Source organism: Plutella xylostella, chromosome 22 (assembly GCF_932276165.1).
Source record: "Plutella xylostella chromosome 22, ilPluXylo3.1, whole genome shotgun sequence".
In the NCBI taxonomy this organism is placed as follows: domain Eukaryota; kingdom Metazoa; phylum Arthropoda; class Insecta; order Lepidoptera; family Plutellidae; genus Plutella; species Plutella xylostella.
Genome location: NC_064002.1, coordinates 12517373 through 12588234, shown reverse-complemented (window position 1 = coordinate 12588234; position 70862 = coordinate 12517373). Strand labels below are relative to the sequence as shown.

General features: G+C 40.2%; 8 protein-coding genes across 9 annotated transcripts in view; 5 read left to right on the top strand and 3 right to left on the bottom strand.

Moving 5' to 3' along the window:
- Positions 1-3154: 3154 nt before the first annotated feature.
- Positions 3155-6715, bottom strand: LOC125490307. Its single transcript, XM_048629144.1, has 2 exons — positions 6395-6715; positions 3155-4722 (listed from the first exon to the last, which is right to left on the bottom strand). Exons 1-2 carry the CDS (start codon positions 6480-6482, stop codon positions 3761-3763), a joined length of 1050 nt encoding a protein of 349 aa, XP_048485101.1. The 5' UTR covers positions 6483-6715; the 3' UTR covers positions 3155-3760.
- A 5662-nt stretch (positions 6716-12377) lies between these two features.
- On the bottom strand, positions 12378-17945 carry LOC119690411 (palmitoyltransferase ZDHHC9). The gene is made up of 5 exons (XM_038105404.2): positions 17651-17945; positions 15534-16394; positions 15298-15446; positions 12936-13054; positions 12378-12732 (listed from the first exon to the last, which is right to left on the bottom strand). Exons 2-5 carry the CDS (start codon positions 16290-16292, stop codon positions 12497-12499), a joined length of 1263 nt encoding a protein of 420 aa, XP_037961332.2. The 5' UTR covers positions 16293-16394; positions 17651-17945; the 3' UTR covers positions 12378-12496.
- Positions 17946-18416: 471 nt separating this feature from the next.
- On the top strand, positions 18417-20625 carry LOC119690412 (solute carrier family 35 member E1 homolog). The gene is made up of 2 exons (XM_038105405.2): positions 18417-18872; positions 19915-20625. The coding sequence occupies exons 1-2, from the start codon at positions 18596-18598 to the stop codon at positions 20517-20519; spliced, it is 882 nt and encodes a 293-aa protein (XP_037961333.2). The 5' UTR covers positions 18417-18595; the 3' UTR covers positions 20520-20625.
- A 454-nt stretch (positions 20626-21079) lies between these two features.
- LOC119690418 (endoplasmin) lies at positions 21080-46908 on the bottom strand. The gene is made up of 15 exons (XM_038105418.2): positions 46749-46908; positions 45911-46000; positions 43997-44157; positions 43626-43742; positions 43112-43252; positions 39250-39443; positions 28253-28445; positions 27757-27939; positions 26409-26591; positions 25823-25989; positions 25275-25443; positions 24492-24648; positions 23883-24105; positions 23105-23254; positions 21080-22009 (listed from the first exon to the last, which is right to left on the bottom strand). The coding sequence occupies exons 1-15, from the start codon at positions 46792-46794 to the stop codon at positions 21820-21822; spliced, it is 2364 nt and encodes a 787-aa protein (XP_037961346.2). The 5' UTR covers positions 46795-46908; the 3' UTR covers positions 21080-21819.
- Positions 34786-36135, top strand: LOC125490352. Its single transcript, XM_048629332.1, has 2 exons — positions 34786-35237; positions 35351-36135. Exons 1-2 carry the CDS (start codon positions 34879-34881, stop codon positions 35919-35921), a joined length of 930 nt encoding a protein of 309 aa, XP_048485289.1. The 5' UTR covers positions 34786-34878; the 3' UTR covers positions 35922-36135.
- On the top strand, positions 44674-45696 carry LOC119694921. Its single transcript, XM_038122513.2, has 4 exons — positions 44674-44757; positions 44925-45067; positions 45245-45404; positions 45565-45696. Exons 2-4 carry the CDS (start codon positions 44926-44928, stop codon positions 45686-45688), a joined length of 426 nt encoding a protein of 141 aa, XP_037978441.2. The 5' UTR covers positions 44674-44757; position 44925; the 3' UTR covers positions 45689-45696.
- Positions 46909-48010: 1102 nt separating the features above from the next.
- On the top strand, positions 48011-48721 carry LOC119694922. 2 transcript variants are annotated; one of them, XM_038122514.2, is made up of 2 exons: positions 48011-48114; positions 48248-48721. In XM_038122514.2, exon 2 carries the CDS (start codon positions 48253-48255, stop codon positions 48616-48618), a length of 366 nt encoding a protein of 121 aa, XP_037978442.2. In that variant the 5' UTR covers positions 48011-48114; positions 48248-48252; the 3' UTR covers positions 48619-48721. The 2 variants fall into 2 exon arrangements, with proteins under 2 accessions (XP_037978442.2, XP_037978443.2); XM_038122515.2 differs by having other exon boundaries at positions 48041-48114; positions 48251-48721.
- A 3592-nt stretch (positions 48722-52313) lies between these two features.
- LOC119694920 (protein vestigial) overlaps positions 52314-70862 on the top strand; it is a 24028-nt gene continuing 5479 nt past the window's right edge. The window contains exons 1-5 of the mRNA XM_038122511.2: positions 52314-52565; positions 59541-59676; positions 62870-63056; positions 63588-63770; positions 66379-66711. Of these exons, the coding sequence (XP_037978439.2) occupies positions 59578-59676; positions 62870-63056; positions 63588-63770; positions 66379-66711 (802 nt within the window). The 5' untranslated portion in view covers positions 52314-52565; positions 59541-59577. The remainder of the gene's footprint in view (positions 52566-59540; positions 59677-62869; positions 63057-63587; positions 63771-66378; positions 66712-70862) is intronic.

Sequence of the window (70862 nt, the reverse complement as noted above, 5' to 3'; positions counted from 1 at the left end):
AAGAATCATTACAGTTTTCTGGATTTACATAACTTATGGTTCTATTATAGAACCGATAGAATGTATTAGAACTACCACTCCAGCCCGCAGTTTTCCTAATTTGATCTAAATTAATACCTAATCTATGGGCCGCTGATGTGGCAGCGTGCCTTGTACTGTGAGCTGTGAATATATTTACATCAATTCCGCTGTCATTCATTGTTTCTTTCACCCAACGACTTAAGGTCTGAGAGCTTACAGCTTTATGCGGAGGTCTAAAACTTATGAATAGGTATTTCATTATTATTTCTTAGAGCATCTGTCTTTTCTAGATATGTTAATAAAGTTTTTACAGGACATATTTCAGGTTGTTCCTCGAAAAAAGGCAGGACCAATATTGGTTGTAGAGAACCATGGCGTGTGGTTTTCAAAAAATCTGGTATCTTAATTGTTACTTTAGTTGCAAATTTTTCAATATTTTTTATGTTAATTTTAGATAGTGTCTGGACACGGTGTGCTGTCAACAAGGCAAGAAGCGTGACAAGTTTTTTAGAAATATTTTCTAAGGAGATCATATCATTTGGGTATAGCTGCCGTAAGTGGCTGATTACAATCGAAGCATCCCAAGTTACGGAATACTTTGGTAAGGATGGTCGTAATCTGAATACTCCCCTAAAAAACCTCTTAACTCTTTCATCTTCTCCTATATTTATATTGAATTATCCTATATCTATATTATAATGAAGTTACCCAGGTACTGCAGCGCGAGTGGCATGTTCGCGGACGCCAGGGTCCCGGACTTCTATGCTGTCCTTCGGTTTCGTTCAGCTGCTTTTTGGGAGAGGATTAGGAACTCTAACAACCGGATCCTAGAAACGATTAGTTCCAACCTTGATAACGGATTTGTTAGACACTGGTTGGCCGTGCACCGTGCTGAGAATGGAAAATTTTAACTGATCTTAGCTTTATAGATTAGTTATCATAGGCAACATATTATGTATAATTTAATTTAATTTTACTATTGTATTTGTATTTTAATGGGTCTTACCTGTAAATAAAGAACTTTATTATTATTATTATTATTATATTATTTCCCATTAAAAGAGCAATTGCAGACCTACAGGAATTTAGAGTTCCATAGGTAGCACCCGTGTCAAAAAGATTATTGAGGAAGTATATGATCTGAGGGACCGAAACATTATATAAATCATAATTATTTTCGTTACAAAAGTGAAACCAGCGTTTTAAGTAAACATCGTATTGTCTGAATGAATTTTCAGACAACGATGACATCATGACATTTATAGCAGAAGGGGGAACACTCCTTCTCAACCACGCCGTCCGCATAAGAGTCCTGCCACCAGGGTAATGTTGTTGTGTATATTGCCTTTGCTAGAATGAAAAGAAATAATAGGATTTTGATTATTCGTAAACACAATTGGTTCTGTTAGTAAAAGGCTTTTAAAAAGTGGGTACCACGGCTGCGTGGGCCAAAAGGGCACTACCACAACACCCCTAGCTTTATCTGATATGATCTTTCTGAGCATTCTTAGAATAATGGTGAAGGGAGGGAATGCGTAAAACTTTAAATCAGTCCAAGAAATTGTAAAGGCATTGATAGCCATTGCATCGGGATCTCTGTGCCAAGAGATAAAAGTTGGGCATTATTTATTTATTCGGCTAGCAAAAATGTCTATTTGTGGTTCACCATAGGTTGATACAATTTCCTGGAATGCCCAATCTGCTAACTCCCATTCAATGTCTGGGTGAATGCGTCTAGATTCTGCATCAGCAGTTATGTTGTCTTTAGATTTTATGTATGAGGCTATTACATATATTTGCTCACACCATTGCCATAATTGTGTAGCTATGTCTGTTAGGTGTGGATACTGTACGCCGCCCATTCGGTTAATATATGACATAGCCGTCGTGTTGTCAACACGTAGTAAAATTTGGCAGTTATTAAGATCTTTGGCAAACACTTTTAAACCAATAAAAGCGGCTAGAATTTCCAGATAATTAATATGGTGAGTTAGATCTTGGGCACTCCACAACCCGCTGGCCGTCTCACCCCCACATGCAGCACCCCACCCTGTATTTGAGGCATCTGAGAAGATTTCCAGATCATGTTTATCCTCTCTAATCCTGCTGACAGGATTCTGTATTGCATTATACCACCATTGTAAGTGAGGTTGTATTGTCGCGGGTAAATTCATGTACTTATCGTAATTATCATCAGAATTTAAGTTTAAATATTTAATACGTTCAAAAAGTTTCGTATATAGCCAACCGTACTCTACAGCTGGGCATATAGAAACTAATAAACCAACTAATCTTGCGAAATCACGTATTTTGCATCTATGAATAGAAAAATATTGCGTAATTTCGAATTTTACGCGATCAATTTTTTCAATAGGTAACGTGATCTGGAACTTTTCAGAATCTAAAACAAAACCTAAGAAAGTACATATCTTGCTAGGTATCATACAACTTTTCTCCTTATTTATTATAAATCCGAGAGACGTTAAAAGTTTAAAGGTTTGTTTTGTATTATTCAAACATTCCTCATAAGTTTGACTAGTGTTGCCCAAATTCAGTCTTGGTCTTGCAGTCTTGGTCTTGTTCTTGCGTTTTTGCAAGACCAAGACCAAGAACAAGACCGCGTATTTTTAGCAAGACCAAGACCAAGACTGACCGTGCAAGACTTGAGCAAGAACAAGACATAGCCTGCAAGACTCTTGCGTCTTGCAGAGCGCTATTTCACTGAGTAGTTAGGTGTAACAGTTCGGTGTATAGGTAAGTACGCTTAGGAATTCTATGAGATGCAAAAAACTGCATCAAAGAAAATGAAAAACTGGACCTATGCGCATTACGACTAATACCATAAACATAGCGAATAAAAAAATATCTATTAAAATCAAAAAGTAAACTTTAATAAATAGTAATAGACTAATAGGTAATTGCAAGACTTGCAAGACTCTTGCTGCAAGACCAAGACCAAGACCAAGACTGGGAGCGCAAGACCAAGACCAAGACCAAGACCAGGTGTATTGGCGCAAGACCAAGACCAAGACCAAGACCAGGTGTATTGGCGCAAGACCAAGACCAAGACTGGCTAAGTCTCGTCTTGTTCTTGCATTTGGGCAACACTAAGTTTGACCCATTAATCAATAGTCATCTAAATAATTGATAGATAAGAGTGCAGCCGAACGGAGTATTCGGACTATAGGTTTCATTATTTTAGTAAATATGTAAGGCGCGGTACTTAAACCAAACGGTAATACATTGAATTCGTATAATTCTTCTTCAAATTGAAATCTTAAATACTTTCTAAAATCACGATGTATATTTATAAAATAATATGCATCCTTTAAATCAATTTTTGTCATAAAACAGTTTCTTGTGATTAATTTTAGCGCTGTACGTAAATCTTCAATTTTAAAATGTTCTGTATTAATGTATTTATTTAAATTCTTTAGATTTAAAATAAACCGATATTTACCGTTTGGTTTTGGTACCAAAAATACACTAGATAAGAATTGTCCTTCTGTATATTGACATTTTGAAATGGCTCCATTAGATAATAAATTATTTATGCACTCAAGATAACAATTTCTTTCCTTATTATTGTATTGTGCCATAGTTGGACCAGATATTTGGTTTACAGGACCCGAGAACGGAATCTTGTAGCCCTGGATGCAAGATAGTACTAACGAGTTGTTAGTAATGAGTGACCATTGGTCATAGAATAACGTTAATCTGCCAGCATATTTTACCGGATCTAGCGGCGGGAGCGCGGCGGCTGCTGACGCGACGCTCTCGATGAGCTCCACGGCTGGTTCCTGCCTGGAGGCGGGGGCGGGAGGGGATTCCTCGTCTTCGGATGATTCGGTTGTTTCCGCGGAGGATACGGGCCCTTCCAGTTTAAATTCCTGGATGTATTGGATGTGCTGGCACTGGCAGCAGCTGGTCTTTTATTTACTGGTGGTTTGGGTGCTGGTATTCTCAGATCAGCACTTGACCTGTTTATTACCTTGGCCGTTTTAATGGTCTCAGCTAATGCTTGGCCAAACAAGTAGCTATCCGGCTTAGTTTTCTGAAGTTGCTCTTTCATTTCCGGTTTTACTGATGAAGTAATAAAATTTCTTCTCAATATGGAATCATTATACTGAGAATCACATAATAGACGCTCTGCATCCATTAGCATCTTCACTGTCTCCGAATCTGCGTTAGTATTCGTTATCAGTTTATTAATAGTCTGGCTTATACAAGATATAGCAGTAGCAATTTGTTTTTGGCGGGCTTGAATGCCTTTATCGCGTTTGGTGATAGCAGCGGAGATGGCCTCAAGTTCCACATTTAAGGAAGGTGCATTGATTAGTTTGCAATTATTCGGAACAAGATACTTCTGAGTAATCTCTTTCCGAAGTTCCTCAGTCAGCCCATGAGTAGCGATATGCTCCAGTCTTATAGCCAGATCTTTTTGGATTTCAGCCCCATATGTATTAGATATAGTTGGGTCATCACCTAATATTTCTAGAATCGCATCATCCAAGACGGGTTCAGCAGGGAGGGGCTGTGGTTCCTCATCTAGGTTAGATAAATCGAGCATTTCGATAGGTTGGCCACTCGGGCCTGCCATGTGAGCATTGTCGGTGGTAGTAGCCGCAGCAGCGGTGCCTACAGATGATGGTCCATCATGGGCTGGGGTATTATGATGCTCTGATGCAGGAGTATTGAAGGTATGGTTGGAAGGTATCGACGACCGAATGGCGTAGTGGTTAGTGACCCTGACTACTGAGCCGAAGGTCCCGGGTTCGATTCCCGGCTGGGGCAGATATTTGTTTAAAGACAGATATTTGTACTCGGGTCTTGGGTGTTGATATTTATATTTAGTATCTATCTATGTATTTGTGTAGATATATCAGCTGTCCGACACCCATAACACAGGTTCTGCCTAGCTTGGGGTCGGATGGCCGTGTGTGAGATGTCCCCACATATATTATATTATATATATATTATATTATGGTCTCCGTCGAGGAGCTGGGCAACATTGAATTCACCAACATTGTGGTTTTCCGTTTTTTCTGGTACTGAAATCGAATGATTTCAAATTAGTTATGAAACAGACCCAGAGTTCTGTTCGCTAAACTAGTTTAGTGGGTAGTTAAGTTCCAAAAAACAAAACGCAAACCCAAGTAGTACAGTTACATATTAATTGAACATTAGTTAAGAAACAGTCCTAAAATACTGTTCGCAAAACCAATTTTTGTACAAAAAATTGAAGTACAGTGAAACTATAAAGTCCTGAAATTAAATGAGGGCACTGCTATCTTTCATGTAGCAACCCTATATAGCGAAACATAACTGACTTTGATACTTGAAATTTTGCCTGTTAACTTCCTACCTATTTATATGTATTTTAAAAACAACTTACCATCCACAAAAAAGCTCTTATACAAGCTAGAAGGTGTTAATATGAAAGCTAATAGTGAAACCAATAAATATTTATTTAGATAACGTTATTACATCTGTATAAAAAACTGGATCTATTGACGAAGGGCACACATAGTAAAGACATCAATTTCTCTTTTTGGACGGCCAGTTCTGTTTCTTCCAGGAGTTAGGAATATTCCATATTTTGCCCTTTTTGGCACGCTGGTCCGATATAACTATAAAATAAAATAAAAAAATCTTTTTGAGTTACACAATGCCCCCCAAATTCACACAATGTGAATTTAGTAAGTAAACAAACATATATCTTCAAGTATCAAAATGTTAAGGTTTGACTCAACTGAAACCAGATGAAACCTACAATCAGTGGTATGTAAACAATGTTCGACTTGGGCTCTAAACCTAGGTTTATCGATAAATGAAGCGTTGGTACTAATATAAAATGAGTTATTACAATTTGTACAATGCTACATACCCGTCATAGACGCTGTACGAGCGTGAACATCCTCCAAATTCGACAAAATGTGTCCAGCTTGATGTTCCGCTAAGCATTGTATTAAAACTCGATAAATAACTTCACTAGCTTGACTACGAATATTTTTCTTCATCTTCCTAATTGCAACCAAGCGTAAATTGTTGCTTTTATCTAGATTATCCTTATAATTAATAAGAAATTTAAAAAAAACAGCCAACCGCCTATTGACATAAACAATTGTTATGACTTTTATGTTTCTTTTCTAATGGTGCCAGGCTCCTGAAAATTTTAGTTCCTCAAACATTAATTTCAGGACTTTATAGTTTCACTGTAGGTAGGTAGCCTGTGGCCTGCTAACTGGATATTTTGATGATAACACTTTCAAGTATATTTATTAAGCTACTTCTCATAAGCACTAACCTTGTGAATTCGAGCGTCGCCGGCTGCTTCGTGATGACGATCGTGAGTTTGATCGACTTCGACTACGACATCGACGCCGCAATTTTTTCTCCAACCTTTTGAATTTTTTCATTAACTTATCATAATCACTATTATCATTTTTGCGTTTAGGCATGATATAAACACTTTTTAACGTCCGGTAACACAAAATTTAACAAGAGAGACACGAAAAGATGTGTTCGTGGCGAGCACTAAAAAGCGAATGACACGACCGGGTAGGAGGCGGAGCTTGGTGACGTCAGTTTTTTTTTAACTCTTACCCTCAAATAAAGTGTGTGAAGTGGTGAACCGCTAGCGGTACTACAAGTGTTATAATTTTGTAATCCCTTCGGTAGAGGCCCGAGTATAATTTTACAATATCTTTCCTATCCTTACATTTTAAATTTTTCTTTACAAATATTAATGATCCTCCTTTGTCTAACGATTTCCTATTAAATGAGCTAATAACATTGTAATTTTTTACATTAAAATTCATGTCATCATTTTTAAGGTGATGCTCAGTAATACAAATTATGTATATGTCGTATTGTTCTAAAAATAACTCTAGCATTAGAAGTTTGCGAGAAAGCCCCTGAATATTCTGGTGTACAACTCTCAGTTGCTCATCTCTTGTCGTGCATGGCAGTTTAAATTTACATTAGTATTACTACTAACTATCGTTGGTCCTACTTCTGTTATACTACTTATAACAGGGTCATAAATATTGTAAGCTAACAATTTAGCTATCTGTCGCTTATAAAACTTAGGTACAAATAATGTACTCTTGGTCAAAATAAAATTGTGAATAAATTTATTTGTATCGAAATACATCATCTGTTCCCTATGACCAAATGTCATGTTAAATATCAACATATTTAACTCATGTATCTGAGTGTTCTGCTTATGAGACCGTGAAGCGGAATAGGGAAAGGCACAGATTATCGTTTTCTTGATTTCCATGGTAGAAAGGGCGTCATAGCATCTTATTAAGTCATTTTCTGTCACATCTCATCAGCCGACATCGGCTGTAGTAGCTGGCTCGTCGTTGCAGGCTGTACTAGCTGGCTCGTTCACATGAAGAGTGCAGGCTGGTGGCAGCTGAGTGTCAGTTAGTAGGACACTACTCGTCGCGACGGCGGGCTCGTTGTTGCAGGTTGTAGTAGGTGGCTGAATCTCATCAGGGGGGCAGGCAGATGGCAGCTGATGTAGCTGAGTGTCAGTTGTTAGGACACTGTCTGCTGGCTGCTGGTGCTGTTCAGGTGAAGCACTCTGGTTGAACCCCGAAAGAGGTGCCGACATCTGGGGACTGGTGGTTTTATCCCCAGAGTATGGCGTACGGGTACTATTTAGGGCAGACTCTAAGTTGACCAGTCTGCGCTGCAACATTGCCATGATGGATGTTGAGTGAAAGACGCATGTTATACGTATGTTCAATCACTGATTTATTTCTATAATTAATGGTATTTAAATAAATGCATTACGTTCATGTAAAAGGTATTTCCGTATTGGTCAGCATTATTATTACTATCTAATACGGATGTATAATCTATCTAATGTGTACGACTGTACAGTGCTCCAAAATTGATAATGCGCATAGAAATCTTTGACAGATCGGTTGTTTTCGATTATGTGATATTGAGTCCTATTTCTTTGGAACAAGGTGCAAAATGCAAGTGTAATTTTTAAGGCTCTTACGATTTAATGTTTCGGATGTGAAGATCTGCATGTGCATTATTAATTTTGGACAAGTGTACGTGATAAACGATACAATATACCATTCGATTCTCCTTGAAATAGGCTTTCTAACAATCCCTGAAATTTCAATTTCTATTCGAGCTTTGAATGCGTTATAAGTAGGTAAGTACTTTTAAAAAAAAAATTGTTGGTATTGTTTAGTTTTTTTCTTTATTTTAACTACCTAGTTAATGTAGTTAATAGATTTTGACTACAGCTCACGGTTAAAACCAACATCAATACTGTAGCATAATCCGAGTCAAAAGTGTCCCGAATTATCGTGAATTGTACCGATTTCGACTCACAGAATAATCAAGATAATTATTCTGAGTGTAGAAGCCTTAATATTAATATCGGCGAGTTGAGGGTAGACGATAATATCCACGTAAGCGAGCAGCGCGTGAGGGCTTTTCACCTTTTTGTGAGCAGCCGCGGTGCGCAGACGGAGAGAGAGGGAGATATCAGTGTCGTCACTTTCTACTTACCTTTTATCTCTCGTTTATGATTGATAAGTTATAGGGGAGACCGGGGACAAAAGTAACAGCGGGTAGAAAGTAACAAAGACTCTGTGGACTTCCCCAATAGCCTTAACGTCCCAAGCTACAGCTGGTAGTTAGCATGCGATGCCCCCCGCGCATGATATCATTTTCCGCGCCCGTGCCGCGGTGCAAGGTTGTTTTAGTGAGCATTTCGTGATTTTACACACCAAAAGTAAGTTTTTTGGTGTTTATTCATTTAGTGTTTACGTAGAATTCAGATGCCAAGAACCATATGACTATTTGTTCATTGATTCATTATAAGATTGTCTGTAGGATGTCATAAATTGTTTTTTTCAAAATCAAAATCAAAATCAAAATCATTTATTTGCATGAACGTAGGTACACAAAGATGTTACAGAAAAACAGAGAAGACCTGCTACATTCTACCCTTGTAGGGCGTGCAAACATATTATTAGTGTGAAAACATGCATGTCTGAGAATAAAATTGTAAATGTCAAAGATATACCTAAATAATAATAAAAAAAATATTAGTAAATAATAAACATGCATGTCAGTAGGTATTTACATTAAAATTTGTCATTAAAAAATTCATCTATACTATAGTATGTTTTGGCTACTAGAAGTTTATTTAGTTTATGTTTAAACAAATCTACATCATCAGTCTCTCTTATTTCTTTGGGGATATTATTAAAAATTCTAGTAGCCATCCCGTATACACTTTTATCGAAGAGCGTTGTTGCTCTCGAAAATGCACTGACCTTATATTTGTATCTTTCACTTCTATATGTATTAAAAAGATTAAGATTGTTTTTTACAAATAAGGAAATTTCTAAGATGTACAACGACGGTAATGTGAGAATTGACAGCTTATTGAAATAGGGTTTGCAACTATCTCTTCTTTTTAGCCTACATATAGCACGGATACATCTTTTCTGTGCTACAAATACTCTTTCCTTATCTGTTGAATTGCCCCAAAATATAAGACCATATCGAAGAGTGGATGCTACGTAAGCGTAATATGCAGTCAATACTGTAGCCTGTCTAACTACTTTAGATAGAATGTATAGTGCGTAAGAAAATCTATTTAACTTTGTACAAACTATTTCAATTTGGTCTTTCCATGTTAGGTGGGAGTCTATCTGAAGTCCTAAGAATTTAGTACTACTTATAGACGTCAGTGATTTCCCATTATGTGTAATATTTAGATCATTAGATTTATTAGTATAATTATTTTTAAATGTCATTATATTAGATTTGTCTATATTTAAGATTAAATTATTCAATGTCAGCCAATTAATTATATCGACTAAATTATTATTTATGTTATTTTCAATGTCTTTTGAATTATTACCCGTGTACACGACTGTACTGTCATCAGCAAACAGAACTACAGGATAACCGATAGCCTTGGGAAAATCATTGATATAAATAAGGAAGAGAAGTGGCCCTAGAACACTTCCTTGCGGGACACCATATTTGACAGTTCTAAGAGTCGATGCATATTCTGTAACTGTCTTATTTGTTTTGTTAAGTCTAGTAATTTTTGTTTGTTGCTTTCTATTATAAAGATATGATTTTATTAAATCTAGAACATTTCCTCTAACTCCGTATGAAAAGAGTTTCCTCGATAATATGTCATGATCAACGTAATCAAACGCTTTTGTCAAGTCCATATATAAAGCAGTTACTAATTGCTTTTTGTCAAGTTTGTTTGTAACTGTCATAAGAAAATTATAAATTGTCAAATTAATATTTTTATTTTTTCGAAAGCCAGCTTGTTCAGATGCAAATAGGTCATGTTTTTCAAAGTAGCTATAAATGCATTTATATATGACCTTTTCGAATATTTTTGAAAAAATGGGTATCAAAGCTACAGGCCTGTAATATCCCATTTGTTCTCGGTCAACTTTTTTAAACAATGGTTTAACAATTGATATTTTTAAATCTGTCGGAAAAATGCCATGTTCAATGCATAAATTTATAATATAGGACAAAACTGGACTTATTATTGTAGCAACATACTTAATGACTTTAGTGCAGATTTTGTCGTAATGTTTTCGGATAACACGTGCTGTTTTAAAGTTATTTCGCCTGATATTTCAAAAATGGGGATGGGTACAAAAGTAACAGCTCGCGGCAGGACAAAAGTAACGAATTACTTACGTAAGTTTGCCATGTCACATTATAAAATTTTATTTTTTGTTGTTTTGATCAGATATTTGTGTCATAATATTGTATATTATGGCACAAATAAAACAACTTCTTATCAGTTAGTCAGTTTAAATGATGGATCTCATTTACAGTTTATATTAAGAAGTTTTTTTTGTTTTGTCAATAAGTCATAAGTTTTTTTTAGTTTCGATAGTTTTTTAAGAACTTTTCTTAACTAAATAATTTGATTGTTTTTTTTGTTCTTTCTTTTGAATCGTATTCATAACATTGGGCAGAATTTATGGGTTGTTACTTTCGACCCATGCCTTGTTACTTTCGTCCTGACCATGGGGTCGAAAGTAACGATTTCCCTTTTTTTTTTGAGGCCTTAGAAATACTAAAATTCGAGATGTATTAAGTAAAGTAATAATAGATATTTGTAGACTATATACGAAAGTTTTATGTGACTATATTTATTTTATCGTAAATGTTATTAATAACGAGAAATCAGACAGAAGATGCAAACTGTTACTTTTGTCCCCGGTCTCCCCTACACTTGAATTCTTTATGTACCAATTGTGTTTATAATGAGTAAGGAAACTAAGGAGGTAATGTAAGGTTTAAAGGAGGTACATACCGTACCCGTACCGTGTGATAATAGATAGATTAGTTATAATAATATATTCAGTGCGCCAGGGGAAACAATCCCATGTGATCAGTGTAAGAAGCTAGGGAAACAATCCCATGTGATCAGTCCCAGGGAACAACCCTATGCTAGCGAGGCACGGGGTAGCTATAGGGGAGGTTGGAGGCCACTGGGGTGAAACCCCTAAGAACATCAGGATTATCCTTGACATTCAGACGATCAGGTTATTAGACTGATCGGTCATCACGTGTGCGTGATATTAAGTAACTAAATTGTTTATGATATATCCCATATTCAGTTCGTCACCGTGATTAGTATGTTTGCACTAGTCACGGTTATTAACAGTTCAGATATTCGCGTTTACTCATATAAATAGTTTTATGAATTCGCGACAAAAAGTTACGTTAATTACAAATCTTGGTTTTCAGCCAAATGATCTCAAAATGGCGGGAAGCTCCCCTTTACCCCCCACAAGGCCATACTGTTCTTACTTATTTGTTTTCTTTGGAAACTTAGCTCTCCAGCTCTCAAAAGATATAACGAAAACGGTGATGCCCATTTTTTGGGGATTCAACTTTCATAGATCCCTTACCAAAACCATAGACGTTCATCATATTCACGTCAAAATCGGTAGATCGTATTGCCGTGAACCGATCTACCAGAAGATCGATTCAGATTATTTCTAATCGGGAATCCCTAGTGTCATGTCATCATCATCATCGGCCTATATCAGTTCACTGCTTGACGTAGGCCTCTCCCAAAACACGCCACAGGATGCGATCTAGGTATAGCTTTGCGCATCCAATCATTACCAACCTTTCACAAGTCGTCATCCCATCTAGCCGGAGGGTGACCTACACTACGTTTGCCTAGTCGCGGTCTCCACCTCCGAACACTTTTACGCCATAGCGATTGTCACTTGAATTACATGAAATAAAATGCGGCGTATCATCAGTAGCAGTAGTTTAGTGGTCGCTCTGAGGCAATAAAAACAATCCCATCTTAACAATAAAATTTATTGTAAACACAACTTTATAACTAGTTAGTCTGTACAACGATGTTCGCTCGCGCTAGATGGCGCGGCGCGCGGCGGCGGGGGCGTCACGCGCGGGGGCGGGGTCACGCGCGCGCGGGGGCCGCAGGGGCCGCGGGGGCCGCGGAGGGCGGCTCCGGCTCGTCCAGGTCCAGCGCGGCGTCGATCATGGTGGTGTCCTGCAGCAGGCGCAGGCGCGAGGCGCTCAGCCCCCCGGCCCCCGCGCCCCCCGCCCCTGCGGCCCCCGCGCCCACGCACAGCTCCTGCAGGTCGAGGTCCAGGCTGTGGTTCATGTACGCGTGCCGGTGCGAGCTCAGCGCGCCTGCAAACACACACACGTCAGAAACATGCCACGCACACACATTGTAGGATAGTATTTTTTTTAAATCTCACTATTTAATTATATTTAAGACATGAAAGTAGGGTCAGGGGCCTTACTTTAACTTTTACATTAACAATAATTATTTTTGTGGAATGCCGAGCAGTGGAAGTAAACAAGTTATTGGGTGATGTATGGTAGAGTACCGTTGGCGGCGGCGGGCGTGAGCGGCGGCGCGGCGGGTGGCGCGGGGGCGGGGGCGGGCGCGGGGCACACCGTCACCACGAACTGCGGCGGCAGCTCTTCGCCCGGCACCACGCCACGGCTGCAACACACACACACACACACATACTTGAGCATTTTACAACAGCTTTTAGACTATGGGTATAACTTATACAGGATGATTGGAAAGACGATGTATTCCTTCAAATGGGTTATAGATGAAAGCATTTCCAGTCGATTGAACCCCATAATGCATTATCCGAAACTCAACCATTTCTGAGTTATTTAAGTTTTGAGTTATTTTTATAATTTTGCCAAAATTTATGTTTAAAAGCCAAATATTTAAAAAACTAACCATTTTATTAATACTTTTTTGATTGTTTTACATCAGTGATACCCTAGTCAACTAATTATAATCATTGAATTAGCAATATTCAACTTAATTTGGACACAGTGCTTCAAAATAATTGAAACATTAAGAAAATGTTTCAAAAGGTGAAAACGAAAATGCTTAATGAAAAAATAATTTTATCTGAAAAATTTTCAGGCACTATAGCTTAAAAACATAGTCAATTTATAAGGTTTAAAATGACATATTACAATCTAAAATCGATTAAGGTATGACCAAGATATAGCCAAAACAACTACATAGGCGGACAAATCTCAGTAGGGAAACGAACAAGATTTGTTCCAATTTTAAGGTAAAAGTCTTATAACTGAACTTTGTAGAGCTTTGAACCGTTTACTAAAAATTATTGTTCTCCTATATCGCGGTTCCTCAAAAGCACATATCGACGACAAGGTTGCTTCACCGAAATAATGCTTGTCCGATAACACGCCAAAAGCGTAAGCTTAGCCAAAAGTACTTTTCGATGACGATAGGTTCGACGATAGAATGCCTTTTCAACTGCACAGCATGTGAAATTGTTTAACCGACAAATTGCATCTCCTATAACACTATTCGGTGAAACTTTTCAGCAAAAACATTTGGCACAGTGTTTGAACACGGTGAAGTTAAAACAATCATTGTCGAACAGTGCTATTGGCACATGCTGGCCAATCATGTTTTCAGCGAATTAACAGTAGTTTTGGGGAACCGGGTTGTGAAGAATTATTTTGTGTTACCAATCATAATTGAAAAGTACTTTCGGCTAAGGGGCGTCCATTAATCACGTGAGGCTCAAAGGGGGGGGAGGGGGTACGGAAAACCTCGAGGGGGGAGGGGGGGGGTCTCGTTAGACATCACGTGTATTAATTTTTTGTCAAAAAGCGCTAGGTATTTCAGAACCGAAATTTTGAACAGATTTATAGGATTAAAATAATAAATTTTATTGCAAATACACATAAATGTTTTTCAATTCAAAACGCAATTTTCGTTATATTTTTTCTAGTCAAAAATAGCCTTTACATAGACTTCCAAAAAAATACACGTGATCCAGAGGGGGGGAGGGCGGTGTGGACCAAAACCTCACCAAATATCACCAGGGGGGAGGGGAGGGTCAAAAAATGAGAAAAACGACCTCACGTGATTAATGGACGGCCCCTGACGTGTTATCGTACAAGCATTGTTTCGGTGAAGCAGTCTTGTCGACGATCTGTGCTTTTGAGGAACTGCTCTATCGGAGAACAATAATTAGTAAACGGTTCGGAGCTCTACAAAGTCCAGTTATAAGACTTTTTACCTTTAAATTGGAACAAAAGTTGTTTGTTTCGCTACTGAGAGTTATCCGCCTATGCAGTAGTTTTGGCTATATCTTGGTCATACCTTAATCGATTTTAGATTGGAATATGTCTTTTTAAAGCTTATAAACTGACTATGTTTTTAAGCTGTAGTGCCTGAAATTTTTTCAGATAAAATTCTTTTTTAATTAAGCATTTTTGTTTTCAACTTTTGAAACATTTTCTTAATGTTTAAATTATTTTGAAGCACTGTGTTTAAATTAAGTTGAATATTGCGCATTTAATGATTATAATTTGTTGACTAGGATGTCACTGATGCAATACAATGTTTTTTTAATATTTGGCTTATAAACATAAATTTTGGCAAAATTATAAAAAAACTTAAAACTTAAATAACTCAGAAATGGTTGACTTTCGGATAATGCATTATGGGGTTCAATCGACTGGAAATGCCTTTGACTATAACCCATTTCAAGGAATACATCGACTTACCAACCACCCGGTGTAGTATACAGGGTGACTCATAGGTAAATAGTTTACCAATAGAAAGTGTAGTGACTTAGGGGGTCACGTGAACCTTGGCACATAGGGTCCTTAGGAAGTGCGAAGTTGCGGGCAAAAGCTAAAATAAGGATGTAGCAAATTATCCCAATATGTTGTACTGACCGGTCGAGCAGCGAGGGCGGCAGCGGGCCGCACAGCACGTGCCAGCAGTTGGCGCAGGGGTTCCCGCGCGAGTAGGGGTTCCCGCCCGCCCCCGCCCCCGCCGCGCCCGCCCCCGCGCCCGCGCGCCGCAGCGAGAACGAACCCTTGATCTGAAACAACAGGGCATCAGCGTCAAAACAATGCCACTATAATGTCAGTCATTCTCGAAAACAATATAGGAATAGAAAGGTGGTTACATCTTCGTTGGTGGTCTGGTCGGTGGAGGCGAGGTAGGTGTGGAAGCCGGCCAGCCCCAGCACGGACCACACGGACAGGAAGCTCACGGCCGCCACCAGCGCCGACGCGGGGCTCGCCCGCAGCGCGCCCGCCAGCCCCGCGCCCCCCGCCGCGCCCCCCGCGGCCCCCGCGCGCGCCAGCAGCGCCAGGTGCGCCACGGCCGACGCGAACACCCACACGGCCAGGAACGACAGCGACACCACGAACGTGTAGAAGTGGCGGTAGTTGCGGCGGCCGACGCAGTTGCCCACCCACGGGCAGTGGTGGTCGAACCGCTCCACGCAGTTGTCGCACAGCGAGCAGTGCGAGGCGCGCGGCGGCCGGAACATCTTGCACGTGAAGCAGTACTTGAGCTTCACGGGGCGGCCGCGCACCAGCACCTCGCGCGCGCGGGGCGGGGGGCGCGCGCCGGGGCCCTCCGCGCCCGCCTCGCCCGGCGCCGCGCGCGGGATGATGCCCGGGTCCGACAGCGCGGTCCGCAGCAGCGCGGACAGCGTGAGCAGCGCCAGCGCGGCGCCGCCGGCCGGCAGCGCGGGCGACACGCGCGCCGCCAGGTACGGGCAGTCGAAGGCGAAGTGCAGCGCGCACGTGCCCGTGATGAGCGCCAGCGTGAGCAGGAACACGGCGGGGTGCGGCGCCGTCATCAGCCGCCCGTCGCACCAGAAGCGGTTGCGCCCCGCGAACACCTCCCAGCGCCGCGTCACGCGCCGCCGCGCCATGCCCGCATCCCCGCCGCCCTGCGCCGCCTGCCCTCCCCGCGCCCCGCTGCCCCGCGCGCCGCCGCCCCGCGCCCCCAGCCCCGCGCTCACCGCCGGAGCCCTCTGCAATATACAATTACTCTGCTTTACTAATGCTCAGCCCTAACTTTAAGGGCGCCTTCAAATTAGTCGCTAAGTGTCGCGCGGCTGCAGCGCTGCTGCAGCGCTGCAGCCGCGCTGCTGTCTAAATTCCATATAAATTATTGACGCGCGATTTTGACAGCAGCGCGGCTGCAGCGCTGCAGCAGCGCTGCAGCCGCGCGACACTTAGCGACTAATTTGAAGGCGCCCTAAGCAACTCAATAAAAGATAGATTTATCAAGATAATTTTGTACAATATGAATGTCTGAAAACATTTTTTTTTTATTTATAAAAATCTCAATAAAATAATAGTTAAAATGCTCATTTTGAGTCTGTAAATTCTACTGTATACTGTGTGTAAGTATTATGTATTTGTATTTTCACTTATTACCTATATTTTTGTTGTAACTCATAAAGTTTGGAGATGCTTGAGAGGAAAAATAATAGAAAATCATTGTTTATTACAGTCCTTAACCAACTAACTATCACACAAGCAGCAACATTGAGTGTAAAGGCAATGTCACACCTGCAGCAGCCAAGATAAGGAACTCTGCTGAGTGTTCTACAGCTTCAATAGGCAATGCTGGATGTACAGTTGCTGTTAAAACTTAAACATTCAATTAAACTCAAATTTGAGAAGGAAAATATAAAATCAAATTAATGATGTTAAAATTGTCTCTTCCATCCAAAGGTTAGAGATTGCTTTAAGCAATAAGACTGCCTTTTTTGTACTACGTTTTACTTATATAAGTGGTGATTTTGTAATGTTTTCTTTTATGGTGCAAAATAAAGAGTATTCTATTCTATTCTAAAATCAAGTCTTTAAACTAGATTGTGATTGACAGCTTATTGCGGTCCCCAGTAGAGATGGTCCACCGTCACGTACCAACCCTACTGCAGCACACTACCCCAATACTACAGGCTCCTCTACCAGGTCCTATCGAGTCTTTGACAGCTACTTTACCCTCTACACTGAATCATTATTTTATTAACAATAACAAATATGCTCTATTAATACCTAGTAAAATTATAGAATAATGCATTCATAAATTTCATAATCATAACTTTGAATGTTACTATGTGAATATGTGATCGAAAATAGCGAATTGGTTGCTTACAAGTTACGAATCACGATAGAGATGATAACAATAATGACGATAACAATCATGAACATTGAGACGTGTGCAACAGTCGCGTGATGTCATAGTGAGCCCCTTAAGATTTACTTCTATACTTACAATGTTAAAACAAGTCTGGAAGCGCTTGCGACACGATAATCTTGCAAATATTCATACAGAAATTACACTAATGATACTTTAAGTATCTACATACAACTTAAAATCTTCAACTTTTTGTATTTCACTGAAATAATGTTGTGGCTTTTATATCAACACCGATATTGGAAGTAATATTTTGTGCGTTAACTGTATAATTATCACCTAAGTTCAAAAATAAATAACTAAAAACTTGTAAAAACACTGTAGAAACTTTCTCAACTCATGATTTTTTTGAACACAGAGCAGTTTCGATTTATCAAATTTGATTATACTCTGTGTGAGGCTCTAACCCCATTCTCAGTATAATAACATATCACCATTGTCTTGTTCAGTCGAGTATCTACCATCTCTCACACAAAGAAAATATAGGATTAGATTATTGTGTCGAGTTTATTACTTTTATGGTCGACATAATTATGGACAAAAAAAAACGTTTTAGTGCGAGTTGGACTTGGACTCCTTGACTCCTTCACTGAGGGTTCCGTAAAAGTCTACAACTGATGTGTAGTCCTTGACTAAAGTATATCCTGGTAACTATTAATTATATTATTATTAGGCATGGAAGAATTAAGAAGCTGAAAGATCAAGTCTTGTACTGTACTATTATAGACGGTTCTCTCGAGCTAATCATCGTTTTTAAAAGTGTTCCAAAATTTCAAAGCCTTTGATCTTTTTATTTACCTATCTGTTCTGTGTACGTAATGTATGACAGATTGACAGAAGACAGCCACTATTTGATTGAAACGTCACAAATTGTCATTGTCAAAATAATGTGTTAGTGACGTGATGTGAGACGTGTTTATTTTAGATGAAAACGCTTGGAATAGTAATACATAAAGTATTTTTGCGTTTTGAATATATCAGCGGTGCTACGTAATGTTGCGGTCTCGGTAGCGGAGCGCGGGCATGGGCTGGGTGGTGGGCGCGCTGGTGGGCGCGTGGTACCTGCTGAGCGCCGCCAGCAACGTGGTGGGCAAGCTGCTGCTGCAGGAGCTGCCGCGGCCGCTGACGGCCACGCTGGCGCAGCTGGCGGCGGCGGCGGCGCTGTCGGCGCTGTGGGAGCGGCGCGCGGCCCCGCCCGGCTACACGCGCGCGCTGCTGCCGCTGGCCGGCGCCAAGCTCGGCGCCATGCTGCTGTCGCAGGTCGCCATCTGGCGCATGCCCGTGTCCTACGCGCACACAGGTACCGCACCTCCCCCGAGCACCCGCACCCGCACAGCATACGACGCTACTTCTATTCACTACACATCAACTCAAGTTTCAGGCACCCATTCTTTGCTGTATACTGTCCTTTCCAAAGATGCCAAGTATAATACGAAGGCACATAGTTAGTAACCAGACTGTTTCGAATCTGCCTATCAAAATTCACATGCATAGCACCTATTCATACAATAACTACTGTAAAGTTTTAATTATATTATGTGATTAACAGTTTGGTTCCTGACTTTCTTCTGTACCCCTACTCTTGCAAGACCCCTACTCTTGTATTGCGTCTGTCCTACGTTCTCAACATTAAAACCATCATAACTTCTATTCAAAATCTTTTTTTTCAAATAGTAAAAATACAAATATTTTCAGCTAGGTAATGCCTATTTTAGCACACCTAACACCAAGATCCTAGTACCTAGAATGTGGAATTTACTTTAGTTTCTGCCAGAAACAGTCTTTTTTCCTTTTTTCAAAGTAACTTCTAAATTGTAACCTTTATGTTCTTGTTTCTAGGTTTTAAAAGTAGGCATTACATTGCTGAAAATAATTATATTTTTACACAAAACACTTTTGAAGGAAGTTATGATAGTTTTAATTTTGGGAACGCAAGACAGATGCAAAACATTGCCTTTCAAGAGTAGGGGTACTCGTCAGTGCTTTTTACTCTTTCATAGTAGAGTAACAAACATCCATCCATGCTAACAAACTTTCACATTTATTATATTAGTAGGAAGTAGGATAATTATGCTGTTAGTTTAAATAATAATAATATGATCTAGCATTACCTATGCTGATTTCTTCCATACAGTTTTCAATGTCCTTTTGGTGAGAGAGTTGGTCCAGCAGTGGACAATTACAGACTGAATCTAACTATGAAGAACAGCACAGCTTTATTATACAGAGCTGATAAAAAGCATTCATCCACCCTGCAGGTGTCTTTTCCAATATCAAACTTAGACACACACCACTGTATTACACACTGATATGATAAATGAGGCTGGTGGGTGTCCCTGCAGTGAAGGCGACGACGCCGCTGTGGACGGCGCTGCTGCAGTGGGCGGTGTGGGGCGTGGCGGCGCCGCGGCGCGTGCTGGGCGCGCTGGCGCTCATCGCGGCGGGCGTGGCGCTGGCGTCGCTCACGGAGCTGGGGGCGGACGCGGGCGGGCTGGCGGCCGCGCTGGGCGCCGCGGCGCTGCTGGCCGCGCAGCACCTGTACAGCAAGCGCGCGCTGACGGCGGCGCCGCGCCCGCTGCAGCTGCTGCGGGCGCTGAGCGTGCTGGCGGGCGCGGCGCTGCTGCCGCCCTGGCTGCTGGCGGACGCGCCGGCGCTGCTGGCGGGCGAGTGGTCGGCGCGCGCGGCCGGGCTGCTGGCGGCGGACGCGCTGCTGGCGTGGCTGCAGGCGCTGGCGGCGCTGGGCGTGCTGGCGCGCGTGTCGCCGCTGGCGTACGGCGTGGCGTCGGCGGCCAAGCGCGTGGCGGTGGTGGCGGCGTCGCTGCTGCTGCTGCGCAACCCCGCGCCGCCGCTCAACGTGGCGGGCATGGCGCTGGCCGCGGCAGGCGTGCTGCTCTACAACCGCGCCAAGGCCGCGCCCGCCGCCGCGCGCCCGCTGCTGCCCGTGTGACCGCCGCACACATACTTAGCTATAATTATTAGCCGAATTGAATTGTTCTAATGATAGTATACTCAAATGTTTTATATGATAAAATATAATTTATTTACAAATGTTATTTTGGATTTTTTTATTTTACTTATGCCTGATAGGAGTACTTAATTGGTTATTTCCAGTAATTAATACTTTATGTATAGTAGTAATAGTAGTTGTTGCCCAGATAAACACTCCTTGACAAGGTAATGTCTACAACCTACAATGACCTACATCCTTACTGTTAATATCTCTCCTCTAGCGAAGTCACTAAAATCATTAACAACAAGAGGTGGTCAACCTTGTTCACTGGCCCTATTTGACTGAAAGCTGCATTGACTAAATCGACAAAATTCTTTCTTTTGGTATACGCATGAAGGGGATGGCACTTCCGCATTGTTCTATGAGCAGCTCACATTATGAACTGTCAAATCTGCATAGTTTGGGGTCGTGGGTGAGATGTCCCCTCATATTTATTTATTTAGATAGCAGAACAAAATAATTTATTCAAAATATGTAAAGGAAATGAAATAAATATCTTAATAAACATAATTTATTTACACTAAAACAATCTTGTGACGGGACACTCCCATATAAAAATGCACAGTCTTTGTAATACTTCACACACATACAGTGTAGGGCTCATACTACTCTGTAATAGACGTAAACCATCACAATGTAGCTTTACAACAAAATACATCGATTATCTGCAATAAGGAATACATTTTTGTTTGTAAAAATTAAGTAATTATCTGCAACAAGTGCATTGAATTAAAAGTAACATTAAGATTGTTTACATGTGTGGCCCTACACACACTGAACACAGACACACACACATGTAATCTCCGAATGGAATGGCAACGTCCGGCGACTGCTACTAGCAACGAAATACTCTAATTTTATTTTTAACTATCTTCAGTTAGAACATGTCGAGAAACGTCTTGCGACATCTTGAACGCTCGCTGAAGACTCAAATAGAGATACAGTTTCAAGTCGACCGATATGCGAATTATCCGTTGCTACTTTCATTTCATAAATAATTATGTGGCTACACGGGCGGTCCCAGGATTTTCATACAACTTGTACTATACCTTGTAAAATATACCATGAGACCACTATGACAGGTATCCATAAATTTTATCTAGTTCTTAAGAGAAAACGAACGTTTATTCACTAAGCATCTGTAAATCAAACGTCTCAAATTGGTCTCAGTATATTTTACAAAGTATGTATAATTATCGTTGAGTGTCGGGAGCCCGGCCGCTGCTCGGTGCCCCGCCTACAGCTCCTCGTGCTCGGGCGCGGCCTCCTCCTCCCCCTCCCCCTCCTCCTCCCCCCCCTCGGCCTCGTCACTGAGGTCGGCCAGGTCGGCCGCGGCGTCCTCGGGCAGGCCGAGTGTTCGCTGCAGCATGCGCTCCACCTCCTCCGCGAACTGCACCGCCTGCCCCTCCTGCAGCATGTAGCCCGACCTGCGCACACACACACCGTTATTTACCACTACATAATGTTTACCACTTCTTCTTCTATCGTGTAAGTGCACTAAGCTACCTTCCTCCAGTGTTTTGCTACTCTTATTGCGAGATCATTGGCCTTCATAAGGTCTCCACCACCGTGTTTACCACTAAACTTAGGTACATAAGTCATTAACTAAAATAATTATGTAGCCAAACTGCACAACACTTTATCGGCTGAGACTCTCGGTACAATTGATCAGCAACAGGTGTGCAGAGATGTTAAGCCCCAGTTTCACTACAGTCTGTTAGGTTAGATCATTCACACCCCTGTTACATTGTAATGTCATCAATTATATGTCATCTCCATATTAAATTCTTGCCAGATGTATCAAAACAGAAGTCAACAACTAATACCTTGTTATGATCTAAAGGAGTATGGTGAAACTGGGACTCAAGGAAGGATAGTTAAGCCGTAAAGGAAAGACTCAGGGGTCATTTACCGTCGTATGCGAAGCTCATGCGCGTTGTCCATTTCCCTGCTTTACACAGTATAGTTTATATCCCATTCCACGGGGAAAGACATCTGACATTCGAATAAAGGTAGTTTTTGTTTGTGTCAGAAGTCTTTACGCGTAGAATGTGATATAGCGTGTAAGTAGTACCTTATCTTTTTTGTATTATCGTAGTATTATCTTTTTTGTACTTCATGTAAGTATATGCTTGTTTCCTAACAGTGGTCACTTCTAAATGACTCGCTGTTACTATAATAGTGGCTATCAAGTAATAAATAGTTGTTAGTGATCCGACAATCTTATATATAAAAATGAATTGCTGTTCGTTAGTCTCGCTAAAACTCGAGAACGGCTGAACCGATTTGGCTAATTTTGGTCTTGAAATATTCGTGGAAGTCCAGGGAAGGTTTAAAAGGTAAGAAAGGTAGGGTAGGGTAGGGTAGGGTAGGGTAGTGTAGTGTAGTGTAGTGAAGGCTAGGGTAGGGTAGGGTAGTGTAGTGTAGGGTAGGGTAGGATAGTGTAGGGTAGTGTAGGGTTGGGTAAGAGGCGGTATGAAGTTCGCCGGGTCTGCTAGTATTAAAATAAAATAAGTGTGTACCGTAGCGCGGCGGTCCTGTAGAGCGTGGTGGCGGCGGCGCGCGCGGCGGCGGGCGGGTCGCTGGGGTCCTGCTTCACGAGCCGCAGCAGCTCCGCCACCAGCGGGTGCCGCGGGTTGATCTCCAGCTGCTTCTTCTGCGACAGGTGGTGTCTGCAACGGAGGGCAACAGTTAGTGCATAGCTCAAACATGGTATGAGATAATATACTGCTTGTAGTTGAGTGTTAGGCGTTCCGGTCGGAACAGCTTGACTCTTTGAAAAAGTAGGTCTAATATGATTAATAATTGCCCAATGAAATAAAATAAAATACGCTATAATTTTTTTGGACCTTGCAAATCGGAAAACTTCTAAAAACACTTCGCAAAACTTTTAAAAGTACCATTTTCCATAAACAGGCAAAAACGGTGTCAGCCATATTTGTTTATAAATTACCTATCACTTCTGTGACGTCACGCGGGTAGAAAACAATTATTTGAAATTTAACTAATGACAACAAAGGTACGAGACGAGAATAGATAAAATATGTCAGAGTGACAATTAGTTATTTTCAACCTTTCTGAAATCACATCCTGTCACTTCGTGACCGTAATGGCGGATATCGTTTTCAGCATTCATTTTTGTTTATATATTTTTTTGGTTTTGTAATTCAATTTATGCAACCATCTTAGATATTTATTCCTTGAAATCGATATATTTCGGTTTTGTAAGGTAAATACAACAGCAAATACTCATTTATGGCGGCAAATTTGATATAAGTCAAGTAGCGTGGCGGGTCTCACTTGCGCTGCGCGTCGTCTTGCTTCTGGTGCGCGTTGCTCATGGCGAGGCGCTCCATGTTGCCGGTCCAGCCGAACACCGTCGCCACGAGCGCCGCGGGCGAGCGCGCCAGCCGCCGCGACACCACCGCCTTCGTCACGAGGTCACCGAGTGTGGAGCTGAGGTAGTCTGTGAGCGGGGCGTATTGCTCCTTGTAGCTCTCGTGCTGCGCCTTCGCGCTCTCACCTGACGGATAAAGAGACGGTTGTATTGTTGGGTCGGAGATACACTGATCAATAAAGTTTTTGTATGTTGACGACGTAGTCGTTAGTGACCAAGACTGCTAAGCTGAAGATTCCAGTTTCGTTCCCCGGCCGGGGCAAATATTTGTTCAAAAACAGATATTTGCACTCGGGTCTTGGGTGTTATAGTAAAGCCGTTGAGAGAATGCATTTTTGACATTTGAAATCCCATAGATATTTGATGACTGCAAAGGAAAACCAACTACTAGACATAAGCAAACGTAACACATTCTCTTATCGGCCGAAGTATAATTTATTATGTATCTATCTATGTGTATGTGTAGGCTCTCCCTAGCTCGGAGTCGGCTTGGCTATGTGTCGTGTACTCACTCTCGTCGAAGTTGAAGATCTCCTTGGCGATGTTCTGGAACTTCTTGCCGTCGTACTCGGGCAGCGAGGACAGACAGTACTCGTCCACGGGCTCCGTGAGGAACAGCACCTCGCGCCCCGCCAGCACCAGCCGCTCCAGGAACGGGGACTTCTCCACCTGACCGGGGAAGTTACACACGTCAGTTCATTGCAAACAATAAACACATCATAATTACGTACACTATAAACAGTCCCTAAGGAACTAAACACTGATATGGCATCCTGAGGGCGAAGGGTGAAAGCTCGACAGAACGCGAGCGATATGGCGGCGGTCAGTCAAGGAGGAAGTGGGCCAGGCGGGGATGTCTGAGCTGGCTCAACATCGTAAAGAGTGGCGGCACTTCACTTTGGCCCTTTGCTCCCCAGCGGAGATTGGGAATAAGTAAATAACTCTACAGTTACTATAGGTTTCGCCATTCATGTGAGCCACCTAATTGCATTGTACTAATTCGAAAACGAAGATACGACTCGTGACCTGTGTTTGTACTCGCGAGTACAAATGTACAGCGAAAAGCGAGTGGCTCTCTTCAGAGTCACCACTGACTATCTCTTCGGGGATCACAGCCGTGAGCATATTATAATTTTTTTCTATTTTTTATTTACAGGTAAGATCCATTAAAATACAAATACAATAGTAATAGTAAAATTAAATTAAATTATATATAATATGTTGCCTATAACTAATCTAATCTATGATGCTAAGATTAGTTAGAATAATTATAATATTATTATGATGAGCGTTACCTCGGCGCGGCTGGAGCCGGCGATGTAGTAGATGTGGTCCTGCGCGGGCGGCATGCGCTCCACGTACTGGTCGAGCGAGGTCATGGTCTCGGCGCGGGAGGAGTGGAAGCGCAGCAGCTTGGCCAGCCGCGAGCGGTTGCTGGGGTCCTCCATCACGCCCAGCTTGATGCTGCACACACGTACATCATTTATTTCGTTAAAATATTTCGTCATTTGAATGGTGGGAGCCTTCAGTTAGGTAAAAAAATATACACTTGTATCTCAATTAAATTAAATTTTAGAATTAATTTGATTTTAAAGAAGATTAGTGTGGTACTGCCAGAATAATAGCGCTGAAGTCTTGTAGTCTAACTGTAGCTTTATGCTGAGTCAGAGCCCTATCACTGACAAAGCGTAAAATGTACACAAAACTGACCTCCTCCTCCTCCTTTTTTAGTTGTTAAAAGTGCTTATTTACCTTATATTTATTAGTGTGTGTTGTGTATTGTGAAACTGAATATTTTTTTTATTAATTTATCTACATCATTATGTAAGATGGTGGTACATACTTGGTGGAGTACTCCTTCCAGAAGTGCATGTACTCGTCATCGGGGATCTTCCGCAGCATGTCCAGCGCCTTGCGCACGAGCTTCTTCTTGATGATCTTGATGAGCTTGTGCTGCTGCAGCGTCTCGCGCGACACGTTCAGCGGCAGGTCGTCCGAGTCCACGATGCCCTGCGGACCAACACAATAAGTCATTGGTGGTCAAGAGTAATAATAATAATAATAAATTTATTTATTCGAGTGTTAAGTACTTTATATTGCATTGACACTATATTTAGTCTACTGCAGTGCGATTACGAGTGGTGTCGACGCAAGTCGCAATTCGATAGCAATTTGTATGACATCTTGATCAGCATGTTTTGTTTACTCTGTAATCGCATATACATCACTTATGAACATGTAACTACTCATTCCAGCCGGTCGTTTCCTTTCGAACCTGAGCCCATCACAGTGGGAGTAAGCAAGCACGCTACGTTAAAGTATCCGCCATCTACATTTTATTTCAATGATGAAAACTATCACTATTGCTAAAAAGCCAGATTAGAGCCACAAGATCTCTGTATAGACGTGTATGAAGGCTCTGTACGTACCTGTATGAAGGCGAGGTAGTTGGGCATGAGGTCGTTGAACTCGTCGGTGATGAAGACCCGCCTCACGTACAGCTTGATGTGGTCCGTGTGCGAGCCGTAGCGGTTGAAGGAGTCGGCGGGCTGCGCGCGCGGCACGAACAGCACCGCGCGGAACGTCACCTCGCCCTCCGCCACGAAGTGCGCCTGGGAACAATTAAGAACAGTCTACTTGTAGCCAACTACGAACAACAGTATAACAGAACAGAATAACAGTAGCACTTTTTAATAAGGTCGATTTGCATCAAACAAATGAATGTCGACATTGAGCTTGGACATTTATAATGACTCCCCACTTTCTTGGAAACGTAAACTGCTGCAAACTAAATAGAACTTAATTAATCAATCATTCATCAATTCTAATTTCAACTACATATATACCTCCTATTTCTACATTTCTACATTCAAATTATATTTTATGACATAATATAATATATATAATTTCTGTCAATTATTGTATTGGTGTTATTAATTTGTAATTAATGTTTGTATTATTTTGTAATTAATTTTTGTATTATTTTGTAATTATTTTCTGTAATCAAATCAATATAAATTTCATTGTACAATATTATACCTAATTTAGTTTAGATGTAAGCATTGTATGCATGATTGCATGTTAGAATTTAAATTAGTTATTTATAAGATAAAATTTTTGAATGCTGTTGCACACCTATAATTGGTGCATGGATAGGATAAGCAACATATACTGTGTCTGAACAATTTTTTATCTAATGTACTGTTGGTGTGTCTATTTCTGTAAATAAATAAATAAATAAATGTGAATGCTTATTTTACGAGTCGTAGTGGTGTAAGTAAAGGATAAGGTCTCGGCTCTCATTCGAGAGGCCGTGGGCTCGAATCCTACCTATCGATTCTTTACAAATAAGGAATTTAAGTACAATAATTATAACGTGTACTCTTACGGTGAAGAAGAACATCTCAAGGAGTTCTACACATCTAGATTCTAGATGTGTACCCTAAGTGCAGTGTAACACATTCAAAAACAGCGATACGATCGCGACCTATCTCGTGAGTACAAATGTACATGCACCAAACGACTACCCATTCGGGCTTTATTGTCATAAGGTTGTGTATGAAAACTATGATTGCAAGGACAATATGGGTGAACAAATCCAGTCGATGTAATGGTAGAATTAAGTTTTTTTCTGCGACAACACACAAATTGATTTCGGTTAATCTTTCAACTGTGTCGAAAGCTTTATCGATTGGTATTAAAAATACCGTCAGTTTAAATAAGTTGATTTGTGATCTTTGATTTCAAAAGTGTTTTGTATCGGAAATCTAGTGTTACCTTGGCGAGCGGCGGCGCGGTGTCCTTGGTGAGCGCCTTGTAGAACTGCGAGTATTCTTCGTCGGACACGTCGGCCGGCTTGCGCGTCCACAGCGGCTTGTTGTCGTTCATCACCTGCCACTCCCAGATCGTCTTCTCCACCATCTTCTTCTCGCGGGGGGTCTCCTCCTTCGCCTCTTCCACCTGGGATCAAATTAAATGATAATAAATAGATTAAAAGATAAACACAGATGATGTTCTCATCGGAGGCTCGATGAAATGTATCCGCATCGAAGTTTTAATTTGATGCCACAAACGCTACTCTTAAAAAGCTTGATATTCCAATTTTGGTTTTTTATTCGGACTTGCTTCCAATCTTTTGCGAATGGAGGTTCAACTGCACTACGCTTAGTAGCACTAGCAGGCTGTTACACTTAGCACCCAAAGTTAAACATCATTCAAAATGTTTTTTTTGTTGCTCTTGGAAGTACTGGGCAGAATGCGTCATAGCCTGTACCTGTGCGTCATCATCATCATCACCAGCCTCGTCGGCGGCGGCGGGAGTCTCGTCATCATCATCAGCGGGCTCAGAGACGGTGCGCGGCGCCCACAGCGCGATGGGGAAGTTGATGAACTGCGAGTACTTCTTCACGAGCGCGCGGATCGTGTCCGCCTGCAGGAAGTCGCTGGCCTCTTCCTTCATGTGCAGACTGCGGGGGATAACATTATACTTTAAGTGGACACAAAACAATGGAGAGTACCTAATCATATAAATATAATAAATTAACATCTGACTGAAGCGGTGGTAGCTCAGCCGCGTAAGATAAAAGATAAGTTTGGATAAGCGCCTGCTTATCACGCCAGAGATGCGGGTTCGAATCCCGGCGCTGACATGTACCAATGAGTTCTTTTAACTTAAGGCTGTCACTAAAGCTGGAAGAAAATCAGAATCTGTCAAATCTAGTGAGGGGGGGTTGAGGTATGCGGGGCGTTCTACGGACAATGACATGAAATTTTAACATAGTACTCGAAAACATAAAAGTGAAGACATGCCACTTTGTTAAAAATATACTAAGTAAGTAATATTGTTTTGTGATACGAAAATATTTATTTTTATTTGAAAGTATTTTTAATATTTAATAATTAATTATATATAAAGTCGTACCCGTGCCGATATTTATACAGGTTGTTGCAAAAAGGGTTTAATACTATGCCGAAAAATACGTGTGCAGCATGTTATTGATGTTATTTCTAAGCCAGGAAATGAAATCAGAATGTAAAAAAATCGCGAAAATATTATTAGAGTTTAATAGTTCAGGGTGTTGTATTAAACTCTGCCCCCGTGTAATAAAAAAAGTATAGTTAGCCGAAAGGGCGTTACTCAGGCGTCACTCTGAAAAACTTTTATCCTACGTAATTTTTTATATTCATGAAAAAAACGCTTCTTCATATAATTTTTTTTTGGTCACGTGACCTTTTAGTTAGACGACCACAAAAGGTTACGTAGCTGGCAAAGGGATATGGGGAGGTCACCAGAAAAATAATAACATGTAAGTACCCCCGCAAGGGAGTACATTAGTACAAGGCGAGAGTGTGTATTTTTTTTTTTAAGTACTTATGTGTATTTGGGATATGATAGAAATAATATTTTTGTTTCTTAAAAACCAAAAAATTTACACCTTGCTGCGCTCTTTTGCTCACTGTAAGTACACCTACAAATATTGCTGTATTAAAAAAAACGGTTTTGTTATAACGATTATAAAAAAAAAGTTATTTTCATGTCAAGGAGTCATTTACCTAATTACGATTTCACTCAACAGCAGGTGAACTGAAAAAATAAGTTCTAGTTCTATCATCACTTTAGATCGCAAACATTGTAACTCCACTTTTCTCGGCGAAAAGTACTCTTTGGTGTCAATAGAAACGTTTTTTGAATTCACATGTTTTCCTCTTTATTCGAAAAAAAAAACTGTATTCCGCATTTTACCATTTGTTTTCCTCTAAACCCCAAACCGTGATTTTTAAACAAGAAAACTTAGTAATTACCCTTTATTCTCATATACAACGTGCGATGTAGGCGAACGTGAACGAAAACTATGCAATAAGCCTTTGTTTTTAGGGTTCCGTAGCCAAAATGGCAAAAACGGAACCCTTATAGTTTCGTCATGTCCGTCTGTCCGTCTGTCACAGCCGATTTACTCGGAAACTATAAGTACTACAGTGATGAAATTTGATGGGAATATGTGTTGTATGAACCGCTACAAAAATATTACACTAAATAGTAAAAAAAAGAATTGGGGGTGGGGCCCCCCATACATGTAACTGAGGGATGAAATTTTTTTTTTCGATGTACATACCCGTGTGGGGTATCAATGGAAAGGTCTTTTAAAATGATATAAAGTTTTCTAAAAAACATTTTTCTTAAAGTGAACGGTTTTTGAGATATCAGCTCTCAAAGTCGTAAAAAGTATGTCCCCCCCCCTCGATTTTTATAACTACGGGGTATAAAATTCTAAAAAAAATAGAGGTGATGCATGCTAATTAACTCTTTCAACGATTTTTGGTTTGATCAAAGTATCTCTTATAGTTTTTGAGATAGGTTGATTTAACTGTAATTTTGCTGCTACGGAACCCTTTGTGCGCGAGCCCGACTCGCACTTGGCCGGTTTTTTTTACTACTTTAGTAAATTACAATAACATTACTCAACAATGTTAATTTTTTTTTGCAATGTTATGTTGTTAAATTAATAAGATCTAATATTTTATTAACATGAAGTTACTTTCAACTTTTCTTTGCATCTATGCGTCGAATCACAGCATGACGGCTGCTGCAGCTTCCTGCTGTCCTGTCCTCCAACCAATCCCACCAGTACTGCAGGTTGCGTCGAATACGAGCCATTCTCTTCGACTTGACAAGACAGGTGCTCCCGGAAGGATCATAGATCGCACGGAACCCGTACCGTATAGAGGCAACGGACTCCTTTGCAACAGCCCCCCAGATTCGGAAGTAGCCCATGCACTGCATGGCGAGCACAGCTGCAGCAATTTTTTCGTAATGAATCATTGGGATGTCATCCCCGAAGGAGGCTCTCAGCCTACCTCACGACCTGTGTGACATTAGAAAAATGCACTGTGCTAACGCCGTTTGCGAGCTTGATTTGCAGGACCGCGTTATATGCCAAGTTCCACAGCAGAGGGGTCCAAGACCTACCGCTGTGGAACTCCGCAACTGAACTTCTTCAGTGAAAACAAACCCTCTCTTTTCGCATCCTTAATGTACTTGTTAGACACGTATGACCTCTGTCAATTTTCTGCAGATAAGAAGACAAGTGATGGTATACAAGAGCCGCCCTAAAGGTTCGCCCTCTAGGGGATAGAGTTGAACGCGGTTACTATTTTTAAGCAAACAGCCAGCGCAACAACTCGCCCGTGGTTCTTATCCTGCTCCGACAGTGAACGAACGCAAAGTATTGTACCCACTATTCGAATCCGCATTTCGGATGCCAAACTGACTGTCCGAAAGGTCGAAACCGTACCACCACAGAGGTATGACTCGTTCGAAGAGCTTATCAGGCTCTTACAGCAATCAGATGTGTCGGTACACTGAAAGATAATCTACAGGCCTGCTTTATTTATTTAGGAGCACTAATGGCCTCCTTTCAGTCATTGAGTCACTGGCACTCAGGCTGCGGTTGAACAGGAAGATAGACTGTCTAAACAAATCATTTTTAGGCTAGTTAAAAAAAACTTTAGGTGGGTAGTATGCCAACTAGAACTACAAATAAAACAGTATTTTTGTCTCCTCTAAAATTTGGTCACGAGGAGTTACAGTCGTTTGAAATAGAAACCAACAATCATGTAAACAAACCAAAAAGTCACGATTACTCCGTAATCACATACATTTGACGATCAAATATGAACATAGTCTGATTTCAACGAACGCACCATTGTTTTCACATTATCTTCAACACGATTTAACTTGTATTTATAAGTTAAATTTGTTAAAACATTTGTAGCGTAAAAATTTCGAAGTATTTGACAAGCTGTCATCTTAGTTTTTTACTCATCGAACTCTATAAGTCATTGAAAAGTTAGTGTTGTTCGTTATCTTTTATATTAAGGGCGGCTTGCGTAACGTATGATAATTGTGTTTAAGGGTAAAATAAACACATTTAAGTTGTTAAATGCAATTAACGTCTTGCATAGCAAAAATTTTGTTCTTAAATACGTTTATCGAAGTGTCAAAGTTAAATACCCAAAATTGGCTGTTTAGCGCCGCTAAATACGTTTAGTGGCATTGTATCTGTCAAAAACGGCGGCATTCAAGCATGTCGTACCTATACCTAGTACCATTACAATTCCTAATTTTGGACCATTTCCCACCACGCTGGTCCACTGAGGGTTGGTATGTTCACATATCAAGATGTGCTTAATCTAGATATGTAGGTTTCCTCGCGATGTTTTCCTTCATTCATGGTATTGCTTGATATTGGTGAGCCACTTTTTCCACTCATACTTACTTTGAGTTTTATCACAAACTGAAATGAAATTCCAACATCTGTAGGTATGCTAACGCAACGCTTTCATAGGAGAACAGAACTAGAGGGGATATGGAGAGGACAGAGGAGTTGCAGAAGAGGGAGAAATCAATTCAATTCTTATGTTGTACAGATCTTGGCATTGTTATTGTTTGTGTAGTGTCAAGTGTCACTTAGTGACAGTGTCAGTAAAATTTTGACGGCATTTGTTTCTGTTCACGCATTTTTCTAGACGTAAACATTTAAAAACTTAAAAGTTTGGATGAAAATATGCATAGAATGAAACGTAACACATGCTAAATACGTTTAGCTAAATTACAACTTCAAATGAGCCGTGCAAGACAATACAAATTGTGTTTAGTATAAATACGTTTATTGAGATAAATGCGTTTAGCTAACTAAAATTAAAATATCTTTAAATAGGAAGTCACGCAAGCCGCCCTAAATTTAATAAATTATTAAAAAAAAAAAACACGCACTCACGCCTTGTACTAATGTACTCCCTTGCGGGTTAGGCAGAGGTGCATTGCTGCACCCACTTTTCGCCAGAGTGTATGTTAGTCCCAATGTAATAGGGGGCGAGCCTATTGCCATTTTACGGGCACATCCAAGACCCGAGAACAAATATCTGTGTTTAAACAAATATCTGCCCCAGCCGGGAATCGAACCCGGGACCATCGGCTCAGTAGTCAGGGTCACTAACCACTACGCCATTCGGCCGTCAAAATTATTTTAATTTAATATTATTTGAATACGTACAATTTTTTTTTTTTCAAGAGCTTAATACAATTAACCAAAAAGGATTGTATCCTAAGCCATAAAAATAATGGTTAGTTTTTAAAAATTGACAATTAAAATTGTCATTCACAGTCATTCACTGTTGTGTGGGTTCGCTGTGCATTAGTGTTTTCTGTTTCCGTTTTCTGTTTCCGATTTCTACGTTTTTGCATTCTCATTTTGGACTTTTGTTTTGCTTTACGATTTGTCTGGACATATTTTTCTTGGAACGACGACCTTTGCACGGCATCACGGACTTTGATATACTTAGCATACGATTGGTATTATTTCTCAAGGAGTAATCAGGAGGTAAGAATGATTTAGATCTATTACCTACAACGGAAATCTATTAGACGCACTTTAATATTGTATTGCCCTCGTAACAAATTATTTGAATAGATCACAATTACTGAAATGTATGTGTGTACAATTATATTTGTTTTTAAGATTATACCTAATGAGCGAGCCGCAGCCAGGTGCGTCGGGGACTGCTCCGCCGGCGCCGCCGCCGGTCAAAAAACGAAAATTGGCTGTTAAAAAACAGTTATCGCAAAGGGAGAAAAAATTTTTGGTGAATATTTATAATCACTTGGAGAAAACCTCTCCTACATACCCATCAAAAATGGAATTATATAAAACCACCTCAAAAATAATGGACGTCTCAGAATATATTGTTCGTGACGTAATGAAACATTACACACAAAATCAAGAAGTACCCCAGCCTAAGGTATTTATAATATTAACTTAGCCAGCCTTTTTTTTATCTTTTGAGCTTTACTTTATGTTATGATTTGTGCCATTTAATATTCTCAGTCTGTTTTTTAGGAGAGACCTGCAAATCGAGCCATAATTGATAAGTTAGATGATTTTATCTTATCTGCAATAAGAAGAAAGGTTCATAAATTTTACTATGATGGGGAATTGCCAACCATTGCCAAAATTTTTACAGCAGTCAATGAAGATGACAGCCTACCAAATTTTACATTCGGTACAATGTATAGAATATTGAAGAAATTAAACTTCACATACTGCAAGCGATCAAGAAAAAGCATTTTGCTAGATAGACCTGACTTACAAATTTGGAGGGTGAATTATTTGTTGAAAATCAATGAATACAGAGAGCAAAATAAAAAGATTTATTATTTGGATTAGTGTTGCCCAAATGCAAGAACAAGACGAGACTTAGCCAGTCTTGGTCTTGGTCTTGCGCCAATACACCTGGTCTTGGTCTTGGTCTTGGTCTTGCGCCAATACACCTGGTCTTGGTCTTGGTCTTGGTCTTGCGCTCCCAGTCTTGGTCTTGGTCTTGGTCTTGCAGCAAGAGTCTTGCAAGTCTTGCAATTACCTATTAGTCTATTACTATTTATTAAAGTTTACTTTTTGATTTTAATAGATATTTTTTTATTCGCTATGTTTATGGTATTAGTCGTAATGGGCATAGGTCCAGTTTTTCATTTTCTTTGATACAGTTTTTTGCATCTCATAGAATTCCTAAGCGTACTTACCTATACACCGAACTGTTACACCTAACTACTCAGTGAAATAGCGCTCTGCAAGACGCAAGAGTCTTGCAGGCTATGTCTTATTCTTGCTCAAGTCTTGCACGGTCAGTCTTGGTCTTGGTCTTGCTAAAAATACGCGGTCTTGTTCTTGGTCTTGGTCTTGCAAAAATGCAAGAACAAGACCAAGACTGCAAGACCAAGACTGAATTTGGGCAACACTAATTTGGATGAAACATGGCTTAATGAGGGTGAGAGCTTTTTATTTATTTAAATGCTTAATTTTTTTTTGTGTTCCGCAGGTTGCTTAAAAACATTGGTTTGAGATAATGGTGATAGATAAGATACTTATTCCACACATTATTTTAAATTGTGATAGGTTACAGGTTTGCTTAATTTTAAATATAAACAATGTTTTTATTGACATAATTATGTATTTAAAACATTTTTTTAACTTAGGGCACACCTGCAATTATGTGTGGATGGATAATGACATCAAGAGTAGTAGACAGGCATTCTTGGGAGGCCTTTCAAGTGGCTTAAAAAATCCTCAGAAAGGAAAGAGGCTGATTATCACACATATAGGGAATGAAGATGGTTTTTTAGAAGGCGCAGATTGGGTTTTTGAAGCAAAAAAGTCAGATGGCGATTATCACGGGGAAATGGATGCTCATAATTTTGAGAAATGGTAAGGTTTCATTTGTGTATTTTTGTATAAGTATTTATGATAACACTATATAAAATTAATATTATTATAATATAAAATTACATTATGTCAGAAAATTATCTTTTTTGTTTCAGGTTTAAGATGGTTTTAGACAAAATTCTGCCGGGATCTGTAATTGTAATGGATAATGCTCCATACCATTCTCGCCAACTCGAACGAGTGCCCAACATGAGCTGGAGGAAGGATGCTATACAAGAATGGTTACGAAGCAAAAATATAGCTTTCGAAACAAGGGAAATAAAAGCACAGTTACTCACAAAATTTGATAAAAAAAAATATGTTTTAAAATACGTTGACGAGCTCGCCGCATCGAAAGGAGTAACTGTGCTTCGCCTTCCTCCCTACCACTGCGAACTCAACCCAATTGAGCTCATTTGGGCACAGGTTAAGTCTTATGTTGGGAGAAATAATAAATCTTTTAAAATGGCGGAAATAAAAACTTTATTAAACGAAGGGTTTGCGAGAATCGGAGCCAAACAATGGTCGAAATGTGTAAATCACGTCCTAAAGGAAGAGGAAGAACTGAAAAAGCTCGACGGCATTTTAGACACAACAAGCGATGACACAGTGGTTCCATTAATAATTGCAGTCACCGGCGACACTTCTGATAGTGATGATGACGAAGACGAAGATTTAAATTTGTAAATAAATAAACACTTTTTTATATATAATCAGTTTTATTTTATAGTCTATGGCTTATATATTTAATCTATTTAGTCAGTTATATTTTAGTACCTATCCTACTATGGGCCATAGTCTATGACTTAAAATTAAAATAATTAGAAAAATTTAATTAGAACACTATGACATCACTATGGGCATAAACAATACGCTGTCAATGTCAGTCCGCCATATTTGTTTACATGATTGTTGGTTTCTATTTCAAACGACTGTACGATGATTACGATCTAAGGTGACGCTGACGATATTTTATACAAGGTATTGAAAAAAGGGTATAAAGCTTAGCCAAAAGTGGATTTAGGTGCCATTCTGATCCACTTTTCTTCTACAATTTTGAAAATTCACGTAACAAAACCTTTTACATAGAAACTTATTCGATCACGTGACTTTTTACTATAGAGACCGAATTTATTTTTCGAGAATTTCCAAAACTTGGAGAACAAAAGTTGTTCAGAATAATCCCTGAGTCAAACCCTTTCGGCACAGTATACCCTTTTTGCAACATCCTGTATAGGTAATATCAGGTTTATAAAAGACCTGGGCCTGTAGAGTGAGACTCGGCATGGGGAGTCATAATTTATAGATCTTTTAGGTTGCAGTGGCGAATGGGCACTGGTAGCCCTGCCCTTTTCTATAACTATAACTATAGGTAATTTTATGGCAATTTAAAAATGGTATAACATTTATCTATTTGAAAAAATCATTAAAAATATACATTACCTATCACCCTAATTTAAAAAAAAAATTCAGCCCTTACTTTAAACTTATAACACCCCTCTATTTCCTTCAGGGGTTAAAAAACCTGTGTATTTAATATTTTCTTATGAGTTTTTTTTTAAATACTAGGCTCTTACATAGTTGTACATAATATTATGCGGTATTTTATTCCACTTGTAACGCATAAAATTCATAGCTACAGTAAACATTTCATTTTTTTCATGGCGAGATACAGTCGCACTTAACCGCTTTTTTGCAAAGCTTGTTAAATAGATTTAAAAAATTATGTAAATTTTAGATCTTCACTTTTTAAAAATACTTACTTATTTTTAACAACCTGTAGTGTACAGACTACCACATCTTAAAATATATATATTTTTAATTAACTACGGTTTTTGGTTTCAAATAAAACAAATTATGAACTTACTTTTCAACACCCTGTATATTGTGTAGCTTACCTACCATACACAACCGTTAAAATAAAATAAATTACCCCTCAGAATAAAACCGGCCAAGTGCGAGTCGGGCTCGCGCACAAAGGGTTCCGTAGCAGCAAAATTACAGTTAAATCAACCTATCTCAAAAACTATAAGAGATACTTTGATCAAACCAAAAATCGTTGAAAGAGTTAATTAGCATGCATCACCTCTATTTATTTTAGAATTTTATACCCCGTAGTTATAAAAATAGAGGGGGGGGGACATACTTTTTACGACTTTGAGAGCTGATATCTCAAAAACCGTTCACTTTAAGAAAAATGTTTTTTAGAAAACTTTATATCATTTTAAAAGACCTTTCCATTGATACCCCACACGGGTATGTACATCGAAAAAAAAAATTTCATCCCTCAGTTACATGTATGGGGGGCCCCACCCCCAATTCTTTTTTTAGGGTTCCGTAGCCAAAATGGCAAAAACGGAACCCTTATAGTTTCGTCATGTCCGTCTGTCACAGCCGATTTACTCGGAAACTATAAGTACTACAGTGATGAAATTTGATGGGAATATGTGTTGTATGAACCGCTACAAAAATATGACACTAAATAGTAAAAAAAAGAATTGGGGGTGGGGCCCCCCATACATGTAACTGAGGGATGAATTTTTTTTTTCGATGTACATACCCGTGTGGGGTATCAATGGAAAGGTCTTTTAAAATGATATAAAGTTTTCTAAAAAACATTTTTCTTAAAGTGAACGGTTTTTGAGATATCAGCTCTCAAAGTCGTAAAAAGTATGTCCCCCCCCCTCTATTTTTATAACTACGGGGTATAAAATTCTAAAAAAAATAGAGGTGATGCATGCTAATTAACTCTTTCAACGATTTTTGGTTTGATCAAAGTATCTCTTATAGTTTTTGAGATAGGTTGATTTAACTGTAATTTTGCTGCTACGGAACCCTTTGTGCGCGAGCCCGACTCGCACTTGGCCGGTTTTTTACTATTTAGTGTCATATTTTTGTAGCGGTTCATACAACACATATTCCCATCAAATTTCATCACTGTAGTACTTATAGTTTCCGAGTAAATCGGCTGTGACAGACGGACAGACGGACAGACGGACATGACGAAACTATAAGGGTTCCGTTTTTGCCATTTTGGCTACGGAACCCTAATAAACAGGCTCGCGCTTTGGCATACTGCATTGACCGTATAGTTCTTATTCGGAGAATCTAATAAGTGTCATTATGTGCAATGTTTACCTTTATCTATGCATCTGTAACTCTATAGTAAAAAATGTAAACAAATCGAAAAGGCGAAATGTTTTCTAAGAATTTTCGGCTTTTCTGCATCTAAAATGATTAGAAAATTAACTTTCCATAGCAAATGCATATGTATTATAATACTTGTAGTCATAATTTGTTGATTTAATCAGTTTTTGTGAAATATTTGATAAAAAATAAAATGGCGTGGGTATCGCTCCTAACAGGCCGCCACCAGGGCGACGACTGAAGAAATCTGAAATCTGTCACGGTGTCATCATTTTTAAACCGGAATTTATTAGTTTTTTGCAAAAAAAGTTGACTTCTGGTCCATTAAATCCAACTCTTTAAGGTAACTTTGTTAAGAATTTAATTACCTACACATACATATAAGATTCCATGAAAATGGGCCCTCTGATTTCGAGGGTTTTTTCATAATAAGTCAAAAAATGGCAAAAGACATGGTGTGTTTGCAATTTTTTTTAACATACTTATTATAATCCTGCACCAATTTATAAGCAACTAACATGTTCAGTATACCCTCTGCTACAATATATATTTTTATCAATGTGATAGAAGCCACCGTTTTTCCAATCTAATCAAGTATATCAAGCCGACTTTAGCATTTTAGCTTTAGGGATCCTCTTAAGTGAAATGTATACCATTGCTCTTACGGTGAAAGAAAACATTGTGAGGAAACCTGCATACCTAAATCTAACACATTTAGATAAGTAAACTCACCAACCCACAGTGGACCAGCGTGGTGTGAAATGGTGCAAGCTTAGGAAGGCAGTTTAGACCCTGGGCATATGCACAAAGGTTCCACTCGGGAGAGGTGCAGGTACCTACACCCCCACAGAATAGATGCGTCACTCACGTGATGTGCGTGCCCCGGCCCAGCGTGTCCCCGCGCGGGTCCTCGGCCACGCTGAAGGCGCTGGCGTCGCTGTGCCACACGTGCTGCCTCCCGCCGGCCGCGCGGCTCGCCACCGTCACCGCGTCCGCCACCAGGAACGCCGAGTAGAAGCCCACGCCGAACTGACCGATCATGTCGTTCATGTCGCCCGAGCCCTGCAGGTACATACATAGATAGATAGAATAGAATATTCTTTATTTGTACACAAGAATAGATTATACAAAGCTTAAATACAAACACATAGGTACAAAAAAGGCGGTCTTATCACTAAAAGCGATTTTTTCAAGACAACCTTTATAAACATACATGCGTGTTACTAATAGAGGTGAGAAGTAGCAGAAACAAGATACTGGTTATCCCAGTCAATCAAAAGCAAGCTAGAATGACAGTACTGGTTTATATCCTACCTCAGTTTGACCTATTGTCTAAGCTATTTGAAATAATATAGAATGTCGGATAAATTTTCGCTTGTCATTGTAATGTTACTAAATCTGCAAAACAGTGTTTAATATTAGCATGAAATTAATAAAAGGTTTCCATTATCCATGGATTATTGAAAACGGCTATCAAAGTGCTGCCCCCAAGGCCACAGTGTTGACTAATGATTATAATAATAGTGAAAGTGAATGTATGTTAATTATTTGATGAAAATATTAGTTTTAAGCTAATCTTAATCATAGTTATCATTAGCAAGAAAAGACCACAAAATAAGAAAAAAATGCATTTCCAACCATTTTATTTTAAATTGCGTATCAATTCGATATCTATAAGGTAACAATGTTAATCCAGCAAGGATCATTTATAATCGGTGTATGAGGAACTGTGAGTAGTATCAGTTAATTAGGTTGATATGACACGGCTTTTAAACCGATAGCCGCTATCTACAGTGGACGTGGCGGCCGCGCGCGCGCACACGCGGTGGCCGAACTTATGTTTATGTAGATAATTACGATATAGGTTAGTTAAACCAATCATGCTATATGTTTACTAGTATGTAATCTCCACCACCACTAACTCGCACTAGACCAGCTTGGTGAAGGAGACCCGTGCCCCAGCAGTGGGCACGTGATGAGTCGTGATGATGATGTAATCTAGTATGAAGGCACTATCCCGGCTGCCATGCCCCATATTGAACTAATGTATGTATGTGGTACATAATATGTATTGATTGGAACTATTATTCATTCCAAATAGAATTAGTTACACAAAAGGGCATATTTAGTTATTATGTTATGACATGACGAGCAATAGAGATAGGTAGATGACACCTAGGCATTCACGAGGGGTACACTACATAATTCCGAATTACTTTTTTACGAATATGAAAATAACGATTTTTAAAATTTCGAATTTCATAGTTCCGAATAATTCACAATCCCGAATTTTAAGTTTCCGAATAACGAAAATCACGAATAGTTTATAAACGAAATTTCAAACAACACATTTATTAAAATGACGAAAGTCAATTTTTCGAATATTATTATTTCGATGTTTCAAAAGTACGATTTTTTATTATATCGAATTGTTAAAATTACGAATCCCGAAGTTTTAATATTCCGAAAATACAAATTCCCGAATGTTTCTTAGTTAACAAGAAATGGTTATATGAATAATGCAGCATAATGCGTATAAAAACAATATTTTTAAGCTATACAGGGTGTTAACTTAATTGCGTTGGAGCGGGAAATGGTAGATACAGCTGATGATACTGAACACGATAAGACATTAAAAAACGTATTTTATTTGCTTTAAGCTGACCAACATAAAACAGTTTTATTTAGTACATTTTAAAATTTCATAGTCACCCTATTCAGGTTTAGGTACGTTTGACAGAATGACCATGAACTTGAAAGCCAAGATCAAGGCCAAACAATTCAAAGCCAAGGTCAATAAAAAAGTATGCGTGCATCTGCACCACACTCGTGGAGCCACATCGTCAAGGTACCTACCGAGATTTTGTGTACTCAAAGTACCCAATCCATTGTAGACATTTCATTTTACTCCATAAGTATCACTTTATTGATACACAATTATCTTTTATGAATACAGAACATTTTCATTTTATGCTTCATAACATAGGTCACACGTATTCACAGCACAGCACAACATAAAACGAAATGAGGAACAAGGCTTGGTAATCAAAAGATAGAATTGTAGGTACCTTTTCCCTTTTAGGTACCTAATAATTGTAAAAAATGATTGTAAACAAGTAAACAACAATGACTGACTGACAGACTAGATCCACAGAGAAGGTAATGACTATCATAAATACTCGATGGTTATGATACGCGAGATTGTTATTATTCTACTGGTATTTAAAGTGAGGCCATACTTATTATGAGGATTTCCGTACTATTCGTCATCAAAGACGTCTCAATCGCAAGTACACAACACAAATCGAGATGAGCGAGTGTAAGTAAACCAATTCGTCATTGAAGTAGACCCTGTTATCATCCTGTTATGCATTGTGGGCTTTTATCTTTAGCTGCATACAGACCGGCCAAACGAACGCCAACGAACGGGTTTTGTTGACCTTCGTTGCTCAATCTGCCCCTGTATTATGTGATAAATGTCCATCGGTGGGCGTTCGTTGGGCGTTCGTTGGGCCGGTCTGTACGCATCTTTAGGTAATAAAAGAAAAATAAAACGTTATTCTGAGTAAAAAGGTTTAATTATTGTTCTGAGCTCCTAGAAAGTCATAAATTGTATTCTGTACGATCTATGAAACTTTATGCACATCAGCTGTTTAATTGTTGATTAGTATGTCATTAATCACCATGAATAATTTCAATTTTATTTAATAATTGTTATTACCTACTGTGTAATTAATTACAATCATAGTTACATCAAATAAATTATGAAAAGTGAAGTTGATAACAAATTTACAGTGTGTGTTCTTTTGCAATCGAATGTCTCATTGGTTATGTGTTTGTGTAGGGTGACCATGTTTTTGATTAAGGTAAAACTTTCCACTTTACTTTAGACTTTAAACATAAATATTCGAGATTCTGATGTTTTTTTTCTTAGAAACGTGCTTGGTTACACTAATACTAACCCCCATTTCCCGCTCAAACGCATTCTAGTTAACACCCTGTATTATGTGAAACGCTCCGCTCCGCTTCGCTGCGCTCCGCTTTGTTTTTCGATATCTATGTGCACCTAACACGCTCCTCCTCGCTTTGCTCGTCGTCGCACCTATCTTTAGGTTTAGGTCCTAAGGTTTTTAAGTTTAAACACCATAAAAATCCTAGTAATTGTTTTGCTCTAAATTTGAAACGCTCCGCTCCGCTTCGCTGCGCTCCGCTTTGTTTTTCGATATCTATGTGCACCTAACACGCTCCTCCTCGCTTTGCTCGTCGTCGCACCTATCTTTAGGTTTTGGTTCTAAAGTTTTAAATACGTTTATGTTTTTTTGTCAAAATCACGAATTATCATATTTCCGATCGGGATTTGACTTTTTCGTGATTATAATAAATCGGTATTTTATTTTTCGTATATTAAAGTAATCGTATTTTTTAACATTCGTATATTTAACAATCGTAATAACAATATTCGTGATTATAATATTCGAAATTATAATATTCGTGATTATTATAATTCGGTATTTAAAAAAATCGGTATTGCAATATTTCGTAAATTACATATTCGGGGTTATCAAATTCGGAAAAAAGTTTTTCGGAATATTTGGGTGTTCCCATTCACGAGAGCAAGAGTGTCAGGAATAGACTGAGTGTTTTGATGAATGTGTGTAAGGGAGAGTTAGAGAGAAGTATGAAAGTGAGTGCTATATCGTGAAACACTGCCATGTTACAATGAGTGGTACCTGTTTGTCGGAGTCCTGCATGTGTGCGAGGAAGTCTGCGGTGCCGGACTTGGCGATGGTGCCGAGGTTGTTGACCAGCTCGTCGCGCGTCATGCCCACGCCCGTGTCGATGATGTGCAGCAGCCGCCGCTCCGGGTCCGCCTACACACACACATACGGTTAATAGGTGAAGAAATGGCAGGTAAATCAACGAAAATTTTATATGAAAAAATTGTTACTCAATTTCGTTAAGTATAGGAGTTCTTATACTTTCTATTACCTTACCAAGATTGCGTTTGTGGTACCTAAATTACTTTAAAGATTCTTTTGCATCTCTCTCTAGACTTGTGTAGGAACAAGTATGTCACACATAAATTGACCAAAAAAATACATGACTTGGAAAATGCAGCAGCAAAGTTACCAGTTTTTCTATGTTATTACGTATCGAAGCTGTAATCGGCTAGTTTCTTACGAGTAGCTGTAGACAATAATGATGTAGTCGACAGTTTGAGTGCGAGCCCGGGTCCGTGCATACCTTGATCCGTATGTGCAGGTCGGGCTGGTCGGCCAGCGCGTCGCGCGACGTGAGCGCCAGCAGCCGGATCTTGTCCAGCGCGTCCGACGCGTTCGAGATCAGCTCGCGGAGGAAGATCTGCAAACATATACACAATTACCTTACTGTTTAAGGGTATTCTATAATACGAAGCTGCGATGCGACGGTGTGAGGTCACCGTCGTCGTCAGTGCTGAAGGAATACGTCTTCAACCAGTGTGTCTGTCAATTATGATGTACATTTATGGTGCAGAAACGTTGACGCTGACGACCCGAGTGTTGTGGATTTCATTTGAAGAAACTAATATAGGTAAAGCGAACGATTAGGTTGATATGATAGTGGGTGGCGGTTACCTCCTTGTTCCGGTACAGCGAGTTGATGATGAGCTTCATCATGCGGTTGACCTCGGTCTGGAAGGTCTGGTTGCCGGCGCGCGCCGCCAGGTCCCGCAGCTGCGCCACCGACAGCGAGTCCGGCGAGATGGCCTCCTCCTCGCGCGACACCGCCTCCGCGTCTGCACACACACAGGGGGGTTATACATCGTCAAATATAACACGAGTCCTATGAAGTTTGATTGTCAGATCCTTAATGCCAGGTAACTAAAGTTAGATTTCCCTTGAAAACGAACAAATAAAATGTATATGAAGTTGACAGCTGTTATACGGCTCATGCTATACATATATTACAAACTATAGGGGGGGACAGGGGACGTTGCTATACGTGAGCCGTTACAAATGTGTGAACCATCTTGGCAGACCTATCGTTCGCACGTAAAGGCGAGAGCATAAGTAAGAGCGAAACGTCATATAGATGGTTCGCGTCTTTGATACAGTACGCCCGATCCATAGAATTAGTATTGCCTGATCTACTTGTGCACTGTGCAGTAGTAGCAAATGCATGATCATTGGAATTCGTGTAACTGTAGTTATTGTTTACTAACAATCGTATACTTATATCTAGAGTGACTCGTCAGCTTCACTGAATCCATGGCGACTGCAACATCGACCTAACAAGCAATGCCTAACACTAGCTGAGTTTTAGTCTACCAAATCACATCACTCCTATAGAATATCGCTTCTTGTAGTGATAAGTGATCACTCTTATATTTCTAGAGGTAAAGTCTTAGTACTGTGTTTTGTTACCATTACGAAAAATATAAGTCCTTTTATGGTCTTTCTGTCTTTCCTGGTTACTCAGAATTGCACTGACGACGATGCTATGTAGTATGAGTTGTAATAGTGCGTATAGCTAAGTGTGTTTGTAATTATTGTTCGTCCCTAGGATGTCCGACGCGGCGTCGGGGCGCTCCCTGGCCGCCCCCGCCCCCACCCCGCGCCTGCACCCGCGCCCCTTCAAGCTGCGGTTCGCGGCGCGGCAGGCGCGGGGCCGCTCGCACATACAGCCGGCCCGCCCGCTCAAACTACGTTAGTAACACGATACTACTTTTTTGCATCGAATCTTTAGTTATTACTTATGTCTTGTGGGCTGAACGAAGACTGAATGATGATTAAGTCGCGTTTGCCCGCCTCCCTCTTGGGACATGCAGTTATAAACTGGTGTGTTAGATCAGGTCGTGATGGTAGTTGCATTATATGTTGCAGCGGACATCGTGACGGGCAAGTTCTACAGCCGGTGGGAGCAGCCGGGCGCGGGGTCGGGGGCGGGGGCGGGGAGCGGCGCGGGGGGCGGGGTCTACGGGCGCACGCCGTACCGCCTCGGCCCGCGCGAGCTCGCCGCGAGTCCACAGCTCTCCTCACATGAGTAACTACTATCATCTGTTTTTATATTTAAAAGTTGCAAGTGCCATCTACAAGCTTCAGCCCAGACGGTCTTAGGAAGCCATCAGTAGCAAATACAAAATAAAGAACCACTTCTAGACTCATTAAATTCATGATAGAAGACTTATATCGTGTTCCCGCAGGTACGGGTGGTATGTGGACGTGTGGGCGGGCGAGCGCGCCGCACGGCGCCGTGACCCGCGCCTCACGCACGCGCTGCGCGACCCCGCCTGGCTGCGGCTCCAGGCGCGCCTGCTGCGCCCCTGACTCACACACCACCTCTACTACCGCCACCACTCACTTACTAAACAATAATAATAACCCCTCATCCAGGATCTTTAAAACACTACACTAAACATTGTGCTTCAAAGGGTAGAAAGAAATTACAATATTTCCTAAACTCTCAATCCTGACACACATATTTGGATATATCACAGTCATGAAATTTCTCATCAATCAAGGTTTGCTAAAAAGAGGAACATCTCTCACCAGTGCGAGATCCCTCGCGCGAGGCTCCAAGGTCTGCGTCCACGGTCACCTCCTCCACGGTGGCGCTCGCCTCCTGTGCAGAGCTCCATCCTGCAACAAACAAGTCCAACACTTCACTAATACTGCTACATTACTGTCTCCTATTGAATATTTTGCTTGAGCGGTTGCTGAGGACAGGACGGCGTGGCACACTCTTGTGAAGGCCCTCTGTACCACTGGGGTACCTTAGGACGACAACAACAACAACATTGAATATTTTATTATACACAAGATAATGACAATTTATTTAGTTTTATTATGAATACATTGACTTATACACATATTACTCGCGTGAGGACAGGCCCAACCGATTTGAATAAGAGCCAGCACATGGGAGACATTTTCTTTAGGCAAAATGTTTTGACAGGCACATCCTTCCTTTTGAAATCATTGTATGAACTGAACACTGATCAACAAATTAAGTACAATGTTGTGTGCCCTCTAGATGTCCAAAACATATAATTTCAATTTTATGTTACATTTCAATAAAAATACAATAATTAGATTTAACAATATGAATTTTTGTGTATTCTCTCTGGGTAATTTCAGTCATAAAACTGATGGCGAATATTCTGGAATATGCCTTTGTGTTGATAGGGAAGGTAAGACTCGTCGAGAAATAAAAGCGATGGATAACAAAAGTCTAGACATAACTAGGTAATAATAACAGTTTTTAAACAAAGTAGCTGGACATTAGCTGCCCCTGAGAAGCTAGAAATAGAAAACCAAAAGACTGCAACGTCGACAAACAGGATAACTGTACTTTTAACTGAAAAATACTAAAGTAAATATATCTTACCTGCCAGGAGCAGAACTCCAATAGTCCAAAGGATAAAGTACTTCATTTTGACTCCCAAGAAGTAGGGGATTTTTATTAACTTTTTCTCTAAACTATTAGCCGGCCCAAAATTCGACGCCGATTGTGAGAATTTTCGAACCAATGCTTTTCTTTGACTGACAGGTCGATGACATCTAATCGCTTACAAATTCATATGTCAGTGCTGCTATTGGTCGGAACAGAAAGCACAATGACGTTATCCAATGACATGAAAACACGACTTTCATATTGACAAATAAGATAACTGCTAATACAAATGTCTCTATGCTATTGGCTAAAATAAGGTTTTTGAAATAGCATCATATTATTCTGTGGTCTCTGGTTCATTCAATAAAATATAGGTATCTATGAACCAGGTTAACGGTGCACAAATCCTAAACTAGCTAACTACAGTGAAATACATAATTATATTTTTCTTATATTAGGTATTAATAGTTCAAAGCTGGTTATTTCAAATAGAAAAAATATTGGAATGGCTTTGTACTATAAATTGAAATTAATTTGGTATATTTGAAAAAAAAATATACGTAATGGATAGTTTAAACGCCTTTTTACCCATCTCACCTCTCGAGAGCACCTGGGTGAACCGTCGAAAGTTTTTTTAACTACCGTACACCTTTGTCCACCTAGATTGCACGGGAAAGTATAAACTATAGTACAAAAATGGCTGCATGTGACATGGTTTAGGCGTGTTTCATATAATTTAATGGGAGATTTTCAACCATAGACAAAAACAGATTATAGATGACTTCATACTCAACAGCACTACCTGCAGATGCCGACACACCATCGGACGTGGCTTACAGACACGGCTGTCAGCCACGACTGATAATGATAAGTGTGCACCGTCTTTTGGGACAGTTCGTGCCAGATCGCTCTGAAAGCTGAAGGTCAGCCCAAGGTTGCATCCGTGACTTACGTCCGATAGTTTGAACAGCGTAGTGTACATTCCTTACCTACAGTGAAACTATAAAGTCCTGAAATTAAATGAGGGCACTGCTATATTTCATGTAGCAACCCTGTAGATACCTACCTTTTAGTCGCGGCTAACAGCCCGATGGTGTGTTGGTACTTTTATGATGACGACCAAGGAACGAGATGATGACGACTGTAAACATCATTCTGTGTGTATTATCCTAGGAATAATAACAGTCTCGTGCTTGTTTGACAAACTCTGAGACTCTGTGATGTGATCTGACGTTTATCAAACACTGTTTTTTTGACATGCATGACATGAATTTTTGTGTTGTTATTGTTGACATTGTTGTTCTGTTTGTAAAACTTGAAAATCGTTCAATTTGTATTTTGTAACAGTTTTTAATCAAAGGTACAGGATTGTTCTATAAATAAATGCATTTACCTTTAATTGACTTTTAGTTTACTATTCTCCTCTAACTATTTAACTGAATTTTTGTAGTTTTTAGGTTAGATGCCGATAGCTAAAGTTGAATGTTTTTCAGAAGAGATGCCGGCGGCGCGCGTGACGATGTGCCCCAGCTTGTGGCGCGTGCACCGCTTCGAGGTGTGGAGCGGGGAGCGCGTGTGTGCCGTGGAGGCGCTGCGCATGCAGGACTCGCTGCTGCTGTGGCTGGGCGCGGCGGGCGCGGGGGCGGCGCTGGGCGAGGTGGCGCTGGGCGCGGGCGGCGCGGCCACGGCGCTGCGCGCGGGCGGCGCGGGCGAGGCGCGCGCGGAGGGGCTGGCGCGCCGCCTGTCCGCCGCGCTGGCCCGCCCGGTGCACGTGTGTTTCTCCGCGCCGCTGGACCGCTTCACCGCGCCGCTGCTCGAGCGGGCACTCGTCGCTGAGATCAAGAGTCGACCTGAATGCTTCTGAACCATTCTCGAAACTCACTGTAGGAGAACGCTACCTAAAAGGATATTGTGAAGGGACTAATTATTGCACGAAGAATCTATAGAACATAAAATTAATTTACTCAGCTGTTTGTTTATTGTGGTGCTTCTGTTGCAAAATGCATTTTAAAGCAGTTAAGATGTACTGGTACTAAAACTGATATTATGTATGTTTAAAACCTATAGGCAAGTCAACTTGATTTTTGTTCTGTATTTAAAACAAAATATAGAACAAAAATAATAATAAGCTGCGTACAGACTGGCCCAACAAACACCCAACAATGTATATTTATCACACATAATACAGGCTTTACCGTAAAACGGGGTGAATAGGAATTCAGGGGTCAATAGGGATATTATCGATGAACGAAATTAAAGTGGAAAAATTACTATAAAATTAAATGATAATGGTCAGATTTTTCATGATTTTTAAAGTAGAAAATTGATTTTTGTTGATAGTAACACTTTTTTGACGTGAAAATGGTTACAAGTGAGAAAAAAATACATCTGAAGTTCGCCATTCACAAGGTCGAAATTTTGTTCCTCAGAAACTTTGGAAAAAGAGACGTTAAATGTTATTTTTATTGGATAAATCGTACTAAATTGGAAAAGTAATTTTGTTTTCTATCCAATTTAAATAAGTTACTGCGATTTTATTTATTAATTTTAGTTTAAATTGAAAATTAATAAGACCTGGTAAATTTCTCTAAAAATGAGGGTAATAGAGACGCCTACAGGATGTATTTGGGATGACTGCGGGGCGAATCGGGACAAGAGTACCATAAACTAGGGATGTAGTTGTATGAAAAGGGACACTAAAGCACGGATAGGGATAGGGTTGTCACTGATCTATAATCTTTTTCGCTAGTAGGTATCTGTATATTATATTAAATTAAAATTGATTCTTTATTACCTAATAGTGGGTGGGGAATATTTTTTATACTTAGGAACTTTTACTTTTTGCAGGTACAATGCCACGAATATATAAACCCCGAATACATAAAGCAAAAGGAAAAATTATAATAATTTTACAAATTACTGAATAATATTATTTAGAGGTTTGTGACAACCCTTACCATATTTCTCTATTGTTCTCAATACCGTCCCTATTGACCCCTATTTGTGTATGAATAGGGAAAGCGTATATTTTATAAATTTATATAAAATGGGCTGACTATAAATGATTTTCCTATGCAATTTCATAAAATACAACTTAAGACTAATCTTTTAATATAGTAATCTTAAAGTTGTTAATACAAAATTCATTAAAAACTCAAAGTTGAAAACTATCCCCATTCACCCCGTTTTACGGTACATTATTATATCCTCATACAAATCCCAGTGAATGGTCTATTGTATTTGTTAACTAAAAGTTATAATGCTATGAAGAATTGAGTCTTGTTAGTGTGACAGGATAGGATCCTCTATGCCTCTGTGTTATGGCCTTTTCCAATTAACATGAATAATGAATACATCACTGCTGATCTTACAGTGTTAAATTTTACTTAAAAAGTCAGGTTATGGGCCACACACGCTTCCACTATCACAAAAGCTATTATTGAGAAGTGATCAAATTTATTGTGATTGCAGCTGAGTAGGCCTTGTGAATAATAATAAGACTTTGTTAAGAGAGTTTTTCATACAAAGTTCACAGAAACTTTACTCTCTGGACCCGAATTATCAATATTATTCACTAGACTTAACACTAACACTTCGTACTTTTTTAATATTATAAAGGCTAATGTTTGTAATTGTGTATGGTTGTTAGTTCTTCACATCAAAATGGCTTAACCGATTTTAATAAAATTTGTTATGGATGGAGTTAGCTGACACCCTGGAATAACACATAGGCTACTTTTTATCTCATTTTAGTGTATGTAAATCATAAAAGAAAATAAACGAATGTTAATTTTACTATAAGAATTGTTTTTTTTCTCAGTTAACAGCCACTGTATCCCCCGGTGAATTTATTCCATAAAATATTTGCAATGAAAGTTAGTAAGTACCCCAAGTGTACTATTTAACTAAGTACCTACACATTTTAATTAAAAAAATAAAGTATGTACCACTACGTGGTAAGTACCTATTCTACTGTTATAAAAACAGGATATAACAGACCAACAAGAAATAAACTACCTACAAATAAAAGGTTGTACTTACCATATCACGGCGTATAATGCGAAAAAAAAGAAAAATGCTTAATGTTTAAACATGACTCAATAGATGGCGTTACTTGTTTCAAATAAGAAAAATCCTGTTATAGCTTCTTTGATGTGAATTGCTTTCATCAGTATTAAAATGATAATTTTATTATTACTGTGACCCTACCTATCAATCAAACTTTTAAACTTTATAGATTAGAGATCGGAAAAACAATATTTAGCTGTTGAAGGATGGTCGTCTGGTAGGTACGTCGTGGTCACGAGGGTAACGAATAATAAAAATAATTTAAAATGTGTTACAATAATTTCTTACTATCATCTTAAATGGATCAATCAAACTCAGAATATTTATAGGTAGGTACCTACATATATTTTATTTAGTTAGGGCTGATTTGTTAATGATCAATATAAGATATACCTAGGGTTACAAATTTGGGAGACGTATTCAAGACAAAGCCATAGATCGCATCCAGTGGCGTGCTTTTGGAGAAGCCTACGAGCTACGTCCAACAGTGGCCTGCTATACTTAGGCTGATGATGATGATGATGATGGTTCAAGACAACTTCTTACGTAGGCACAGTAACGAACCTTCAGAGATTTTAATGACCGAAAAGATTGGCAGACCCACATGATAAAACTCAACTTTCAATTAATATATTTCAATCTTAAATCGACTAAGACTATAATTATATTGGTGATAAATTTATCAATTTGCATTGAAATATCTCATTAGAATGCTTAAATACTTATAAGTCTACTTAGACTATTTTTAAGCTGTAGGTAGGTACCGGCCAAATATTTTTAGGTGAAATAGTCATTTAATTTAGGATATTTGTTTCCACCTTTCTAGGTATGTTTGTATTTAATCAAGTAGGTACCTACTACTAGGCAACTTATACCTACTTATGCAGCGCGGCAATGCGGCTAGCGTTATGGGGACTTCGGGTGCGTCGGAGTGGTTTATTTACCTAATTTACTTGTTTTGTTAGTCTTATTTGTGTTTTATTTCGACGAAACAAACGTAGGTTTTAAGTCTTACTATTTGTGTATGTATTATGATTATTTTTTTTCACTGCCTAGAGGCTGTTATATTTTGATTGAATTAGTTAACTTTCAAGTTAAAATAACATGCAAAAAATACTTATAAAAAACTTGCAAAAGTAGTATAGTAGGCCGAATGGGGGTAACTCAACTCATAATTTTATTTATTCTAAATCACTTTTTACAACTTAGTGAAAAACCATAAAAGTTCAGTATATACATAATTACATAATACACTGTATCCGAGCTTTGTGAACAAAATTCAAACATGCTAAAACTTAAAACCGATTGTGCAGATACATAAGTTCATCCGATTTATTTTTATTCAATAAAACAATAGATGAGATAAAAAGTAGTGAATGGTGATGGTCGTGTGGCGGTGGCGGGCGGGGCGCTAGGGCGGGGCCGGCACGGCGGGGGCGGGGGGCGCGGCCGGGCGGGGCGCCGGCGGCGGCGGCGGCGGCGGAGGCGCGCGGCAGTGACGCGCGGCTCGCCGCTGCATACGTTCCTTCCGCGTGCTGCGCGCTCCGACCGGTGACAGTGAGTGACCCGCGACCCGCGACCTGTGCTAGTGTGTGTGACAGTGACGTGTCCTATAACGACACATCGTGCCTACAGTGATAATTGCAACTTTATAAAAGTTTATTATTGAATTCCTTAAAAAAGTTCTGAGTGGTTGTTTACCAATGGATGACTAAAAGGATCAGAATTCAATATATCTAGTAGGTAAAGTTTTTTTTATATATAATGATTAATTAGGTACAGTGTAAGAAATATAATATATATAATACAGGTATACGTACATATACATATGTAAGTATACATAGATACATAATATATACATACATCTTATGTAGACATATTATATCATATATGATGTATAAACATGGTGCAGGGGGTGCTTTATTAGTTTCGCGTAAAACTGTTACAAACAAAAGTTATTTTTTTTTTAATAATAATAATTATTATTACTGTATACTTATCATATACCTACATATCTCTTTAAAAATAAATGTTGAACACTCAACTAATATGCCGTTAACTGCCGCAATGACCCTATAGATACCGCCCTAAACGCAATAAATAGTTTAACTGTGCCTAGACATAGGCTGTAACCGTATGGTAACCGTATTAAAAATTACCACTAACAATTTGCGCAGTAAAAAAGCGTTATTAGTAGGTAATTTACAGTAGGTAATAGTCAAGATAAATTATAATACTTCTGGAAAACTGAAGAACCACTTTTTATAAGATTTCCAAAGATATAAAACAGACTAATTAAAAATATTCGTTGTTGTGGAACGCTGAACGCTGGTGCGGTAAAGTTTTATTATAGTTTGGTTTGGTGGGTCATTTACTAAAAGGTCATAATCATAAGATAGGTAACCAGTCTTAACTTTTACTCTATTCGAATTTTTGGTAAGACTTTCACATTTCGTTTACTGTTTAGGTAGTTAGTACCTACATACAATTTCATTAGAGTTGGTAGGTACCTATCGTATAATATTATGCTCGTTCAGTTTCAAGTCGTTTATTTTTTATTTGATTTAGAAAATTGCCACCTAAAATCTTTAGGAACCACTAGTTTTTTGTTTACAAAGATTCCGTCGAGTAATAGTTTATAACAAGATTAGCTATAATTAGGCAGTATAGTATACCACCATGTTAAGGTGATATGTAAGACAGCCAACTAGCGCCGCCGAAAAAGCCGCTTTTCCGAGGTTATTAAATTAGTATAAAAAAACTGTTGACACAAGTACAAACTAAAAAAACCGTTGTGGTGTGGTGAGTGAGACGCATTGCATGAGGGGAGATGACGACTTTGACGGTTGTTGTTTTGACGCAATCAGTGTGCGTACTCGTATCACGGATAGTAATTCGATAGACGGTTTTATAAGTTTCAAACGATACCGACCGACAGACAAGGGCGCTGATCAAGATGAGATACTTACAAATTGCTATCGAATTATGCGACCGACTTGAGAATATTCAAGATTCGCACACTGCAAAACTACACCATTTTCTTATTTAATGTCTCCTAACGTGACAAATGACGATGTTTAGAAAATAAACCCATTTGAACTTACATAATACACTCGCAAGCAATGAAAGTTTCCACCCGCAAAATGCCGACACCAAAATAATATCATTTATAGGTAATGAGCATTTAATTTGAACACAGTATTGACGGTTTTCATTGATAATATTCTAATGGGCTATTAAATATAACTTACTTCAATATTGCACACGGCAGGATTAAGCTAGTCCTTCCTTTCCGTTTTGGAGTAATTTGGTGTTAATTTGGTTTAAATTGTTATTTCTATTCTCATGCAATGTAATGTAATGTTAAATTATAATGTTAATGCAAGGCAATGTTAATTTATAATGTTAATTGTGGTTACTTAAATTGTTATTTATATTCTCATGCATGCTGTGTTATTTTGTGCTACACCCAAAGCGGTAAAATTACATTGATACTTTTATTATTGTACCTAAGACTAACAATATACATGTAATTTAAGGCAATAAAGAAAGAACTGAACTGTTACTTCACTGGATTTTTTTCATTGCTCGCGAGTGAAATACGTGTTCAAAATTTTTTTTTTATATCTGTCATGAATTTTTAAAAATTTAATATTTAGGTAGGTACTTTTATGTAGGCACAACATATTATTATTACAAAGGTTAAATTAAAACGATGCCTTTCCTACCTATAGGACAAATGGAACATGTTCAACTATGTTTAAAGACCTGATGATCTTCAAATGGCTGAGCGGGTCATTGTTATGTAACCTTATGATTTACATAAATTCCTGGAAGTAATAGAGAACGTAGAAGTATACATAACACAGTAGGTAGTAACAAATTTCGGATCGATAAATAAGCTGATCTTCAAACGAATGAACCGATTTTCATGATACATGATCAAGATACGCATCGCATGCGGCGCATCTACACCACAGATTAGAGAGCCTATGTTCTAATCTACACTCGGGGTAACTCGGGTGACGAACACGCGTTCCCGGGTCATCATTCCCAAACTCATATTTCCCATTGAAGAAATACCGAAAGCTTGATATTTTTTACGAAAGTTTGTTTGTCCGATGAAAATATTTCCGATTTTATAATGTACCTAAGTGTGCAGAAAATATTGTATCGATTACAAATACATACCCATACCCTATATATAGGTAGGTTGATCTATGTATGAGAATGTAAAATGAAACAAACTTTAGTTATTTGCCAAATTAAGTAGGTACTTAAACATAATGCATACCTAAATACCTATATACCTGATTGCCTATAAACAATACGTATGATCTCTTCAACTCAAAATTGTTATACAAAGAGCTTATACAGTTTATTATTTAAAATTAATAGGTACACCGTGAAATGCCGTTGCCGTTCCATATATTATTATATCACTGGAACTTTTTCATTGCTCATGAGTGTATAAGAAATTTGGTAACGTGTTGTCGCTTCAATGATATCTGAAAGGGATTATGAATTAAACTGATCAGCTGTTTGAGATCACCATCTCATGAATAGTTCATTACAAGATCTGACTTTCCATTTAATTTTTACCCGACTGCCGAAGGAGGAGGGTAATGTTTTTCGATTGTATGTATGTATGTATGTTTGTCTGTTTCTTTGTTCCCTCCTGTAGCCTAAACGGCTTGATAGATTTTGATGTATGAGATATTGTCCTATCGATTTGAAATTTGGTAACATTATGTAACATTAGGCGGTGGGTGGTACTAGTAAAAATAATATTATCCCACACTCGACCGAATATTCATTTATTTAGGTTATAAGTTAGTTGTATCTGTGTGTTAAGGGTCGGTATGTTTGTTTATGTCTGTGGAATTTTAGACACATAGGTACATAATACATATACACATTATGCTGACGACCACAATTCTAGATGTGCAGGTTTCCTCACAATGTTTTCCTTCACCGTAAGATCATACCTTATTTCCATAGCATTCCAGGATTTATTACTAGGCTATTATAGGCATTCCCAGGTAGCGTGATTGTCATACGTACCTAACTCTCTCACTAGTAGGTACACGAGTGTAGGTAGATTACATTAATACTTACTGCCAGTTTCAATAACTCCATCTATCGATAGCTGACAGTTACTTTCATACAATTTTGACAGAATGCAACTTTGAATGTGCAAATCAAATGCATAATCGTATGATGTTAACTGTCAGCTATCGTTACATAGATAATTGAAACGGGCAGTAAGTGTCAGTACATAAAGTGCCAGCCTCAGATAAAATCGAATGTATCTACGATTTTTATACATGTTGTTAGGTTCCCTAAGAGTAGTTCATTCTGAAATCATTGCAACCCTACTCCCGTGGTACGGTCAGGTGCAGAGAAACCTGACCCCCCTGTCATACTAACAATGCTTCTGAGGGGGGTCAGATTTATCTGCCTCTACTTATACTGAAAAAAAAAGTTTTGGCTCTTTCAGTTATTTTTAAATGTGCTGTCACATTGCTTACAATTTAAGAAAAAAATATCACTCTAGTAGTGATGTAACGAATGTGTGTTTTTGGACATTCGCGAATGCGAATGCGAATGCGAATATCTGATATCGACATTCGCGAATGCGAATGCGAATATTCAGCTTGTGTTCAAATTTAGAGCCATTTTATATAGTATGTTTTAGTGGCAGTCTCGTACTAAACGAGGTACGTTACGTTCTAGGCACATTCCGAATCCGACTAGCCAACACTAGTCGCAGTTTTTTTGTAAAAGTAGTAACACTTTAGTTAGCTCCGTAACTGTTACGACACACTGCGACTGTGTGCGGTTTCTGAGGATGACTTACACGAAACATTTAAACGTATTTAAATATATGGCTGTCTTGTTCTGACACTACAAGGGTTATTGGTAAGTAGACCTGATCCTTTCAAGAGGTGATAGAGTAAGACATTTTCAGTCGATTGAACCTATAATTCATTATCCGAAACTTTACCATTTCTTTAATATTTAAGTTTTTTTTACATTATCAGCTTGTAAGCTTTTAAATAAGATATTTTAATATCAAATCGATTTAGGTATCACTAAGATATTATGGTCAAAACAACCAGAAAACGCGGAGAAAACTCAATAGGGGATTCCATACAGTCAACGGGACTGAAAACAATCACACTTTTTACCTTTAAATTGGGCTAATCTTGTTAGTTTTCCTGTTGAATTTTGTCCGCCTGTGCTGGTTGTTTTGGCCATATCTTGGTGATACCTCAATCGATTTGATATTGAAATATCTTATTTGAAAGCTTATAAGTTGATAATTTTTTTAAGTTGAAGTACACAAAAAAATGTCACATGATATTCTTTTTTAATTTAACTTATATTTTTTTTACGTTTTGAATATATTTTAAAATGTTTAATTATTTTGAGATATTGTGTCTAATTTAAGTCAAATAAATAAAATAAATAAATAAATAGTCATTTATTTCAGGTAATGCAGTACCCATATTGTCTTAAAACTAGCTACAATAAAAAATCTAAATAATGCACATTTGATTATTTTAATTAGTTTATTAAGGTGTCACTTATACAAAACAACAAAAAAAAAAATGAAATATGGCTAGTTCTTTTTCTGTTTTAAGCATAACATTTTGTCAATGAAAAAAAACTTAAATATTAAATATCTTAAAAATGGTTAAGTTTTGGATTATGAATTATAGGGTTCAGTCGACTGGAAATGTTCAGGTCCTGAAAGGATCAAGTCTACTTGAAAATAATCCTGTATACCTACTGTCAAAATACCGTTTTGTTTGTTTAAAGAGTTTCTGTGCTACCACAAAAAACTTTAAACACAGTTTAACAAGTGTTTAAAACAGATTTTGACAGATTTCGTAGGCGTTTGACAGCGCTAAACACCTGTTAAATTCTGTCTAAGTTTTTGTGGTAAAGCCCTTTATGTCTTATGAAACTATTAACATTTAAAGTTTCATTTCCCAAAGTAAATAAATAATACCAAATGATAAAGTAAGACTGGAAATGGAAATGTGATTTAGAGGGTAACTAGAAATAAAAAAGTTATAGATGAATGGATTTAGATTTTGTTAACCTACCATTATTTTCAAATAGTTTTTGTTAATAAGTACTGATATTCGCAAAACATTCGCACAAAATCTTGCGAATGCGAATGCGAATGCGAATATCCAAAAACATGCGAATATTCGCGAATGCGAATGCGAATGCGAATATTCGTTACATCACTACACTCTAGGCCTGTTTGTTGCGAATACAAGCGGTAAAAGTTATTTTTTTTATAAGTTACGGTACTTAATGTATGAAGAAATTTTACTGGCTAAATTAATACAATACGATACACTTTATTTGCATCAAGAAAAATAATATCAAAACTTAAACATAAAAAAGTAGTTACAAAGGGGCGGTCTTATTGCTAATAGCAATTTCTACCAGACAACTTTTGGATGGGAGAGAGAGTGAGTTTATAAAAAATATTGATCTTAAGATGACTGCCCCTTCAGGGATTACAGTCGTGAGTGCATATGTATGTATATGTATGATCTTAAGATCTAAGAAGGCGGGTAAAGAATTTATTGAAAAATTTATTAATGACCTTCAATGATGCTCAAAATTTTTAAAATAAAAACTGATCGCCTCATGTTTGGCTTAAATTATTGTAAATTTAGTTCCATCACAAAGCTCAATAACCAGATAAATATACCTACCAAATGCTTCCTTACGGTAAATAAACAAAGAAAACTAAAACATGAAGCAACATAATTATTGCAGTTTTTCAGGCACCATGGGAGTACCAGGCAGGTAGTACAGGGTTGTATATTTCAGGATAAAATAGATAATATGTAGTACCTAGATATTTAAGAGTACTCTTTATTTCCTTACCAAGAAATTTAAGTAATATTTTGCATAACAACTTATTTAGGGTAAAACGGCGGCATTATCGCGATCATAGCGATCTCTTCCAGACAACCTTAGGATGGATGGACTAAAAGAGACACAAATAGATATAAAAGAAATAATTATAGTTTAATTAATATCTATACAATATAAGCATAAAAATATACATACAAGTGCATACACCTAACTTCATATACCTACTAGATATACATATTATTCAATTCAATTCAATTCAATTCAATTCAATTTATTTATTTCAGATTTGCAAGATCCATAGTTGTTAGTATGTACAATTTATTCTTAAGAGCTAGTGTTAGTATACATGGCGAATATAATAATAATATTGTAATAATTAAATTTGTACTACTTTAATAATAATACCTTTATCAGATAGGGCCAACCTCTGATTATTATTATTATACTTTACATAAGGGTATATATCCTATCATATATGTACTTATGGAAGTATAAAAATCAAAATTATATCGAGTAACCTATCCACAAGTGTCAACATTATTAAGTTTGGGATCACAGTACAGCTCTATGCAAGTTAGTAGAATAATCGTCCTAGACGAATCCAAGGTAGAGAGCGAAAGATAGCTTTGTATGAGATACACCGATGTAGATGATATTGATACCCCAACAGCTAGTGACTAGTTCCATCACCTACAAAACTCGTGCGCTTCAGCTTTTTAATAGCTTAGCTAGCTAGGGCGGAATTTATACTGCATCACCCTACTGATCCTTGGCAAGACTACTAAAACATTCATCTGTTCCCTCCTGCAGGCGTGCCGGCGGCGGCTATGGGCGCGCGGCGGGCGCGATGGCGGTGACGTGCCCGGAGGTCATGTACGGCGCCTACTACCCGTACCTGTACGGCCGCGGCGCGCGCTACCACCACGCACACTTCCAGTATGACCGGGTGAGTACCACCATCAGCCAATAATCATCCACTGCTGGACATATAAGCCTCTCCCAAAGAGCGCCACAACACTCGGTCCTCGGCCGTCCTCATCCACCCACTACCCGCCTAAGTTCGTCGTTCCAGCGGGCAGGAGGGCGTCCCACGCTGCGTTTGCCTGTTCATGGTCTCCTCTCGAGAACTCATCTACCCCAACAGTTATCGGTGCTCATGTAAGCTGGCAGGTAGTTCTATAAATTTGGGAGTAGAATTCCTGCTTCGCTGACGAGAGATATATATACCTTCCTAGTAAACACACTCTTAACAGCCTTACCGCAGGATTCAGAAAATACGAAATTGTATAAGTTAAAGTGAGTATTGAAACCTGCGTACGGGGCTAACCGTAGGCACCCCCCGGAGCGCCGCCGCCGCCTCTTTCCTCGAAAATAAACGTTAGAACTTGCATCATATGGATCACCATCAGGAAGGTTACTCTATGCTGACGAAAAAGTAACGAACGCGAGCTGTCATGCCATCGGAACGTTACAACGAGATAGAGTTGAGGCACGCGCAGCAGCGCTCCCTATCTTTGCTTTTCGTCATGTAGAGTGACTCCCCAGGTTCGTAACTCTGAGTGGCTGTGTAGACTGTCGCTGACTTTTTACGCTTCACTTTCGTCAATCATTCATTATAAGCACAAATCAAGATAATAAGATAAATAATACGTCATGATAGTCCGTGGGCCCGTGTAGAGCACACAGTGCGCCCCGCGCCCCTCCCCCCCACCTCGCCGCCGCCGCCGCCGCCGCATTCTTCATTACGCACTGCCACATTCCGATAGCCGATCAATATATTTTTTATCCCTTCTCTACTAATATGGAATTTTATATTTATTCATCGTATTACAATGCTGTATCTGTGATGCGATGACGCCTTAATCACTTGTTCTTGCTGAAACATTTACAAATAGTTGGCAGCTGTTTGTGTAGATGCATTCAGTGGTGGGTGCGCGCATTCCCGACGCGCGATGTTGATGAAGAACCTGCATAGTTAGTGGTGGATGAGAGTGGGACACTCGCAGATCACATGTAGCGTGTAGTGTGCAGTGTGTAGAACAGCGGCACCGGTCGGACCGGCCGCCATACATCACGGCGACATCGCCGGCACAAAAACCCGCCGCCGCCGCCGCCGCCGCCGCCGCCCATGGTAATGAGAGCCGCGCTCGCCGTCCACTCGCTGTCACACTCTGTCAATCATAAAGAATACACAACATTTGCGTTTGTATAACCAGCACGTAGTCAGCTAGACATAGGCCTCTCTCAAGGAGCGCCACATTGCTCTATCCTCCACGTTCGTTAGCCACCAACTATCGGTCTTACATAGATCGTCAATACAACGAGCTAGAATAAGCTTTCGTATACCTACTCCACTCGAGAACTCATACACCCTAAATAGTTATTAGTTCTGCAGCAGATATGACTGGCTCACTGCCGCTTTGCACAGGTGCTCAGCGCAGTATGTTAGCAGCTGAGCAATTTTAAATCAGTTGACTGGTTCAACAGTGTCCACGTTTCTGCACCACAAGTCATGAACGGCAGGATGCTCTGGTTGAAGCACTGTGTCATCAGACAGTTGACCAACGATCACTGTCTCTGTCCGGTTTGTGTTGATAGGTTGGTATTTAACATTAATATCTGATACAGGTTGGAATTCTATCAACGACCAACCCGCAAATAGATACCTGATATCCTGAACAATACTAATGTAATAGAACCCGGCGCCGCCCGTCGCCCGCCGCCCGTCGCCCATGCTAATGGCACTGCGACCGCGCGAAAACCTCTTTTTGCGTCCTCACGATCATCGCGCAGCCTTCATAACGCTCACTTTTTACTCACGCCATATACGAGCAATGTTTCCTATACTCGCTGCTAACATACTGCGCCGAGCACCTGATTCTAATACTAACTGGACATTACCGGCCATACACACATTTATTATGCTAACTACGATGAAATCTTGCCTCCTTGTGGCAATCTGTAGAAATGGAGATAAAAAAACTGTTGTTTTAGTAACCGTTTACGTTTCTGCTGGGATTGACGCTATTGAAGCTGTCGGTGGAAGTAGAAAGTTTACTATTTATGATATAGGTAATACCTAGGTATAATACATAGTTTTAAAAAGTGTCCTAGATCAATAGCAATGTCAACAGTGAGTCCGAGCTGCGTGTGCCGCCGGCCTCCGCTCACGGCCGGCGGCGGCGGCGGCGGCGGCGCGGGGCTCCACACACGAGGCACAAGTCACACAGTTATTCCTCTCCACAACTAATTATACTCACATAGCAGTTAGTTGCGTACAGCTGGAATCCGTTTGCTTTGATATATTTTTATACGGTGCGATCGTACAGATAAATATGAGATAAATACGTAAGAATGCTAATTAATATTACGTAAAAGGGCACGTTTTGTAATCTCGGGAGATTTATATGAACAAGAATGAGTCTTTTCATTGGAATCTGCTGATTAATTTGGCTAGACGTCTAACTATGGCGGTGGGAATGCTCGAGCTATTACTGATAATTATCGTATAGCTGTATCACAATTACACTACCGTTTAGTCAATGTTCTCTGTGTTTCAGCATACCATTATTTAGTGACAATTTTACAATAGATTTATTACAATAACGCTTTTTTTCTTCAATAAATAAATATAGCATACTTACATGAACCATTTGGGCCTTGCCTAAAGGTTATTAGGTAGAGACCGGCCGGTTAATGTAGAGTATTCTAGAGCAATCCAAACATGAAGAAGATATTTATTAATGTAATTTCAGTTAAGTAGTATTTTATACAGCAGACATGTAATTTCTTCTCACTGGTTGATCGTTCGGCTCAGGTAGAACTTGCTTAGGTGTTCTGTAGATAAATAATCTTCACCGTTCAGCGATGGGCCAGTCAGTCATGATAACCTAGCAGTTAGTTCAGTAGATCTTATTTTATTTCAGGACTTGGTTTTTCCCGAAAGATTGCATTTACCAACTATGCCTATGGGAGTATACATGATACCAGGATTATTTACTAGGCTTAATTTTTAATTGTTAGTTATGTTATTTTGTTTGACTTGTGGCACTAGCCGATGAATTGCGCGATGTGGTCCATCCAGGCATGCCCTCCTGAAACGATTGACCGTGTCCCTAATGTCCTGATGTCTGTTTCAGTTCAACGTGGGTAGCGGCGGCGGCAGCGAGGCGTACGGCGGCGGCTCGGGGTCGAGCGGGGCCGTGTCCCCCGCGTCGCCCCCCGCGCACGCGCCCCCGGCCCACGCGCCCCCCGCGCACGCGCCACCCCCGCGCCTGCGCGCCAAGGAGGAGGACCTCTCCACGCATGGTCGCGCCAGCGCTGATGGTCAGTACCTCACATCACACCTGCTACTGAGACTACCACTCAAAATAAATCTTTCAGCTTCATACACTTTGAGCTCTCAAGATAATTCTTATTGCTAAGAAACCTGGTTACTCAGTGAAATCATTCTTTGTCCTTCTCTAAATAATTTGATATTTACCAGCAGGACATAAGCAGTCATGAACTTACATATTTTAGTCCTTTTCACTCCATACTCCATACTGTCGACGTCTCTCGGTCGCTCTATTGTGTGTAGGAATTCAATTGCCGCCTATTACCAGCTGTCATACGTTGGAGCATCGGCACAGAGTCCAGCAATGTAACCAAACAGCTGATGTTCTGTTTATTTTAGCCTATTACTTAGCTATTTTATGGGTTTCTGTCAAGGGCCTACATAAAATAAATAGAATAAAGTAAAGTGGTTACACCGGTGATCTAATGCTTCTGCCACCCTCGGAGAGTCGGGAGAGACCGTTGTCGGGCATGCATTGATTGTATAATGATGGTTAAACCAACTATGGTTGTATGTTGCAGGCGGCGGGTCGTCGGAGTCGGAGGGCGAGATGGGCGGCGGCGCGGCGGGGGCGGGCGGGACGGGCGGCGCGCGCGCGCAGTACGTCAGCGCCAACTGCGTGGTGTTCACGCACTACTCGGGCGACGTCGCCGCCGTCGTGGACGAGCACTTCGCCCGGGCGCTCGCGATCGACAAACCCAAAGGTAACTTCATTGTCTCATTTTTGCAGAAGTCCCACTGGAAAATCTTTTAAGGCGAAGCGAAGCTCGCGAAAATGATATTTTATAATAAAGGGAGGAAGGGGGAAAACTTGAGGGGGAGAGATTGGAGTCAATTGTAGGTATGTTAATAATTGGATCGCGTAGATTACGAGTGCTTATAACGCACACATGTGCAGACTCCGCCAGATGAACAAAGCCTCGTTTCAATAACGATGACGAAACCTGAAGTTGCAACAATACTCACACCATTCCTCCACAAGCTGATGCGATATTAAGAAGAAGCAACTCGTTTGTCAGGTCGGTAGAGTGCGTACCTGGAACAGCGGGCAAAAACCGCGGCGGCTGTTCGGAGAAGCGTCCTGCCGCTAGCAAGGACCAGAGGGTCACTTTAGCTTACGAAATTAGAATTTTCGGAGAGCAGCAGCGCTAAATACGACTCTATCTCATTCTATGAGAAGTACTGATGGTATGACTCTCGTACGTCCGTCCCATGGAAGTAATATGTACTAACCGTCCGTCCTTTGTCAAGATAGAGTAACCCTGCGGGCGAACCTCCATTACACTGCCACGTTTAATTACCTCCGCCCGCTCACTTCATTTGCTGATTGTGTCTACGGCCGCTCTCTAAGTTATAATCTCAATTTGCTTTTTAATTGGTTTAGTTTAGCTTGGAGTTAATTAAAACACGATTTCAAGATAAGTAGAACTTAATAAAGTATCCGATTATAAATTAGAGTCTTTCTTTACACAATTTGAAAATAGCTCATCCATATCAAATGATAGACCATGAAGATCCAGGGTAACCTCTATAGTCCTCTACCTCTACTCGAGCCGTCACCCGCCGCCTCAGCCAAGGCCGGCTCGGGGCGGCGGCGGCGGCGGCGGTAATGAAGCGGAGATGACACGAGATTAAAGCAATGACACAACCGACCGGTCCGACGACACCTACCAAAAAATAGGTCGATTTAGTGATTCAACGCGCGAGGGGACTCGGGACATAGTTCCGCGGCCGCGATTAGATCGGAAAAAGCGCGGGCCATTACTTAAGGACTCCGCCGAAAGGAGAGGTCAGACAAAAACGCATAGCGCTCCCACATTCAGGCGAGCGGCGCGGCTTTGTGCGCCGAGGCCGGGGCAAAAACGGACATCGCGCCGGCATGCGCGCTGCCGCCCCGCCACGCTTGCCGCCCCCGCCACGCTTACCGCCCCCGCCCCAGGACCAACATCACCAGCAAACTGCAGCAGACTATCTCTATATTGCTTCCCATCTATTTGAACTATCAACCTTCAGCAAAGCTCAGTTATAGGTATGGTAAATGCAGGAGTGTGCTGCAAATGAGGCGAGCAGGCGGGGCGGCGCGGCGGGGGCGGCGGGGCAGGGGGGAGCATTCTCATTCTCACGCCGCATTCCGAGAACGAGCGATGTTTTATTGTGTGCGATGCTACAACAATGTCTCCGAATACTGCCGCGATTAGTTTTCCCTAAATGTTGGTTTATTTTTGGGCGGCGCGGCGTGAATCACTCAGAGTGCATTGTATTTTAGGGTTGAAAGACTTATAGTCAAATGATTTTATTATGTTACTAGTGGAATACATTTTCAGTTGTAGGCTATAGGTGCTGCTGTCTCTACTTACCTGATTTCTAAATATCTACGTATGTACTACCTACAACTAAGCAAAAAAATATCAAATCAAATTCAAATACATAAATGTAATAAAAACTTCACAAAAATATTATAATAACCGAATTTTAGGAATGCGGTAGACATACATCTATGTTATCGTGAAAGATGAAAGACTGCTTTGATTTAATGAAATGAAGAATTATGACAAGTTTCTTCATAATAAATGATCCAGAATTTAGATGAATAGAAATGTCTCTATCTTCTTTTTCCTTTTCCCACTGACTCACTAATCACGTGCCGCCGCCACCGCGCGTTCAATGAAACGATAATGGTCTATCGAAGTGTGGCTATGAGCCGAGCACCAGCACCCAAACACATTAAATTGGGAGATAAAAGTTTAATGACGCGATAAGGCGTTGTAATGGTGGAGTGATGTGTGGTAGTGTCGTCACGTCGTCTGTAGATGTCGGGTCCGGGGGCCGGAGGAATGTGCGCGCGGTCACAGTGTGACGTCACGAGCGTGATGTGCCCCGGAGGACACGGAACACGGCTGTCGACCGGTTCACTCCGAATAATTCCAATGATAATGCGGCGGCGGAATTTGCACCCATGAATGAGATTTTCGATTGAGCTCATTAATACACTTGTGATCCGCAATCAATGTAAATTTTATTGCCGCTGATTCCAATCATTTCTTGTTTAGATTAATGTGTTTCTTAAACTGGTATTAGAATGTGAACTCAGATTTCGCAGTAAATCACTGTGACATAATATCTACAATACGGGCTCCAGCTCCAGTAGTTAGCCTTGTCGCTCCTTCTTTTAGTTGTCGTTTAAATGGACTTACATGACTGCAAATCAAACGAAATTTAAAGCGACATACAAACATATCTTAAAAAATTAAACCTGTACCTATCTAAACTACCTATTGTAAGATGTGTAATGCCGCGTGTGTGTTGTTGCAGAGAGCGTGCCGATGGTGTCGCGCAACCTGCCCGCGTCGTTCTTCAACGCGCTGGCGTGCGCGGGCGCGGGGCCGGGGCCGGGGGGCGCGGGGGGTGCCGGGGGCGTGGGGGGCGGCTGCGGCGTGGAGCTGTACGAGTACGACCCGTGGCAGGCGTACGGGGGCTACGGCGCGGGGGTGGGCGCGCAGTACGGGCACGCCATGGGCGGCTACGGCGGGCTGCTGCTGGGCCGCGGCGTGCCGGCGCAGTACAAGCCCGTGGACTGGGCGCACGGACACATGGAGCATGCACACGCCGCGCACTGCTCGCCCTACTCCTACCCCGCCGTGCCCGGTACGTACTGCCACCAGGACCAGGCGCCGCACGCCGCCGCCGCACGGTAACCACCATTCTGACACCTTCTCTCTCGGTGTCGGACGCTAAACTGTTGCTTTGCTTACTAATTTTGTATTTAAACACTAACACGTACTTAAGGAGCACTTTTATATAGACGTAGGTCACATAGGTCACAAATACGCGTTTAAACAGTTTTCCATAAAACGTATCTAACGTAAGAACTCACAATGTAAATATCAAGAAAACGGACAAAATGTATTAATCGCACGATAATGACTTATAAAACATAAGCAGCATACTTGCCCGATGACGTAGCAGGCGGAAGCAACGGAGCTATGTGTTTGTGACCGACCTTTGAGAGATTCTTGACTTGAACAGTATAGTCATCATTGCATGGAGGTACGGTCAGAGGCAAAGAAACCTGACCCCTCTCAGAAGCTCTACTATATGCGATACCAACATAACTAAACATTAAGTTATTGACACATAAGTTGACTATATATTTGACCTGTTAGTTATTAATAGATAGAGGTAAATGATAAGTAATGTATGTATTATATTCGTGTTATGATATCTCATACTCTACATAGCATCATGACATATCTAATACCAATCAGAAGAGAGGGGCTCTGCCGCTTGTCAGAAAAACGTTGCGTGATTCGTTTTCTGCGGGCGTCTGCGGGCCGCGGTGATGCGCCGATAGCCGGTAATTGCCGCGGCCGACGGTTGATGCAACAAAAACGGCGGCGGCGAGTTGAAACGACTCCAGGGAGGTGTCGCCGCCTAATGATGACGATTAAAATTAATTTGAGCCCAGCGCCCCCCGCCCCTGGCCGCCCCTGCCCCTTGCCGCCCCCGCGCCCGCGCCCCCCCCGCGCCGGTTGCAAATTAAATTCCTCTCTGCGGGCCCGCGCCCCTTGTCTCTACATCTTGATGTGCCACTTGATTGATGTCGTTTATATTTCCTCCTCCGCTCGCTATTGTCTATGTATCAATTTCTCAAACACGCAATTTGCGCTCCTCTGTAGTGCTGCCGTTTGTCGGCCCCGCCGCGGCATTATTACATTAATTGCATGTTTTTTTTAATTACAGACTTCGTTTACGTTATGGTGCTTAGATTGGAATGTCGGTTCGTTTTGAGTTTATTTTTTAGACTGTACTCGGTACTGGTTATAATGGCGTGGTTTACTCGCCGTACTGTTACGTTACCTACAGCAGAGTAGTCGCTCGTCAGTACTCACTGTATTGTACTAGCTCACTAGTATTTAATTATAACAAACGGAGAGGAATTCAGAGGAAAATTCCTTCAATCCTTCATTGTCACTCAAGAGTCGACGCACACGAGCCATTGATAATCTAGAACCGGAGGTCGGGAATCAATATTAACATAAGTTCCCGGATTCCAGTTCTATCATTAACATTGGTGTATATCTAGGAGTCCGTAGAAGTATAATGATTCTGGAAAAATCGGTTCAATTCAACCGTAAGTAAATTCATCCCTGTCTTGGGGTCCTTTGGTTATGTCCCGTCTGCGATGCTCCATAGGATAGGCAAGTAGTCAACAAGAAAGCTTATCGTTTTCCCGAAGTCTGAATATTATATTCCTCGAATTTGCTTGGGACTTCATTTCGTTTAGCGAACAGTACTGGACTGTAACTTGATTTATGAGTTTTATGACTATGGTACATAATTATATGATTGTTCTTAGATTACTTATTAGGTCAATTCCTCAGTTTGTTTCTCACAATAGATTTTCTTAACTTTGGGCAGCGGTAGCGTTTCAGTTGTGTATAAGGACACACTCAGTTCATTGATCAATAAGGTTCCGTTAGTTATTATTCTGTGGTTCCGTGCGAGGGCACGCGTGACTCCCCGGTGCCGCGGGGGCGGGGGTGGGGGCGCGGGCGGGGGCGGTTATTGACAAATACCACGCGACACGCGACGCCCCTCAGACCGACGTGTGGGTGTCGCTACACACAACATCCTGTACATTGTACAACACAACATACCTACCCTGCTGGCCCCGCGCCCTGCATGTGTGTACAGTCGTATCCTGTCTACACGTAAAGTCTGTAATATTGCGTTCTTTGCGGTGGTATTGTTAAATAAATAAATAAATAAATAAAATAAGTTGGGCGTACGTTTGCTATATGAAGCAAATATTATTAAGAATTTTGTTTACAGACAAATTTAACCATGCTCCGTAGCAAACATACATGGAAAGCGCTTCGTAAAGGGCAAAATAAAAATCACTGAAACAAGAGCCAAAACTTACCGTTTCTCGAGTACCAAGAAAGTAGCGCAACGTTTTCAGGAATATTTTCTCAACAAATATAAAATCGTAGAGTACATGCGTTTTTGCGATGCACGATGTGGTAAGTTTTAAATGACCGTTCATTTAAATTTTTTTTTTTTCTTACTTAATGGCCACTTGCGATCGGTCCTGAGACCATAAGCAGGTATTTTCTGTGAGCGTCACATGTCGGGTCTGTCATCCATTGATTGTTTCCCCATGTTTTAAACTAGTCCCCTTTTGTCAAGATCCAGGATTTTGACAAAAGTTCATTTAAATGAGCGTAGTAAACTGTTCATCGCGGTATTCCCGACGGGAAGCTCTTTAGCGGACTAATTACGCACATCCACTCGGAATATCTGGAGCCGTGATTACCTACATTATAATAGGCATAGATACCTACGTAATATTAAGTAATATTATGTATACCTGTGTATCCACTTTGTATGGAAGACATGCACAGCGGACTACTGCGAATAGGAGAGTATTCAGTACTGATCTGTACCACAGTCTGTCTGTACCTACCTATGTACATAGATGTAGTGATGAATGGTCGAGTACAAGCCAGTAGATTGCATCAGGCCCGTCAGTCCGTCACTCTTCACCGGTCAGTCAGCCCCCGCCCCCGCCCCCGCCCCCGCCCGCGCCCCGCTGCCGCCGCCGCCGCCTCCGACGGGTGTCAATGTGCAAGACTGCATTCTTTATTATCTTTGTGCCGTCGACTAACTCGCCGACTGATAATACTCGTCTTGTGCACTTATTTACTAATCACTAGTCAGGTTGGCAAAATAAACTCAAAACTTCTCTCAGAATAAGTGTATTAGGAATTAATGCAACGCTTCAGTTGAAAGTTTTGGATTCTATATATTATTATTTACAGATGTATAAATTTGTACCTTTATTAGAAATTGGTGATCTGAAGATAAAAGTTGGCATCAGGGTAATTGCTGGATCCAAAATATCCAGTAGTGCCTGGATGAGGACGGCCGAGGACGGAGTGTTGTGGCGCTCCTTGGGAGAGGACTATGTCCAGCAGTTGATGATTATTGGCTGAGGATGAGGATGATCAGAGTAATAGTTTGAATAATGACAACGTCGTGGTTTAAATAGGCCTGAACGAAATTATATATGTAATCTGAAATGAAATCGAAATGAAATGAAATCGTTTATTTCTTTGACGTAGAATCTTAGAATTACTTGTCAAAAGTCATAATCTACCACCATTTCACAAAGGCCCCGTCATTAAGGAGGAAAGAAATGGCGAAAGAAACTCCTCGAGCATCTTTTCAACTTTTTCTTATAACTAATACAATTTTACTTATATCTAGTTAATACAATTTTACTCAAGCATATCCATTTCATTTTTCCAAATGCCTTAGCTGAGTTGGACAAGACATCTTATTCTTATACTGCTAAATATTAGAATTCTAATTCGTTTTAGGTTGAGATAAAGTAGGTAGGTACAAACAGGAATAGAAGCAATTCATTTTCACGGAAAATTCTTACAAACGCAAAGGTCACACGTAAAACTATGTAGTTAATATGATTGCCGCAACGTAGAAATGTATGACCGCTGCTTACAAGCAAGATAGCGATCGCACCGGCCCGACAGCAGCCGCGTTCAATTACCATTTATTCTGGACGTAACGACTATTGTGAGCAGCACAGAGCGTCGCGCGGACAGCGGGCAGCGGGCACGCATGGCGGAGTCAATCATTCCGGGAATGGCCCCATTTCCTCGAGATTTCCCCCGTCGAGGGGCGGCGCGGTCCGGCCCTGCCCCGCCCCCGCCCCGCTCCCCGCGCCGCCCCCGCTCGGACGCGAGCCATTAAGTTTATTGATGTAGCCGCCGCCG

Excerpts from the sequence above, each read along its gene's own strand:
- LOC119694921 (XM_038122513.2), top strand. The coding sequence starts at position 44,926 with ATGTCCGACGCGGCGTCGGGGCGCTCCCTGGCCGCCCCCGCCCCCACC. Across the intron at positions 45,068-45,244 it reads GGCCCGCCCGCTCAAACTAC|CGGACATCGTGACGGGCAAG; the intron begins GTTAGTAACACG and ends TATATGTTGCAG. Across the intron at positions 45,405-45,564 it reads CCACAGCTCTCCTCACATGA|GTACGGGTGGTATGTGGACG; the intron begins GTAACTACTATC and ends GTGTTCCCGCAG.
- LOC119690412 (XM_038105405.2), top strand. The coding sequence starts at position 18,596 with ATGGGCTGGGTGGTGGGCGCGCTGGTGGGCGCGTGGTACCTGCTGAGC. Across the intron at positions 18,873-19,914 it reads CGTGTCCTACGCGCACACAG|TGAAGGCGACGACGCCGCTG; the intron begins GTACCGCACCTC and ends GTGTCCCTGCAG.
- LOC119690418 (XM_038105418.2), bottom strand. The coding sequence starts at position 46,794 with ATGAAGTACTTTATCCTTTGGACTATTGGAGTTCTGCTCCTGGCAG. Across the intron at positions 44,158-45,910 it reads GCGCGAGGGATCTCGCACTG|ACGCGGAGGCGGTGTCGCGC; the intron begins GTGAGAGATGTT and ends GTGTGTGTGCAG. Across the intron at positions 26,592-27,756 it reads CCGCGCCGCCGCTCGCCAAG|GCGCACTTCGTGGCGGAGGG; the intron begins GTAACACTAGAT and ends AATTGTTCCCAG.
- LOC125490307 (XM_048629144.1), bottom strand. The coding sequence starts at position 6,482 with ATGCCTAAACGCAAAAATGATAATAGTGATTATGATAAGTTAATGAAA. Across the intron at positions 4,723-6,394 it reads AAAATTGCGGCGTCGATGTC|CCTTCAATACTCCTGCATCA; the intron begins GTAGTCGAAGTC and ends CTTCCAACCATA.
- LOC125490352 (XM_048629332.1), top strand. The coding sequence starts at position 34,879 with ATGGTGATAGATAAGATACTTATTCCACACATTATTTTAAATTGTGAT. Across the intron at positions 35,238-35,350 it reads GCTCATAATTTTGAGAAATG|GTTTAAGATGGTTTTAGACA; the intron begins GTAAGGTTTCAT and ends TTTTTGTTTCAG.
- LOC119694922 (XM_038122514.2), top strand. The coding sequence starts at position 48,253 with ATGCCGGCGGCGCGCGTGACGATGTGCCCCAGCTTGTGGCGCGTGCAC.
- LOC119690411 (XM_038105404.2), bottom strand. The coding sequence starts at position 16,292 with ATGGCGCGGCGGCGCGTGACGCGGCGCTGGGAGGTGTTCGCGGGGCGC. Across the intron at positions 15,447-15,533 it reads ACCAGACCACCAACGAAGAT|ATCAAGGGTTCGTTCTCGCT; the intron begins GTAACCACCTTT and ends CTGTTGTTTCAG. Across the intron at positions 13,055-15,297 it reads CCGCCCTCGCTGCTCGACCG|CCGTGGCGTGGTGCCGGGCG; the intron begins GTCAGTACAACA and ends TGTGTGTTGCAG.